The sequence below is a fragment of the Eucalyptus grandis genome, chromosome 4 (genome assembly GCF_016545825.1).
Source record: "Eucalyptus grandis isolate ANBG69807.140 chromosome 4, ASM1654582v1, whole genome shotgun sequence".
NCBI classification, from domain to species: domain Eukaryota; kingdom Viridiplantae; phylum Streptophyta; class Magnoliopsida; order Myrtales; family Myrtaceae; genus Eucalyptus; species Eucalyptus grandis.
In genome coordinates this window covers 31,817,704-31,877,713 of record NC_052615.1, presented here as the reverse complement: position 1 = coordinate 31,877,713, position 60,010 = coordinate 31,817,704, and the positions used below count along the sequence as shown (strand labels likewise).

The following is a 60,010-nucleotide window of genomic DNA, read 5'->3' as shown; positions in this document are numbered from 1 at the left end:
GAAAACTCCGACCTTGAAAAGACCAAATGACCCCTCATATTTTAGCATATTGTCGGTCTTTGTATGACCTTAGGCCGTTCTCATCGTCGGTCACATTCGAGTTTCCCAGCGATGTCATGCGAGGTGGAAAATCATGAGGGCATTTTTAAGTTTCTGAAATTTTAATGAGGGTAAAGTTGGAAGAAAAAAAATGCATTAGTATTCTTGAATGCTAAAGCCCAAAGCTGGGTAATATTTTAGAGGACTTCAGAAGTATGATGTATTTTTCCGAAGTTCTAAAAAAGAAAAAAATTGCCAACCGACTTGCTTTTGTTGAAGGCATTTTTACCAAACCAACTCAAGCCACGCGGTGCTTTCAAATCAATTGACCGGCGGTTGCATCAATTAATAAATTCCGACTAGAACTGATCGGTTCCTGGGTCCGGTCTGGTTTTGAGGTGGAACTGGGAACCGGACCAGGAGGATCGATTCCCAAATTTCGGGACTGGAAAAATCGACCAACCGGTCCAGTAGAACTGGTAAATTTACTATTTTTGGTCAAAAATAAATTGAAAAATGGGAGATATTTGGAGGAATTAGGGTTTTTTCTTAAGAAATTTAAAAAAAGAATCATAAAGGGGTTAGGATCGGAGTATTATATGAGAGAACAAAGAAGTATAAAAGATTAACAGATATATAAGAACAAAGAATGTATAAAGATTGTATAAAAACTAAATAAAATCGCGAGAATTAAAAATAATATAAAGGGCAAAGGCAATATATAAAATATAAAGTAAGAGTATGCATAAACAAAAACCAACCATGAAGATGGTATAAACTTGTATTATATAAACTGAAAATTACATGTATTGAAAGATACAAAAACTAAAGCATCAAGTCATCCATTAGGGCGGTAATCCGCACTCCAGGGAGTATTGATGTTTATATTACAAAAAATGGTTAATCAACTATCATGTAAGTTGGTAACCCTGTATGAAACTAGGTATTTGAAAAAACTAACTTACTTTGAAACCAAAGGGTACAAGGTAAGAAAGCTTGAGACTTGAAAGGATGAGGGTTTACAAGTGGAAGAGAGGAAGAAGAAGAGAGAAGTGAGATCTGAAAATTTAGAGTCCCCTTCTTCTATGTCGAGACGGTGTATTTATATGAGGTGCTACAGTAAAAGTGCTACAGTGCTGAACAGTGTTATGTGAACAATACTAAGTGAATAGTGTAAAGTGAATAGTAAACAGTAAATGCCTATTTTGCTACAATGTATAACCTTTGCGCCGCTGTAACAATGTTGGGCATGTGATATCTTGTCTTTAATATCTATCTAGGTTGATCCCGTAGTAGTCATCTTCATTGGTGTTTCCACTGTGATGTGACTGAGAGGATCCATCTTGATTGTCTTGTGATTTGAAGGATCCACATTGTGTTCATTCCGCTTCTGAGAGCATTGTTCTGAGGATGTTGTAGTATTCCTCTATGCTCTGGACTGCAGCCAGTGCTGCACTTACAATGGATTTCTCCTATAAAAATGATGTATTTGATGGGGCTATGATTATCTAAGTTTTATGGCTGTTTAGCCATGTTTTAACCGCAGCTTCGGACCCTTGTTTATGGAATCTGAATCCATCCCACCATTTTGTCTTGTATTTTCGAACAAGTGCGAGTACTAATTTGGTGGATGTATTGTATTCAAACTCCCAAGCTGTTACCCATAAGATTTTGAATAGTATGAAGAAATGCATAAGGCATGAGAACCTTAGATCATGTGGAGTTGGTACAAAGTGTTTATGAAATATTTGATATCCCTGGTTAACTGTGGGGTGTAGTATAATGTCCATAGGACCAAAAAAATCCCACTAGGAGTCAAATTAGTTTGGTAGGCTTTGTCGTGGGAAGTTGTCTTTGAAGAATACTAGCCAAGTGTGTTGGAAATTTGTATTTTGTCTGTAGAAGACATTCCACCAAGCTTGTTGGTAGTCTCAGTAGGTATATGAGGAGGAGTATGGTAGGCTTTGGGTAAGTCTGGTTTGGAATTTTCTTGATGTATGAGGTGAATCTCCCCAGTGTTGGGTGTATAACTTTATTGATGGATATAGTGGAGTATAAGATGTTTTTTGTATTGTTTTTATCAGCAAAGTGAGAGAACCTTGCTGATTCTGTTTCCACTAGAATTTGCTCATAATAAGCAATTGTTTTGTTTGTATTGTGTAGTTTGAAAAGTCAATTTTTTGGAAAGATGTTTTTTGCGAATTTGATTGAATCTTCATCGAAGAATCCATCTTCCATAGTCAGTATTTTTTTTTTTTTTTTTTTTGGTAAGGACCACAGTTGGTATTTTTTGAAAATATATTTTGGGGAAAAATTTTGATATTTGAGAATGAGAGGTTGCTTGTGGCCTAATGACCATCTCATTCGAAATTCTTTTGTATTACGCTTGTTTTTATGTAGCAAGCAGGGAATGATTGTTGCTTACCTCAATGGCACTAGATGGTTCTTTCTTTACTGTTTTTTGTAAAGATTGGGCTAGTAATTGTAGTGTTTCTTTGGGTAGTATGGTAGCTAGTTGGTTAAAGGCTAGTATGGGTTCTTCTTTTGAAAGTGTATTTGGTATTGGGTGTTGTTGTAGAAATGACTTGTTGTTTTCTGCCATTTGGAGCCATGACTTGATAGGTGTCAAGCCATGTTGGCTTTGGTGGTGTATTAGAGGTTTCGACAATGGCTTTGCCTTTGTCTTTTTTGGATCTTGGCATGATGGTATCCCTTGTAAAAATTATCTTGTGAGAAAATCAAGTAATGAATTTGAAGAACCATTTATAAATTCAATGTCAAAATTAAATACTGAAAGTATGGCTTGATGCAATGTTTAATACGTCTTTTTGTAAAATGTCTTTGGCTGATTTGTAATCAATTCTCAAGAGAAATTTTTTATTCAATAAATCTCCTTGGAATTTTGATATAGACAAAATTATAGCAAGTATTTCTTTTTTGATTGTCGAATAATTTTGTTGGGTGGAATTCCAATGTTTTGAGATAAACAAAACAACTTGTTCTTTTTTATTATTGACTTGTTTGAGAATGCCACCATATCCTAATTCTGAAGCATCTGTTTCTACTATTTTAAAAGCAAAAGGGTCAGCTAGGTGTAAGCATGGTATTTCTTTTACATGAATCTTTATTTGTTTGACAATGTCAGTATTAACTGAAGTCCATGGCGGAGGATCCTTTCGTAAACTTTAATGTAAAGGTTTGCAAAGAATATTTATATTAGGAAAGAAATCTATAATATAATTGAGGCTACCTAAAAACCTTTGTAATTGAGTTGTCTTTAATCTCATCTAGAAATTTATCAGTAAATGAGATTGATCTTTCTATGGGAGTTATGGTGCCTAAATGGATGTAATGACCTAAAAATATAATCTTGATCTGGAAGAGTGCAATCTTAGTGGGAGAGACTACTAAACCATTTTGTATGATTATTTTTATGAAAGTAGAAAGATGTTTGAAATGATGTTCTATACTAGAGGAAAAAACTAGAACATCATCTATATAGATTATGATGTATTCTGAATAAGGATTGAAGATATCATTCATGATTCTTTGGAATTCTGAAGGGGTATTTTTGAGACCGAATGGTATAACATTCCATTCGTATTGACCAAAAGGAATTGTAAAAACTGTTTTGTACTTATCTTTTTCACTGATTTGTATTTGCTAAAATCCTGATTTCATGTCAAATTTTGAAAATATTTTTTATCTATATAATTTGTTTAACAAATCTTTTTTTATTGGGTATTGGATATCTTATACATCTAAGGGCTGTGTTTAGAGGTTTATAATTAATAACTAATTTGGGAACTCCTCTTTCTAGTTCAGCATTTTTATTGACATAAAAAGCTGAACAGCTCCAAGATGATTGGCTTTTTCTTATGAGTTTTTTATTTAAGAGATCTTGTATTTATGTTTGGCAAAATTTCAGAACTTCTTGATTCATTTGTGTAGGACGGGCTTTTGTAGGTATTTTGTTTTCAGAAAATTATTGTTCGTAAGGTAAATCAACAATATGCTTCTTTCTTTCCCAAAAAGCATTGGGTAAAGTAGAGCATATAGTCTTTTCTATGTGTTTTTGTAGAGAAGCTATCTTTTCTATGATGTTTGGTTTTATAAGATTTTCTTCTATTCTTTTGAATTATAAATTTTCTTTTAAGAATTCAAGCTGGTTTTCTTTGTCTTTTATTAGGCAATTTATTTCTGAAATAGAGTGTTCTTATGAAATATTTAGGCTTCTTTTTTATGGTTTTGTTATGAAGTTAAAAAGTGATTTTTCTATTTAGAGCATGAGTTTCAATACCTTCATTAGTAACTGTAAAAGGTTGGATTAATTGTATGAAAGGTGTTCCAAGAATAACATGTTATCTCATATTTTTAACTAAAAGAAAAGATGTTTTATAAGACATTTGGTCTTTTACTATTAAGGCTTCGGCAATTTATATTGGATATTTGATTTGTCTCCTAAGGCTGATTTTAGAGATTCAGAAGTTTTATTGAAGTATCTTGTTGGAATAAGGCCTTCTTTGATACAATTGAGATCAGCCCCTGTATCAAAGAGTGTTGTTGTTCCAATAATATACTAATTATTGATTTTTATTATTATACTCATTATTCATTTCCTAGATGTTATTTATGTTAATAACATGAGGAAGGCTGGGTCAGAAGTATTAGAAGTATTGGTGATTTCATTTTTGTCTTCTCATTTTGTCTTTCCTTTTATGACAAGAGACTTTATATTAGAAATTTCTTGTTTCATTTCTAATTGAGTCTCTTTCAAGGCTTGCATTTCTAATTTTTGTTGTTTTATTTCGTTTTGGAGATTATTAATATTTATAGGTCTAGACTGGGGTTTTTTGTTTCTATTCAGAATGTCTTTAAGATTGTAGGAAATATTGGGCTTAGTGGTAATATTCATAGAAGAGTGAAGTCTATCTAAGTATTCTTTTTTGGCTTCAGGGTTAATTATTTTATCAGCAATGCTGAGAATGAATTCTTCTTCTTTTGTTAAGACGTTTACTTCAGGAATGGGTTTTTCTGGAGAGGCGTTCTTATAATCAGAATCTGAAGAGGATTCTATTTCATTAACCTGAAAACCATCCTCTTCAAGAAGTTCATCAAAAGAAGTGTCACTATTATCTATAAGAATGTTGTTTAACTGGTATAAAATATTGTCATCTAAAAAAATTTCATTCAATTTTTTATTAATCCTACAGTATTTTGAAATATGACATTTTCTACCACAAGAGTAACATTTAATGTCTTTAAAAATTTTCCTATCAGTGTGAGGTCTATTTTGGTTATTCTGATTTCTTTGTTTATTCCTACGAGGTTGAGGTTTGTTGCGATGCTTCTTTGTTTCTTTTTCAGAAGGTCAAGTTCCTTTACATTTTGGTTTTGTTTTTTCATTATAAAAGGGATCGTATTGAGCACAAAAATCTCCTAAACTTCTATTGGTGAGAGATTGTTCTTCCTTGAGTTGTTTTTGTAATTTGATTGTATTACACATGTGTTCATTGCCTATAAACGTAAGAGACTATTTCTCCATAAGAAAGTAGATCATAAGGAATTTGGCCACTGTATTATTCTCTAATTCTATCTCTAACCTCTTCACCTATTATTTGGAGGTAAACCAGCTAAGAATTTTTCTTTCCAAAAGGGTTGATTGCAGTCAGGTCTAATAAGAACCCTTTGAAGGAAGAGTTCTTTGTATTCTCTAAATTTCCCTAAGGATTTGCAGCGCATATTAGATAAGAGATCTTGGTTTCTATCTTTAATATGTGAAGGGTCTCATATGAAGTGTTGTGAAATGGAATGGATAAGAGTATTCACCGCATCTTGGATGAGATGTCCTTGATCATCATCTATGCATTAGCCAAAGTCATCGATTTTATAGGCAGTTAAAATTTGTATTATTTGTTCATCAGTCAAATAATTATCCCACCAACATTTTAGTTGTCCAATAAATCCGGCTACTAAAAGATTAGTAACAACATGATCAGAAACATCTTACTGTATTTTGTAGGTATTGGCAAGCATTACCATGTTTTTTAAAATATTCATGATATTGTTTTCGGCCACACCATCTATATTCCATTCATAAATGGCATCTGGAGAGTATTTATTCTGTTTTTTTTTTTTTTTTTTGTGATGATTCTTCTTGGGCGATATCAGGTGGGGTAACTCTACTATAATAGAGTTTTTGAGGTTGTCTCCAATTAAGTTTGTTTACCTCAGCGACTAATTCATTATTAGAGTCACTAGAGGGTTTAGTCAAGGTACTAATGGTAGGTTGGTCTGGGGTGTCGTTAATAATTAGTCCTTGGAATTTAGGAGTGTCTAGTATAGGAGCAGGCTCTATCTTTGATTTCCTTAGGATTTTTTTCTTTTGTTCTATGGCTTTGGCAAACTCTGGGCTAAGATTTTTTCGGGAATTCAAAGGCCTTAAAAATGGGCTTTTTGAGTGTGTCAACTTGTGGTGTAATAAGTTGAGTAGGATTCTGGATGGTGGATTCTATCATATTCAACTGTTTTCCTATGGTCACCAAATGTTGATTTGTATAATTGTTTTGTTCAATGACTTTGTGAGTGTAAAGAGAGTCTCCTGTGTCTGGAAGCCTAAAAGGAATAGCTATTACCTCGCTATCACCATGTTGTATTTTTATTCTCCTAAGAGGTGGATGATTGGATTCTATGGTTTCACCATTATCAAGTTTCCACTTATAATGATGATCTCAAACAATTATTTCTTTTGGTTCTAGGAATTGTTCTTCTAACCAATCAAAGAAAAATATATGGACTTCATATTCATATATGTAGTCGTAATATTTTTGCTTGATGTATTTTGTTTTATTAGCAAAGGTTTTGAAAAACCATTCCCTGATTTGTCTGTTGTTTTCAGAATTAAATTCTTTATTAAGGAATGTCTTGTTTAGTTCAAAATGGTTTTCTAAAACATTAAGCCCAGCATCTATCATCTGTGAATAAGTAGGAGAATGATGAGGAGAATTTGTGTTTTCCAAGACAGGTTCAAGCTGATTTTGTTGGTAAATAGGCCTGGAAATTCCTGATCTATTGTCTAAACCACTAATTTCAGGTTCAAGTGGTATCTTGGGATTATTTCTAGTGGTATTAGGAGGTAAAAGTGTCGTATCACATGTGGGAGTGTCTCTATGTGTACTTGGAGGAATGGTGATTATAGGTGAAAGATTGGGATTAAGATCTACCGACCTTGTATAAGAAGTATAAAAAGGACTAGATCTTGAATCGAAAGATCTTCAAGGAAATCTAATGGTAACTCTTCCTTCTAGATGTTGAATAACATTGGTCGAACTAGTATTTTGAACAACTTGTTGAGGGATTTGGTTTTCTAATTCCCATTGTTCTGGTAAAGTGACTTGATTCCAATTAATAAACCTAGGAATAGTTGTATTTGCTCTAGAAATGTCAGTCCGGAGGAGAAGTGTTTCTCCTCGTGGACTATGTTTGAAAGCATTTTCTCCAAAGGGAAAGGCTATGGCTTTGTAATGGATCCTATAGACAAGAGCTAAAGGAATAGATCCATCTGCTACTTTGTAATTATGGGTTTTGATTTGGAGTGTGAGGGCTTTAAGAATACTTTTATCCTTAAGAGAAACTAAGAAATTAGGGTAACGGTCAAAATGTATTGGTGCTTTGTAGAGACTTGTTTCTACTGTACCAAGGATGGATTTATCATAGTTCAAGAGACGAGAATCTCATAAAACTAAGAGAATTGATGTATTAAGACGTTCTTTTGTAAGAGGTTTAATTTCTACTTGGACTAGTCCTATATGAATGTAATTGTATTTTTGTTATGCTTTTGGATGGACTCTTTATTTAAAAGATGTATTTTTTCATAGGAATTGGAAAGAGGAACATCTCTTTCTTTAGTGGCTATGACATAGTCTGATTTTTTGAAAAATTTTAATTTTGATTGTTTGTATGCTTCCTTAAGCTGTATTTTAGGAATTCCCCAATTTTCTATAGATTTGTTGAAATCTTCTATCGTTACTTCTTCTCTATGTAGAGGACTTGAATCTGAGTCCATTTGTGATAAAGAACTAAAAGATGTAGATCTTCTATGTAAGCTCATACTTAAGATCAGAACTATTCCTTATTCAGAATCGTTACAAAGCTAAACCAACGGTCTAACAGACACTCAAGAACTTACGGCCGGTTTGGGTGGTTCTCAGTGCACACCCCAAATTCTGACCACCCATGACACGTTAACATCTAATGGACGAGTCCTTCAATTATGTGCCGTTGTATGAGGCACACCTTTTTTTTTTTTGGCCAAGCTACTTTGTAAGCTTTTTTTTTTTTTAAACTGTCCTAAGTAGGCATCTAACTTCATAAGAAGGTGTTGTATATACTAATTAACTTATTTTTCGATTTCATCTATTGAAAAAAAGAAACAAAGAAATTTTGATTAAAAAAACATGTCACTTGTAAGTTTTTTTTTAAAAAGATTTCTCAAGATCTCCAAATCAACAAAAACAATGCAAAATCAGCCGGTCCAAGTGGTCCCCAATTTTGGCGATTCCCAATGCACACCCCTAATTCTGACCACGGTTTGGGTGATTCCCGGTGCACTTCCCTAATTCTGACCACCCATGACACGTTAACATCCAATGGATGAGTCCTTCAATTATGTGCAATTGTATGAGGCACACCTTTTTTTTTTTTTGGCAAAGCTACTTAGTAAGCTTCTTTTAAAAAAAAAAAAAATTGTCCTAAGTAGGCATCTAACTTCAGAAGAAGGTGCTGTATATACTAATTAACTTATTTGTCGATTTCATCTATTAAAAAAAACAAAGAAAATCCAATTAAAAAAACAACACGTCGCCTGTAAGTTTTTAAAAAAAAAGATTTCTCAAGATCTCCAAATCAATGAAAACAATGCAAAATCAGCCGGTCCAAGTTGATTGAAGGCGTGCCTCATACAATGGAACATAATTGAAGGACTCATCCATTGGATGTTAACGTGTCATGAATGGTCAGAATTAGGGGTGTGCATCGGGAATCGCCCAAACCGAGGACCACCTAGACTGGCCAATTTTGGGCGGTCGATTAAAAAAAAACCAGGGACCACCTAGACCAGCCGATTTTACATTGTTTTCATTGATTTGGAGATCTCAAGAAATCTTTTTTAAAAATAACTTACAAGTGACATGTTGTTTTTCGAATCAGAACCTTTTTTTTTCAATAGATGAAATCGACAAATAAGTTAATTAGTATATACAGCACCTTCTTCTGAAGTTAGATGCCTACTTAGGACAGTTTAAAAAAAAAAAGCTTACTAAGTAACTTGGCCAAAAAAAAAAGAGGTGTGCCTCATACAACGGCACATAATTGAAGGACTCGTCCATTGGATGTTAACATGTCATGGGTGGTCAGAATTAGGGGTGTGCACCGGGAATTGCCCAAACCGTGGTCAGAATTAGGGGTGTGCATTGGGAATCGCCCAAATTGGGGACCACTTGGACCGGCTGATTTTGCATTATTTTTGTTGATTTGGAGATCTTGAGAAATCTTTTAAAAAAAAAAAAAACTTACAAGTGACATGTTTTTTTAATCAAAATTTCTTTGTTTCTTTTTTTTCAATAGATGAAATCGAAAAATAAGTTAATTAGTATATACAACACCTTCTTATGAAGTTAGATGCCTACTTAGGACAGTTAAAAAAAAAAAAAAACTTACAAAGTAGCTTGGCCAAAAAAAAAAAAAGGTGTGCCTCATACAACGGCACATAATTGAAGGACTCGTCCATTAGATGTTAACGTGTCATGGGTGGTCAGAATTTGGGGTGTGCATTCAAGAATACTAATGCATTTTTTTTCTTCCAACTTTACCCTCATTAAATTTTCAAAAACTCAAAAATGCCCTCGCGATTTTCCACCTCGCATGACATCGCCGGGAAACTCGAATGTGACCAATGATGAGAACGGCCTAAGGTCATACAAAGACCAACAATATGCTAAAATATGAGGGGCCATTTGGTCTTTTCAAGGTTGGAGTTTTCTTAGAAGTCATAAATGATATTTTTAAAGATAAAGTTGTGAGTGGTCATTGAAAACTAAACAATTCTTTTGAAAAAAAAAAAAAATTAGAAGTAGTTAAAAAGGGGGCAACCCAACCCCTCTCTCTCCTCCGACCGAAAAAAAAAAAAAAAAACACTCTCTCAATAGGATTAGAAAGGCTCATGCATGCTTAGGGTGCGCATGGCAACGTTTCTATTTCAGGGAACTATTTCTTTTCAGAAATAGTTTTTTTCTATTTCTACTTCGGGAATAATTTTTAAATAAAATAAGGTGTTTGATTTGAAGATCTCCAGAAATATATATATTTTTTAAAACTTACAGGTGACGTGTTGTTTTTCTATTCGGAATTTCTTTGTTATTTTTTTCAATAGATGAAATCGACAAATAAGTTAATTAGTATATACAACACCTTCTTCTGAAGTTCGATGCCTACTTAGGACAGTTTTTTTTTTTTAAAACTTACTAAGGGTGTGTTTGGTTGTGTTTTTTTTTGTTTTTAAACACTTTTTTTGTTTTTTTTGTTCTTTTGTTCCCAGGAACAAAAAGAAAAGAAACAAGAAACACAAATTTTGTGTTTCTTGTTTCGAAACACTTTTGAGAAACACTTATTTTTTATTTTCTTTTTCTCTTATTTTCTTGTTCTTTTTCTTTTGGCCAATCGCCGGCCTCGGCCATGGCCGACGACCGGCCGACAAGGGCCGGCGGCCTCGCCAAGCCACGGCGAGGCTCGCCGGCCCCGGCGAGGCCGAGGCTCGCCGTCCCCCGGCGAGGCCAAGGCTCGCCGTAGCTGGGCGAGGGTCGGCCTCGCCATGGCTAGGCGAGCTCGAGCTCGCCCAGATCCGGCGAGGCCGACCTCGCCCAGCCATGGCGAGGCCGACCTCGCGCCGGCCCGGGGGCAACCTCGATCTCGCCCGGGCGGTGGCCCGGCGAGGCCACGCCCGCCCGCCGGGCGAGCTCAGCCTCGCCGGATCAAGGCGAGGCCGACCCTCGCCGGCGACCAGCCAAAAGAAGAAAAAAAAATGAAAAAGAAAAAAAGAAAAAAAGGAAAAATAAGAAAAAAAATAGAAAAAATAAAAGAAATAAAAAAATTATCCAAATTTACCAAACATGTTTCTGTTTATTTTTTATTCCCGGAACAAGTTTACCAAACGCGTTGTTTTGTTCAAAAATTGTTCCCCGGAACAGAAACACTTTTTTCTATTTCTGTTCCCTGGAACAATTTTTAAACAGAAACGCAAACAAACGCACCCTAAGTAACTTGGCCAAAAAAAAAGGGGCATGCCTCATACAATGAAACATAATTGAAGGACTCGTCCATTGGATGTTAACGTGTCATGGGTGGTCAGAATTAGGGGTGTGCACCGGGAATCGCCCAAACTAGGGACCACCTGGACCAGCCAATTTTGGGCGGTCGATTAAAAAAAAATTGGGGATCACCCTGGACCGGCTGATTGGATGTTAACGTGTCATGGGTGGTCAGAATTAGGGGTGTGCACCGGAAATTGCCCAAACCGAGGACCACCTTGACTGGCTGATTTTGGGCGATCTGGTTCCTAGTTCCAAGGTGCGAACCGGACTGGTTAATTTTATATATATATATATATATATATATATATATATATAAATTTCTAAAGAAAAACCCTAATTCCTCCAAATTTTTCACATTTTTCATTTTATTTTTAACCAAAAATAGTAAATTTACCAGTTCTATCGAACCGGTCGGTCGGTTTTTCCAGTCTCGGAATTTAGGAACCGATCCTCCCAGTCCGGTCCCTAGTTCCACCTCGGAACTGGATCGAACCAGGAATCGATCAGTTCTAGTTGGAATTTATTAATTGATGCAACCACTAGTTAATTGATTTGAAAGCACCGCATGACTTGAGTTGGTCTGGTAAATGCCTTCGACAAAAGCAAGTCGGTTGGCAATTTTTTTCTTTTTTAGAACTTCGGAAAAATACATCATACTTCTGAAGTCCTCTAAAATATTACCCAGCTTTGGGCTTTAGCATTCAAGAATACTAATGCATTTTTTTCCAACTTTACCCTCATTAAATTTTCAAAAACTCAAAAATGCCCTCACAATTTTCCACCTCACATGACATCGCCGGGAAACTCGAATGTGACCGACGATGAGAACGGCCTAAGGTCATACAAAGACCAACAATATGCTAAAATATGAGGGGTCATTTGGTCTTTTCAAGGTCAGAGTTTTCTTAGAAGTCATAAATGATATTTTTAAAGATAAAGTTGTGAGTGGTCATTGAAAACTAAACAATTCTTTTGAAAAAAAAAAATTAGAAGGAGTTAAAAAGGGGGCAACCCAACCCCTCTCTCTCTCTTTCGACCGAAAAAAGAAGAAAAAAGAAACACTCTCTCAATAGGATTAGAAAGGCCCATGCACGCTTAGGGTGCGCATGACAACATTTCTATTCCAGGGAACTATTTCTTTTCAGAAATAGTTTTTTTCTATTTCTACTCTAGGAACAATTTCTAAGTAAAATAAGGTGTTTGGTAATTATACAAAATTTCTATTCTTGGAATAGAAAAATAATAGAAATGCGTTTGGTAAAAATTTATAATTTTTTGTATTTGTTTGTTTTTTCTTCTTACTCACGGACCGCCGATCGCTACTCGTCGCCACACGACTACGCCGCATGACCATCGCACGACCGTTGCACGATTGCCGCACAACCGCCGACTGTCGCTGCTGACCGCCACCGCAAGATTGCCGCCCATAGCCCATGGGCCGCAGGAGGGGGTGGTGGCCGGTGAGCTTTGGGCGGCAGTCATGCGGTGGCAATCGGCGGCGACGGTCATGCCACAAGGGTAATCACGCCCTTACCCAAACAAAGCGTGGGTTGATGGCCCTCATTGGTTTAGGGTTAGGAAAAGTAAGAAAAAAATAAAAAATATTAGAAATACTTTTAGAAAATGCCAACGTTAGTGTTGGTCATGCCACGTGGAACAGTCAGCGTCTACATTAATGATTTTTAGTTAAAATTGGCCTAATGGACTCAATTAGCAAAACATAAAAAAGTTTAGGACTCAATTAGCAAAATTAAAATATTTATGACTAAATTGGCAAAAATGTAGTAGGTAAAAGTACATAGAGGAGTTTTTGGTCACAACAATTTATTATACAGTGCGCTCGTAAATTACATCAAGTGCTTGGGGGCCAATAATTTTTGTAATAATATTTGTGAAATTCTTTATGAGATTGGGAGATTATTTTGTGAGAAATTGTAAGAGTTAAAAACGTTGTATGAGTTTGTGGATGTAATTGTGGATTGGGATAAACAACAAAATTATTTTAATGATTCCACTGTGATTGTAATTTCATTGCATCACTTGATTGATAGTATAATCTCGTGTCAAATAGGTCACACCAACCGAATCATATAAAGTCAGTGTTTCCTTATTATATTTATTCTTCGCACTATGCTGCAAGCGAACCGCCTCTTGACAATTTAGTTAAATTAATTTGTCAAAATTACGATTAGTTATATACCGTTAAAGTCGACCTTTAATCCTCATCGCACAGCTTCCCGATAACATATATTACTTCCGGCAATATATTCACCGTAGCATTACGCTTGTTCAATCATTGTACTCATTTTGACAGTTTTCTGCAATTCTCGTTTTTTGTTCTTGTGTCGGTGGGGGCAAACCAGAACCACTGGATTCCCTTATCAACTTCTCGTTTATCATCTACAAGAGACCCACTCCTCCATAGGAAGACCATATATACTTAGTGTAATAAAAGAATTTCTTATTCTTGCTTGGCTACTTCTCTTCCCGTGCTCGCCAGCCAAAATGTCAAACGGATACGCTGGACGTGCCTGGCTGTGTTTGTGGCATGCTAAAGAAGAGGATGATGCAATTCCTAGAGCTATCACAACATTTCTTATCATAGCAATTGCAACACTTACTTTTTTGGTTTTTTCCGTGTTCCGGAAGCGAAACAACTCGAAGGCTCCATTGCCCCCAGGGCCCCGAGGCGTGCCATTCCTCGGGTACCTCCCATTCCTAGGAAGCAATCTCCACTGGAAGTTCACCGAATTGGCTGAGACGTACGGCCCCATCTACAAACTCCAACTCGGAAGCAAGTTATATGTCGTGGTCAACTCCCCGTCACTGGCCAAAGAAATTGCTCGGGACCAGGACATGACTTTTGCCAATCGCGACCCGAACATCGCCGCCACCATCTCGTCATACGGCGGAAGGAATATTGCCTTCGCAAGCCAGGGGCCTTATTGGAGGAATCTCCGCAAACTGTTTGTACGGCATTTAATGAGCAATGCAAGCCTCGATGCCTGTTACGACTTGAGAAGACAGGAGGTCAGGAAAGTTCTGAGGGATCTGTATAGAAAATCCGGGGTGCCGGTAGATATCGGGGAGTTGACCATTCTGATCTTGATTAACGCGATGATGGCGATGCTGTGGGGAGGGACGCTTAAGGGAGAGAAGCGCGAAGCCGCGGGTGCCGAGTTTCGAAAGGTGGTGGAAGAACTCATGGTGCTCTTAGGTAGTCCGAATGTTTCGGACTTCTTCCCAGCGCTCGCTTGGCTTGACCTGCAAGGAGTGGAAAGGGACATGAAAAGGGTGAATCAGTGGTTTGATGATTTTCTTCAGTCTGTTATCGATTGCGCAACCGGAGGAAGAACAAATGAACTGTTCAAGAAGGAAGGAGAATCTGAAAGAAATGAACAAAAAAGGGACTTTTTGCAGATTTTCCTGGACGTGGAGATGGATCTTGAAGATAACCATTCACCAATGGACAAGAATAGAGCTCTCAAAGCCATTCTTAAAGTAAGTCTATACAGCTAGGTGACTAGTTCTTATATGAATATACGTGATTATTTTTTGCCCTGATGCACCAGAAAATATGGTTAATCATCTTTGGCAATTCTGCTCTTGGTAGATTTCATTTCATATCCTCCATAATCATGAGTTAATGTTGAGCGATTATTAAAAGAGTATCGTTCTCATTTTCCGATCTATGTCAACCCTAGAGTACCATAATTTTCAACCAGCGTCCTATACAATAGTGAAACAAATATAGTAATTTAATCTCTTTCCATGTATCTTGTTTCGCATCCTGCTGTCTTACTTTGGTTGTATCCAATCTTGCCCTCTGCATCACAAAAAGCTCCATATTCTTGACTCGAACATCGATTCTTCTCTATTACAGTGTTTCATCAAGTATTCAGCTTTATCAAACATAATAGCATTTACTCTTCCTAATGAAATTTCGACTGTGTGGAGTAGGACATCATGATTGGCGGGACCGATACAACTTCAACAATGGTCGAGTGGGTGATGGCAGAGTTGCTGCGGAACCGAAATATGATGGACAAAGTAATCCACGAGCTGACAGAAGTCGTGGGGGACGACAAGATGGTCGAAGAGCACCACTTGCCCAAATTAAAGTACCTCAATGCTGTCATCAAGGAAGCATTTCGCTTGCACCCAGCGCTACCCTTATTGGTGCCTCGGACCCCTCATGCTTCTTGTGTCGTGGGGGGTTACATGATACCCAAGGGCAGTAACGTATTCCTGAACGTGGGTTACATCCACAGGGACCCCACGATTTGGGACAGACCATTGGAGTTTAGACCCGAGAGATACTTGGAAGATCCCAGCAAGTATGACCTCTCGGGCAACGACTTCACATACATGCCTTTCGGTTCTGGTCGAAGGATGTGCGCAGGGCTTCCACTGGCAGAGAGGATGCTAACGTTTTCTTTGGCCTCTCTTTTGCATTCATTCGAGTGGGAATTACCGCAAGGGGTGGAGCTGGAACTATCGGACAAGTTCGGGATTGTGGTCAAGAAATTGAATCCCCTGGTGGCCATTCCCAGGCCGAGTTTGTCCACTCCAGAGCTCTACATGTCGAGATAGATCTTTCATTAGAGTCTCAGAACTCTTCATTTCAATTCTACAGAATAAAAGCATCCTGCCAGTATGTTAGATGTAGGAGAAAGGATTCATGTTGTCTATTGGTTCTTTAGATTAGTTCAACTCGAAGATGAAGTCATGTGATTAAGCGCAAAACATTTGGGGTCTTGCATATATATTTGATTACGGGTTATCAAGAGGCAGTTCGCTTGCAGCATAGTGCGAAGAATAAAACATAATAAGGAAACACTGAATTTATATGATTCAGTTGGTGTGACCTATTTGATGAGGAGTACAACACAAGATTACACTATTGATCAAGTGATGCAATAGAGATTACAATCACAGTTGAGTCATTAAAATAATTTTGTTGTCATCTCAATCCACAATTACATCCACAAATTCATACAACGTTTTTAACTCTAACAATTTCTAACAAAATGATCTCCCAATCTCATAAAGAAATTCACAAATATTATTAGAAAAATTATTGGCCCCCAAGCACTTGATGTAATTCTCCAAAAAGTTCTAAACCTACTATATTTTTGCCAATTTAGTCCTAAACATTTCAATTTTGCTAATTGAGTTATTCGGCCAATTTTAACTAAAAACACTAACATAGATGCTAACCGTCCCACGTGGCATAACTAGTACTTACGTTGGCATTTTCTAATAGTATTTTTAATATTTTTTATTTTTTATTTTTTTCTTACTTTTCCTAACCCTAAACGGATGAGGGCCAGCAACCCTCGCTTGGTTTGGGCAAGGGTGTGATTACCCTTGTCGGGCAAAAGCAAAGGTGTTCACGTGCAAACAAATCCAACAGCCACTCACCTAGCCTAAGTAAGGCAAGGGTCAAGACACTCTTGCCGAAATCTGAATGGGGCATCATGGCCTTCACCTGGATTTAGGCAAGGGTCGACAGCCCTTGCCTAGATCTAGGTGGGGGCCAACAAGGGTGCAAAGGCCCTCACCCATGGTTAGTGAGAGGAGTACACCAACCCTTGCCTAACAATGGTTAGAATAAAAAAACTAAATATAAAAATAAAAATTGAAATATATTAAAATATTATTAAAAATTATTTGTGTTCACACTAATCATACCTTGTAAGATGGTCGATATTTACGTCAGCAATTTCCGATAAATTTTAGCTGGATAGACTCATCTAGCAAAATATGAAAAATGCCTAGGCTTTCATTGGCAAATTTGAAACGTTATGACTGAATTAATAATGATGTAATATGTTTAGGACTTTTTAAACAGTTTTTCACAACAAAGACCAACAACATGCTAAAATGAGAGGGGTCATTCGGTCTTTTCAAGGTTGGAGTTTGCTTAGAAGTCGTAAATGATATTTGTAAAAATAAAATTATGTGAGCGGTCATTCAAAACTAAACAATTTTTGTTTTTTCGGAAGGGTTAAAAAGGGAGCAACCCAACCCAACCCTCCCGCTCCTTTCGACCAAAAAAAAAAAAAGAAAAACTGCCCGCTCCCCCCCCGGGCTCTCTCTCTCTCTCTCTCTCTCTCACATAAGAGTAGAAAGGCCCAGATATAACTTTTGTACGAAACGCGGGGCTCTTTGTTTTGTGAATTTAGAACCAGATATAACTTTTCCGTGTGATTTAATGTGCTAATTAGAATTTTTTAAATCTAGTTCTTGTCCTAGATTGCTTTTATAGCTTTGAAAGCTTGCGCACAAAAGAAAATGCAAATTTTGCTAATTCAAGTGCATAATGCGTTTAGGATCTCAAGATATTAACGATTTAGCTAAACATATTTATTAAAATTACGGGTTGTTATATACCATTAAAGTCGACCTTTCACCCTCATCGAATGGCAGCACATATTACTTCTGGCAATATATACGCCATAGCATTTCACTTGCTCAATCGGCCGGCCAGGCCTCAGCGCTAGGCCTGAAATATCGGCCTCTATCGATCATGTTCAGAGCATGTTCTCAGCAAGACATAACGTTACTTTGCACGGTTTTGTGCTGCTTTGGTTGGGATATTCTTTAGATCGGTTCAACCAGAAGATGAAGTCTTTCCTTTCTTGCGCTGGAAGGATATATATTCAATCGACTGCCGAGTGCATACGACCATTTCATCAGTTATCCAGAATTAAGGAATCGACCATGGCTGCTTGACCGAAGGAGGAGGTCCTGAAGCCGAGCTTCCACAGCGCGCAATTCTCATAGCTTCAGCAACAATGTTTACATAGAGGGTGGATTATTAGCTCCATAGATATGTACAGCTGAGTACATCAACAATGTTCACATTATAGCCAGGCCGGTTCGGCTATCAACGTTGGGGACCAAGTGTTCGCGGCTGCTTTCAACGTGGTTACAAGCATGATCTGGGGTAACACTATTAGAGGCGAAGAGATGGCAAGGCTTGGGGCAGAATTTCGGCAGATCATAACAGAGATGACAGTTTTGGCGATCAAGCCGAACATCTCGGACTTCTATCCAGGCTTGGCCCGGTTCGACTTGCAAGGCATAGTGAAGAGGATGAAGGTTTTAGCCAACAGGTTTGACAGTTCATTCAACATGGTGATTGCTAAGAGGTTGCAGATGGACAAAGAAGGTTGGAACCAAAACATTGGTGATGAAGTCAATTCGACTCAGGACTTTTTGCAGTATTTGCTTAGACTAAAGAAAGAATGAGACTCAGATGTTGATGCACCATTCACCATGACTCAACTGAAAGCCCTACTTCTGGTATGTGCATTCATTGTTTAAAAATTAGATCTCCTCAAATACATTATATAGCAACGAGATAAACGTAATTAAATTAAAGACATTGAAATTTATAACATCATTCTATCTATCATCCACACCAATGGAATATTATCAAATTTTACTTATTTTTGTCATCCAACTCCAAATATTTCGTCAGATGTTACAACAACAACAAAATATTGAAAGGTTAAGACATGAGTCTATATTGAGTGTTTAATTAATGGAGAACGCATTAACTCTTGAACCCTAGGTTTAGAAACTAATGAGAACATGGCCAAATAAAAATGTTCCCTGAAAACTAATGTTAGCATCTTCACTTATTTATTTGTCAATGTGCTCTTCCACCCCCTGGCACAATTCTCTATCCAGTAGAATTATCACTACTAAAAAAGGTACAACAAGTGACAAGCGATAAGCCGTCCCTAAAAGCTGAAAAAGTCATCCCGGATGTTCATTGGCAACGCCAAACCATAGTCACACTAGCATCTAAATAGAACTAGTGACTAAGGGTGATTGGTTTTCGGTCCAATTTCCGATTCCATAAATTAGGAATTAGACCGAGAGAACTTATCTCCATTTTTGGGACCAGAGATCGAATTGGACAATTCCATACTGGAAATCGGACTAACCGGTCTGGTCTAGTCTAGTTCGATTCAATGGAACTAGTCACTTAGCAAAAAAAAAATTAAAAAACTCGAGTTATTACAATTTTAGGTTTTATTGCTATTTTTAAGAAATTAAAAATATATATTTTTTAAAAAGTCGATCCGGTCTGTGTGTCTAGCCCGATCCGATTCCCCTTGGAACTGAGAACCTAACTAAAAATACCAGTTCCATTTTTATGGAACCGGGAACTCGACCAAACTGGCCAATCTGGTCCGGGCGATTCCCTATCCGAGTGGTTTAGTATGCTCACCCTTACTGAGTGATGGTTATGTGAAGCCTCTTACAAAACTTTTTAAAAAAGGCTAGAGGTCCCATCACAAAAAGAATGCTGTGGAGACGATCTCCCTACCCTAGATATAGCTTGAGAATTTTTGCACTTCATACAATGACTTCATTATCTATACTCCAATTTTAACATATCATGTGATGATTATGCACGGACAGGACATGATAGCGGGAGGGACCGAGACGAGCTCCAATTCGGTCGAGTTCGCCATGGCCGAGATGATCAAGAACCCCGAAGTGATGTCCAAAGCCCGACAAGAGCTTGAGCAAGTAGTAGGTGAAGACAACAGAGTAGAAGAGTCGCACTTACACCACCTCTCCTACTTAAAAGCAGTCATGAAGGAGACTCTAAGGTTGCACCCCGGCCTTCCAATATTGGTGCCTCATTACCCTAGGGAGACCTGCATCATCGCGGGCTACATGGTCTCGAAGGGCTCTCAAGTCTTGATCAACACGTGGGCCATCCATCGCAACCCATCCGTTTGGAAAAACCCGTCGACTTTTGACCCGGAGAGGTTCGCGGATGCGGACAGCAAGTGGGACTTCAACGGCAATGACCTGAATTACATACCGTTCGGATCGGGCCGCAGGATTTGCCCCGGGACAGCGATGGGGGAGAGGATGGTGCTGTGCTCGCTGGCTACGCTTGCGCACTCCTTCGAATGGAAACTGCTGAGGGGCAGTGCGGAGAAGCTGGATGTTTCGGAGCGGCTTGGCATCGTTCTGAAGAAGAAGGAACCTCTTGTCGCGATACCTACGCCGAGGTTGTCTGATTCCGCACTCTATGAGTAAGCAAGATGAGTGTTCGATTGATTAGCACTAGTTGGATGTATAAAATAAAATATTTCCAACAAATAGTAGGAAAATTAATGAAGCTTCTGTATGATAGAAGGAAAATTTGTCTATACACAAGTGTGCCCTAAGCTTGTCAATGTATGAGGGGCAATACTCAGCCATAAGTTTGAGAGTTGTTGCGCACCTAATTACGAAGATTTTGTAAACGAGCATTTACGGACTCTAAATATCTAAAGCAAGAATTTTATTTTTCATTTTTAAAACATTAATTTTTTTTTTTGTGTGTCATATACACATTTAGTACATTGAAAATGAAAGTCTTTATTTATAAAGTTTGGTTAACGAGCATGTCGCGACCTAAATTTCAGGTGCACCACCTATGGTTTAGGTTAATGGATTGTTAAGCCTAGACTTAACTCAGGCTCTCCCAAACCCATACCAATTCGCGACTTAGGTTCAAGTTCTTAACATGCAGTTGATTTTCAATTAGGAGTCGCCACTAATCTATTTTCGGTGGGTAGATTAGAAACCCAAGTAAAGTAATGGGAGAATTACTTCACTCCTACGAACTAGAGATTGTGAGTTCGGGACTTGGTTACACTAGATTTCTCTAATGCCCTTCGGTACCATTCTTTTTTATTTTCAAAAATGTTTTTTGCAGGCAGCTTGAATTGATTTTAATTTATCTTCCTAACATGTGAGGTAATCATGCGGGTGCGTAAACCACCAATTTAACACCCAAGAAAGCGATGAATAAATTGCAGGACTTACCTCATAGCAACGAAAGCATCTGCAGTGTTAGATCAGAATTCACATCGACAGTCTAAATATGATTTCTAATGAACACGCAATTTCTCTTTTTTTCTTATTTAATGAAAATCATGCAATATGCAATGCATACTATTAATCTAACATGGAATAATATGACATGATAATACGGCCTAACTATATGATGCAAATGCGATGTTTTTTTGTTTTCTTAATAAGCATGCAATCTATCCTAGAAAATAAAACTAATTTATTCTAAGACATTTTTTTTTATTTTTTTTCATGAAATTCGGAATTAGAAAAAGTGAGAATTATCTATCTAAATTAAAATGTCATCTAATTTGTATTAGGAATGAGGTTAAACCAAATCCTAATTTAAGCTAGAATGTTATCCTAATTTAGAAATTCCTAACTAAAATGCAAGCTATCTAAAAAATTTCTTAAATTTAAAACTATTATCTAGAATTAAACTTATGAAATTTTACCCTAAAATGCAATGGTATGCAAAGAGTGCCAAAATTCTAATTTTTTTTTTTTTATGTTTTTGTATTAATTTCGAAATTAAAAATTGCCAAGTAATTAAACATGAAACCTAAGTTAAAACTAGCAACCTAAATTGATCGATTTGATTTTCTTTTTTTTTTCTTTTTTTTAATTCGAAATAAAATTCCTATTCTAAATATGCAAACCATAAAACAAGAAATAAACTTAATTCTAACCTACATGAAATGCAAATGCAATTTTTGTATTTTTGAGATAAACAAAACAATCAAAAGATATCAAATCCTCCATGGTTGTTTCGCTAATAAAATTAATAAATTGATCTTAAGCCTTAAAGATCAAAATATCAATTTTATTCCCGCGTGATTAATTGTTCTATCTAAAGCCTTATAGATGAAATAAAAATCATTGTGCGGTTGCGAATTAGGTAGTACATCGGGGATTTTCAAACATGCATCAAGAACTAATTCAAATAAAGAAACGAAAACATAAAATAACATAACATAAAAACGAAATATTAAAGATAAAATAACATAAAATAAGATAGATCTACCTAATAAAAAAACCTACCTAATTTGAACTTTTTCCAAATTTGCCTTAATGGGTGGTGCTTTGTGGACCACGATGGAGACTCAGCTCACGGCTGGGATGGCTGCTGCTGCTGCGACGGGCGACTGTGGGCAGTGGGCACGGTCGTCGGAGCTCCGGCGAGGGACAGCAAGCTCGGAGCAGGCAGCGAGTTGCTGTGGTAGTGTCGCTCAGAAGGGGACGGCGGCTGGCGGAGCTAGGCGGGTTCGAGCGGCTGCTGCAACGGCGTGCAGCGGAGTCGGGCAGAGGAAGGCGCGGCAGCAAGGGGTGGAGCTTCGGCAATTGACGGAACGGCAAGGGCAACGGCGATGAAGCTTCGGGCGGTCAGAGGTGCCGGGTCGTCGCGGGTCGATGCGCACAGCAGGCGAGGCGGCGCACGGCGGAGGTGGAGGTGCGGCGTCGGCTGGTCGTCGATGACAGAGGCGGAGGTGGAGGCTGGCTGTGGGCGTCGGGCACGAGGCGTAGCAGCAGTGATGGCGCGGGCTGCAGGCGTAGAAGCGGGCGCTCGTGGCGTCTGGTGCTCGGAGGAACTGAGCGGCGGTGGAGAGCAGTGGCGGGTTGCTGGTCTTCAGCTCAGGGCAGCGTCGGCGTGGGCTCTGGACGCTGGGTCCCGGGTTGCAGGTGCTGCGGTGCAGTGACGAGCCGCTGCGGAGGTGCTGCTCGTCTCGCGAGGGATTGAGCGGCGGTGGAGAGCAGTGACGCCAGGCGTTGGTGCAGATCGGGAGCTCGTGTAGCGGTGATGCAGAACGACAAGCGGGCGCGGTGGTGCGGCGAGGAGGCTCGCGTACTTCTGCAGGTCGTGTTCGGGGGGTTTGCAGCAGTAGCGGCGGAGCTCGTGGCGTCAGGTTGCTGGCGTGAACGGGCGGGAAGAGGAGCAGCAGCGGTTGGTTTCAGAGACGGGCGGAAATGCGCTGCGACCGGCGGGCGAAGGTGGCGCGGGCTGCTGGCGTCGGGCGCGGGTTGCTGCAGGAGACGGATGAAGGTGCTGCGGTGGGGCGGCGATGAGCAGGCTGAGGGCTGCAACAGTGACGGTGTTCGGAGCTCCGGCGACCGCGAGACAGCAGCTGCGGTGGGGGAGTTGCAGGCGTCGCTCGAAGCCTCGAGCTGCAGGAGGCGGGCGAGCGGAGGCACGGGACTACAGCGGCAACGGCGTTCGGAACTCGCCGAGAGCAGGAAGGCAGCAGAGGGTTGCTGCAGCGTCTACGTCCTTAGATCGCCGGAAGGATGGAGTCGGCGGCAGCAGGCGTTGGTGACGGGCAGGGTGCAACGACAGGGGCTCGGAACTCTGGCGATGGGCGTTGCAGGGACAAGTGGAGGTGTGGCTACCGGCGTGCGAGCAAGGAACTCCCGAAGAAGATGACCCCCTCGGCCGAAGACATCCTCTCCCTTTTTAATCTTTTATTTTCTGTCTCTCACGTCCTTTCTCTCTCTCTGTTGCCCTCTCTGACTTCACATTCTTTTTGGTTTTTCTCTGACACACTCCCTTCCCTTCACTCGTCTGACCGAAAGAGAAGCCCTTCACAATGAATTTTTTTCTTTTTCGCTCCCCTTACAGACCTCTCGAATGAATTTTCTTTTGTCCTCTCTTTTACTTCCCCCCTGACTTCATTTTTTTTGGTTCTCTCTAACGAGCATCTCTTCCTTTTTTAATCTCTCACAAAACCTCTCCAGTGAATGCCTCCCCCCTTCTCTCTGCTCCTTTCCTCGCTTATTTATAGGCAACAGGTGAACAGGAGGCAGCCGCAACTTTTCCTTGCTTGTTCAAGTTTTGGTTCTTTTTTTTCAAATATGGTGGCCACCGCCTGACAATCCACCTATTTTATATTATTTTATGAGTTCATTTTGCTTCTTTGAGGCTCCTTACGTCCGCCGAATTGTGTGCATGCATGTGCATGCATTAATGAGCGTGAGACAATGGACGTGTAGGAACTTCTTTCTTCTCCAGCCGATTTGCTGAGAAAATATTGGGTGGGTTTAACCCAACACGTAGGCGGTGGGTTAAACCATTCAGTGGTCGACACGTTGCGCCACGTTGGCGAGGGTGTCGGGCGTTCAAAATTCGCGCGGGCTGCGTGTGGAGCCCACCACTCGACGCTCCCCGCTCGCTCTCCTCGCGACGCCGAGCCCCTGTCGAATCGTCCTCTCTCTCCTCTCTCTCTCTCTCTCTCTCTCTCTCTCTCCCTTCTCCGTTCCGTTCCGTTGCGGAGGAGAACCAAAAGGTCGCACAGCTGCTTCTCTTCCCCCTCCTCTGCTCTCTCTCTCTATTCTCGACTTCGACGCCCCGCCGACGACGCCGCCTCCGCTTCCGCCTCCGCCCCCGACGCCCTCTCGCGACTCCGACGACGCCGCCTCCGCCTCCGCCTCCGCCCCTCAAGGTCGTGTTGCGGGTCCGCCGGTTGCCTCCGTCGTCCCCGACTCCGACGCCCCTCAAGCCGGTTGCCTCCGTCGTCCCCGACTCCGACGCCCCTCAAGCCGTTGCCTCCATCGCCCCCGACTCCGATGCCGACGACGCCACCTCCGGCCCCGACGCCCTTTCGTAAATTTTTTTTTTTTTATGCTTCTTTCATTAGTCTTACAGTTTATTCGGTAACTCACACGACCATTCCAATCCTATTGGTGGAAATGCAGGTGAAGGTCGTGTTGCGGGCTGATATTTCGCCTGCTACATATGACAAGGTCGTCGTTATATCAGGTTAATGTTGTCTTCCCTGCATTTCTATGTTAATGTTTTAGAATCTAATTGTGCGCATTGAATTTCTTGAATTCTTATTTTGTCGGTGATGTCCATGGCATCAGCGTGATATGGTTGTTATCTTTCAGTTCCTGCCAATGTTTCTATATTCAGAAACACTTTTTTTACCTCTCATTTAGAAACCGTTGATCTGTTCGCAACTCCTCATTCCCCACAGCTTCTACTTCATCTACCCAATTAATTCATTTACAGTTCAATCATTTAGAAGGAAAGTGATGGACTTCAACAGCGGGCCATGATTTATGCATAAGAATCTCCAGTTCAATGATCTATGCTATTTCTTTGTCAGTTGGCGGTAGCGGCCATGAGCCAGCTCATTCTGGATTCGTGGGTGAAGGGATGCTAGCAGCTGCAATATGTGGTGATGTTTTTGCTTCTCCACCAGTTGATGCTGTTCTAGCTGTATGTTTTCTCATGATTATATGACTAAACAAGGAAAATGTCATGGATCTCTTGCTTTATGTTTTGTCTCCTTGTCTATGAGATTCATTTTGCTCTATTGTATATATTTCAGGGCATCCGAGCTGTAACTGGTCCAATGGGGTGTCTACTTATTGTCAAGGTACTTCCTTTACTTTATCCTACCACCTTATAGAGTATTTTGGCATACATGGAAACTTGTGTATGCAAGGGAAAAACTAAAAATTTTGTAAACGGCACTTTCATTGCCACGGAAATTCTGGGAGTTTATGCAGTTCTAGCAGCCGCATAGACCACAAGTACTTATTTCCACACTTCTTTACTAAACGTAGCTAGCAGTTCCTCTCTAAAATACCCCACACGGCCCATGTAATTTCCCAAGTTGACAAAGCCGTACTCAAGGAGCGGTTATATTAAGTTGGTGCAGGCTATGGAATTCCTTCCCTTAAAATGTTAAAGGGTGCTTTCACTTTTAAAATGAGAAATACAATATTTATCAGCTACTAATTATTTTTTGTGCTTCTCGCATGATGACCTAAATGATAAGACATATTATTAGCATTCCCCATCAGTTTCTGCAAAACAATTTTGCTGAAGCTTCTGAAGCAATAATCTTTAGCTCTTTTTACATTGGCTAATTGCAATTTAGTTTATCTGCTGTACACAGAATACAGGAGATGAGAGCATATGATGCATATGGAGGAAAAATTAAGTTTACTCTGGATTTACAGACTTATTGCAACTTTATTTGTCAATCAAATTTGCTGACAGGAAGAAAGAGCCAACATGGAATGAGGAATTCACTTTTAACATTAAGCTCCCTTCGACTAAAAACCTCCAGGTTAAGCCTCTACCAGAGTGGTATCCATTACTTCCTTTCCACTTTGCATCTGTGGACTAACTGGAGACCGAATTGCTGGCATGTTTAGGAAGGACTTATCCTAAAAATATGTGATGCTACTTTTGTAATAAATGAATGAACGCCATTTTGAGGGGGCCAACTGCTGCATCAATTTTGGACTCCTCTTTACATGCTAAGGAGATTTGCTCATTTGTTGCCTTATTTGATACAATCCCAAGTTGATTGTGCCATATATCTTGCATTAACATAACACGAAGCAAGCAACTCCACCATTTTGTTTTTTTTGGGTACAAGTCCTTGCTAATTTTGGCGCTCAGCAAATGGATACAGCTATCCTTAAATGCATGAACTGAAGCTGAATAATTGTTGATCTTTTTGTTGTTCACTGTGGTGTGGATGCTAGGTGGCAGCTTGGGATGCAAACTTGGTAACTCCACACAAGCGAATGGGCAATGCAGGAATCTGTTTGGAGCTTCTGTGTGATGGTGAGAATCATTGAATTTGTTGTCGATTTGTATTTTGAACTTTATTGTGCAATGCTGGTGGTGGTTTAGTTTGGTGGTTCAGAAGTCAAATAAATGAGCAATATACCAGATCAGTTTTTCTCCTGTGAAACATTATTTGATACTCTATGACCTTGGCAATGGATGAAATGACTATCATATGGAAATTGTACTTTTTCTTGATGAGCATGTCTGTTTCCAGGAGATTCACATGAAATGGTTGTGGAATTAGAAGGAATGGGTGGTGGAGGGAAGATACAGTTAGAGGTAAGTGTGGAAACATTTTTATATCAATCACATAGTTGGAAGCTCTCTTAAAAGGACGATTAGGATTTCTGTTTGAAGACTCTTGACTTCTTGAAATAAACATCTATATATGATTTGTAATTGTTCAAGAGAAGTTCCAATTAGAAGGTAGAGTTTTCGTTTAGGCCTGTAGCTTCCAGCATCTATCTGTGAATCATTGAGCATTAGCAAGAGCTTTTTATTAACGTTTGCTTATTTGAGTACCTGGCAATTACTGTATAAGAGCTTTCTCCAAGATGTTGTAACATCGTTTCTCTTTTGTTATTATGAAACAGTCGCTGGGTAAATCTTAGATGCTTGAAGAACCAGTTTACACCAATACGCTATGAACCCTGGACATCTAAGTCTGCACACACTCCAGCTCAGCCCTTTCCAATAGGCTAAACTTGCTTTATTATATTGGTGGAAAAGATGACATTGAAATACAAAGTAAACCTCTTATCTGTTTCAAAGACATTGAATCAATCATGGGGGTTGTTTGTCCATTCGATCTTGTATGTCAAAATCGAGTATCTACTGAGATGCATATGACACAAACACGCAGTGCTTGTATATTGTCTCACATGTATGAAGTGTGAATAAGAACTACTAATAAACAAGTTTAATAACAATCTTTCAGAAATCAGACAATAATGCTAGGAGAAAAAATATTTCCACTATTGGACTTTGGTAGGAATATTAGAGAATGTTAAATATGACTCGAGTTTGAGCGTTTGCTAAAACGCAAAATTTGGTGGACTCGTGAAGGAATTACTGAAGAGGAAATAAAGTTGAAAAAAAAAAAAAAAAAAAAAAGGAATCCGGCCGTGGGTATGAGAAACGAATTTACTCGTGGATTCCGTCTGCATGTGAATGCATGGGTGGGCCCAGAGTCAAAGTGTTGACTCTGGGCACACACACGTTCAGCGAAGCACGGAGCGGAGCGTAGGTGGGCCCAAGCTTGGGCGCACGATTTCCTTCTTTGGCACGTCCTGCACACCCACGTATAAAAGTAAATATTATGCAGATTTTCTTCTGGAGGGCTTCTGAAAAATTGCCGACCAAAATCCTACGTAGAAGTCATCCAAGGAAGCTACGAAAAGGTCTTCTTTTCGGGGTGTTGCTATTGCACCCGTACGAGAGAAAAGAAGGAGCTGCATATCTTCAAGCTGAAGCGCGATCAAGAGAAGGAGTTCTTTTTCAGCGTTTGTTTTTGAGCTTGTGTGATAATTTTGTGTCGTGACTTGGGTTTGGGGTTAAATTGGGGTTTGGGAAACACCGAGAGAGTGTTTGAGTGACTTGAGTGTGTAATCTCCTTGTATCGCTTGATCTATAGTGAAATTCGCTGCTGCTCTCCCCGTGGACGTAGGTCTTTACGACTGAACCACGTAAATCTGGTGTCTGATTTATTTTTCTTCTTCCGTCTATATTTTGTTCGATCGCTCGCCCCATCGCAACAAGTGGTATCAGAGCCAGGCTTGGCTGAGTTGAAGCGAATCGATGGCGACAGAAGAAGTAAAAGTGAGAATCGCGCAATTTGATGGGAAGGATTTTAGTTTCGGAAGATGCAGATTGAAGATTATCTTTATCGATGAAACCTGCACTTGCCCTTGTCCGGGGAGAAACCAGCGACGATGAAGCAAGATGATTGGGATTTGCTGGATAGACGAGCTATGGGTGTTATTCGGGCGACGTTGGCTCGTAACGTCGCATTTAACATCTGAAGGAGAAGACCACGCGATTTGATGCAAGCCCTGTCGGATATGTATGAGAAGCCCTCTGCGATCAACAAGGTCTGTTTGATGCGACGTCTATTTAACTTGAAGATGAAAGAAGGTGCGTCAGTTGCAGATCATATCAATGAATTCAATGTGATTGTTAGTCAATTGAGTTGGTTGAGATTGATTTTGAAGATGAGGTATGTGCTTTGATTCTATTATCCTCATTGCACGATAGTTGGAATACTACCAGATTCTCTTTGCTGTTAGTAATTCCTCCGGGTCAACAAGTTTGACGTTTGATGGGGTTCGAGATTTGATTCTAAGTGAGGACATTCGTAGAAGAGAATCTGGCGAATCTGCATCTACTGCTCTAGTAGGTGAAAATAGAGGAAGAGCTGTAATACGTGTGGGTAATGGTAGTACTAATATGAACAGACGTAGTCAATCTAGGACTGCTAATGTTGTCTGTTGGAGCTGTGGCAAGAGGGGGCATCTTAGAAGGGATTGCCTTAAGCTGAAGAATGAGAAGGGTAAGGGAATTATGGTTGATTCTACGAGATAATGTTGCAGCTGTAGCGGATAATGCTGATTATGTCTTGTCTGTCACTGATTATTCATTGTTTGATGGATGGATTATGGATTCTGGTTGTTCTTTTCATGTCACACCAAATAGAAATTGGTTTATCACTTATCAGTGCACGGGTAATGGTAAAGTTCAGTTAGGGAACAACGCTGAGTGCGATGTTGTGGGTGTTGGTGATATTAAAATCAGAATGCATGATGGTATCGTGAGGACATTGACCTGGAGTGAGGCATGTTCAGAATTGGAAAAGAACTTAATTTCCTTGGGTGCCCTAGATTCAGCTGGTTGCAGGTATTCTTCAAAAGGTGGAGTTCTGAAGATTGTTCGAGGTGCCCTGGTGATAATGAAAGGAATCAAGCACGATGGCCTGTATAAACTTTAAGGTGAGACAGTGATAAATTTCGCTGCGAAGACGTCGGATGCATCTGTTCGAGAGTCTATTGACTGCTCGAGGAAGACCTGGGTGTTTGTGCCAAGGCACAAGTTTAATGCTGATGTCAGGATCTCGCAATCAAGAGCTTTGATCGAGACGGAGACCGGTAAGTCGATCAAGCATGTGCGGACTGACAATAGCATGGAGTTTTGCTCAGAGCTAACAAATAAATTCTGCATGAAAGATAGCATAGTGAAACACCGCACTAGTGCTAGTAAATCACAACAATTTGCAGAATTGATGAGCAGAACATTACTAGAGATGGCCCGAAAAATTTTCTCTAGTCTTTGGTATTGCTAGGAGAATCCTAGCGATGTGCTAAGTACATGTAAGCTACCCAGTGAATAGATCCCCATCAACTGCTATTAAATGGCGGACTCCTAAAGAAGTGTGGTCAGGTAACGTTGCTGATTATTCTATTCTTGGAATGTTTGGTTGCCCATGTTATTTTCGAGTGAGTGATGGTAAGCTTGATGGGAGGGCAAGGTGCATATTCCATGGCTATGCACAAGGTGAGTGGGGCGATAGTTGTGGTGCCCAGATATAAATTCACCTGTTAACAGCAGAGAAGTTACCCTTGATGAGTCTCAAGTACTTCTAGCTAGGAGTGATTATAGCAATATTAATACGGATCTGAATGGTGTTCAGCTTGAGGTGGAGTTGCAACCAGAAACTCCTGAGGTAGCGAGTACAGGTACTAGCAAAGTAATCGACACGGATGGTGCTTATAGCGAGGTGGAGCTTATAGAGCCAACGGTTGCTGTAACTGCTGAAATTAACAAGGTACGTGTTCGATCTCCTGATAGATATGGATGCAATAATGGTTTTGCTTTATCCGCAGTTAGGGAGGTTACGTCGAAAATCCTTGCGGAGCGATTAAAGGTGCATGTGGAGTTGGTATTCGATGAGATCCTCGGTTATGGCGAAGTTCAGCGATGCTTGAACTTGGATAATATCGTGGCGGTTGAGCCCATCGGGGGCTATGGGAAAGTAGCAGCAGAATTTGAATTTTTACGAAGCGATTGTAATTTGGCTCAAACATCGAGCCAAGGTGGAGATTGTTAAATATGACTCGAGTTTGAGCGTTTGCTAAAACGCAAAATTTGGTGGACTTGCGAAGGAATTACTGAAGAGGAAATAAAGTTGAAAAAAAAAAAAAAAAAAAAGGAATCCGGCCGTGGGTATGAGAAACGAATTTACTCGTGGATTCCGTCTGCATGTGAATGAATGGGTGGGCCCAGAGTCAAAGTGTTGACTCTGGGCACACACACACGTTCAGCGAAGCACGGAGCGGAGCGTAGGTGGGCCCAAGCTTGGGCGCACGATTTCCTTCTTTGGCACGTCCTGCACACCCATGTATAAAAGTAAATATTATGCAGATTTTCTTCTGGAGGGCTTTTGAAAAATTGCCGACCAAAACCCTACGTAGAAGTCATCCAAGGAAGCTACGAAAAGGTCTTCTTTTCGGGGTGTTGCTATTGCACCCGTACGAGAGAAAAGAAGGAGCTGCATATCTTCAAGCTGAAGCGCGATCAAGAGAAGGAGTTCTTTTTCAGCGTTTGTTTTTGAGCTTGTGTGATAATTTTGTGTCGTGACTTGGGTTTGGGGTTAAATTGGGGTTTGGGAAACACCGAGAGAGTGTTTGAGTGACTTGAGTGTGTAATCTCCTGTATCGCTTGATCTATAGTGAAATTCGCCGCCGCTCTCCCCGTGGACGTAGGTCTTTACGATCGAACCACGTAAATCCGGTGTCCGATTTATTTTTTTCTTCCGTCTATATTTTGTTCGATCGTCGCCCATCATCACAACAGAGAATCCTATCTGAACCAGGCAAAATTGGTGATGAGTATCTGAATTCCATTTATGAGAATTCTAACCTTGGTTTCATTATTGTGGATTTCTTTCCATGCTTTACTAAGATACCAGTTATCGTCCTTCTGCGTGTTATGCCGGAAAAATGAGCAAGCTCACTGGTGATGCTGTTTCAGGTTAGATATAAAAGTTTTGATGAAATTGATGAGGGAAAGAAGTGGTGGAAGCTCCCATTTGTTTCAGAGTTCCTCAGGCAAAATGGGTTTGAGTCTACTTTGAAATCAATTGTTGGGTCTGATAGTGTGCTGGCTCGGCAGTTTGTTGAATATGCTTTTGGGCAGTTGAAATCCTTTAATGAGACATATCCTTGGAAGGATAAGCTTTTAAATAGTGGTAAATATGTAGCAGAAGGGGAATCGGTCAATGCCATTGCTGAATGACCAGAGACTGAATGAAGAGAACATTGTTGTTGAGTCTTCCCCTGATTCAACTGGATTTGAGAATGCTAATGGAGAAAAAATGCTAGTTGGTGAATCCATACAGTTTGACAAACATTTCTGGAAGAACTTTGCAGATGTTATCAATCAGAAGGTTGTACAGAAACTTGGTCTTCCTGTCCCTGAGAATGTAAAATGGGATGGTTTTGATGTACTAAATAAGATTGGCATACAATCCCGGAAAGTTGCAGAAAAAGCTTACGTTGAATCTGGGCTTGCAACGCCGAGTAGACAAGATATTGATGATTCCGCAGAGAGCGGGCCACTTCTAAGAAGTGCAATTCAGTCTTCAATTCCGGATATAAAAAAAGTGACACAAGATTTGTTGCAGCAAACTGATTCTGTTTTGGGGGCATTGATGGTTTTGACTGCGGCAGTTTCTCGGCTAAATAAGGAAGCGCGTTCTATGGAAAAGAATGATAATAAAATGAAAAGTGATGATTCTGTGTATTCTAAGAGTGAGAATCTTGCAGTCTCATCAGACGTATCATCATTGGATGAAAAGAAGTCGGAGGAGATGAAAACTCTTTTCTCTAGTGCAGAAAGTGCTATGGAAGCCTGGGCGCTGCTTGCCACTTCTCTTGGTCATCCTAGTTTTGTTAAGTCTGAATTTGAGAAAATTTGCTTCCTAGATAACGCATCCACTGATACACAGGTATTGTCTTCCTGTATTTGACATGAAAATTTTCTGAAGTTGAATGGCATTCTGTGTTATTGTATCTTGAGATCATCAGGGTATAACCGGTGTATTCATCGTGAATTGTTGCAGGGGAAGAAATGTACAGCATATCCTGTTGTGAAGCTCGACGTGGTACTAGCCGGTGCCACATGGTTAGAACCTGATCCAATCAATCGCTGCTTCACCGATGGAAACTTGGTCACAGGAGCGGCTTGGCCTGGTCACCCAGAGTTCATTTTTCAGTTAATGGCACTACTGGGTATAAAGGTAACCTTTTAGCTGACATTCGTGCTTGTACATGTATCAAATAAATAGCATGGAGTCTACTTCCGTGCTGGCTATAAGAAGGAAGAATGAGAGAGGTGTGTGTTTTGTGAATCACTTGGAACGGTACATGGCCGTGGATGTTGACAGAGTTTTGCCCTGGGAAGTTTTCTATTATATATGGTCGATTAGTGAATATCACACATTGATTAGTCAATCTCCGCTGATCCAGCATTTTCTATCGTTCATTCGCTGCAGCCTTTTCTTGGTCTTACTAAGAGGTCATTCCCTGCATCAACAATATAATTGCCTCCTCATGTTATGTATTAGGAAAGGTAGCCTGCATTATCAAATCTGTGTGACTTGGCGATTCATTGGCGCTGTGGTTTAGTGTGCATTCTTGTTCGATTGATTCGTGGAGGACAACTGTCATACTGACTAGAGCTCAGTCGATGTACCTACTTCCTTGTTTTACAATGGGTGGGAACTCATGACATTGATTTCGTTTAAAGATAACAACCTTCTTTGCTTACAAGGTCACATTTAGAACTGATATTAAACAAAGAAAGATTAACCATCGCACTAAACCTAAGTGGATATTCTCTGCATGAATGTTGGAGTTTTATTGGAGGTATTCGGCATTGTTTTCGTCATCATACTTTCCATCTTCCTTCACATTGGGTCGCCGATCGTCATGAGTTCTCAATGAAAGTGTGACAAGGGACAAAAGGAGTTTCCTTTTGGCTCGATTCTCTCTTTAGTCTTTGTTTGCGAAATGAAGGAAAGTGGATGGAATGAGAGTGGGTGCAGAAAACAGAGGATACTGAAACCTGTTAATGTGAAGAAGATCGAGAGAAAACTTTGGACATTGACTGATTTTCTTTCCCTGTCCCTCACTTTTCCTCCTTTTCCTTTTGAAGAGTTGTGCTGAGTGTTAAGGATATGTGAGCTTTGTGGAGAAAACTTTGGTATGTACTGATATCCTGTATTTTTCTATTGCAGTCTGAGGAACGAATGAGGAAAGAGATGGAAAGATTTGATCATGAAATAAGGAAGGAAGAAGAAAGGTTGATGCGTGAACAGCAGAGAGAGGAGAGATTGCTACGTGAGCAAAGGCGAGAATCAGAGCGACAGGAGTAGTATTTGCAGAAAGAATCTAAGGTAAGTATTTGAGCTTGATATTGCATTTTCACTAGTTAGTTTCTTTTGCTTTATTTGATTGGTTAAGTAGCATCTCTTCTTTTCTCTTTTCTTTACCAACTTCTCTGGTTTTTTTGTTTGGAAGGCGGAGAAAAAGAGACAAAAGAAGAGCTTCGTCAAGAAAAAGAAGAAGAGAGACGAAAAGCTGCAGTGGAGAAGGCCACTGCTCGCAGAATTGCCGAGGAATCCATGGAGCTTATGGAGGATGAACAGCTGGAGCTGATGGAATTGGCCGCTGCAAGCAAGGGGTTGCCTTCAAGTCTTTAGAGATAAGGAATTGACCTTTGGCACTGCACGATCAATATGAATAGCAATTTCAACCACTATGCATGTTTGCTCAACATCATACCATAAAGCAAAACTAGAAGAATAATTGAGTTGTGCAATCAGTAAACAAGAGCTAAAGCAGCTTGTCATGCTACTATTGGTAGGAGATGCACGGGTTTTTGGATTTTGCCTCCTTAGTTATGTCAATGCTTAAGTTTTATAGGGGACAAAATGAGTTGCCAACATTTTCTTAAGGCTATACCGATGTTGGTCTTTGACATATGGTTGTTTTGCTTGATGCAGGAAAGTGGCAAAGAAACAAATATGTGGGTGTGTCCCTTGTTGGGAAAACGCTTGCCATTATGGGTTTTGGAAAGGTTGGATCAGAAGTCGCACGTCGTGCCAAAGGTCTTGGTATGCATGTGATTGCACATGACCCTTATGCCCCCGCAGATCGAGCACGCGCGGTGGGGTGGAACTTGTGGGCTTTGATGAAGCCATAGCAACTGCAGATTTCATTTCATTACACATGCCCCTGACACCTGCTACATCAAAGGTTCTCAATGATGAGACTTTTGCAAAGATGAAGAAAGGAGTTCGAATTGTCAATGTTGCTCGTGGAGGAGTGATTGATGAAGAAGCTCTTGTGAGGGCATTGGATGCTGGAACTGTTGCTCAGGTATTGCTATCTCATATCTGAAATGTTGAGTTTCCTTCTTGTTGCCTTGGGAGGTGAAGCACATACTAGCCTTGTTGCAGGCGGCACTTGATGTCTTCACAGAGGAGCCACCAGCGAAGGACAGCAAGTTGGTACGACACGAGAGGGTCACGGTGACCCCACACCTTGGAGCCAGTACCACAGAAGCTCAGGTTTGTGAACAGTTACAGTTTACCCAACTTTAACTTTCTCTATATTATTAGAAAGCATATAAAACGGTCACTTGACATGCCAGGAAGGAGTGGCTATTGAAATTGCTGAAGCTGTCATTGGAGCTCTAAAAGGAGAGTTGGCTGCTACTGCTGTCAATGCGCCGATGGTTCCTGCTGAGGTATCAAGAACTTTTTCTACAACTTGGCTGTTTGGCATCTCTTGGTCTATTTCTAACTTTTTATCCTCCAATCTGTTTCCTCTCAATCTTCAATATATGTGCTCTCAGTATTTGACATATCTCATCATGGCTTGGGCTCTGATGCATAATTGTTGTGATGGAACTTGCTTGATGTGTGATTTGGAGGAGAATGAGTATGGGTGCTCTCTAGAAGTTTGATCTTTTTTTTGGCAAAGATTTGTTCTGAGGCGATCAATTGCAATTTTCTGATATGTGTACAATTGTTTAATTTCATTGATGTTTGGCTTTGGCCCAAATCCAGCTTCCTCTTTGTATGAGATGAATAGAGGAAGTGAGATTTTGAGGACCGTAAAATATGCTGGCCCAATTGTTTGATATGTACCGTGGAGGAGAATGATTGTCAGTGCTCAGTAGAAGTTTGATCTTTTCTGGCAAACATTTTTTACTGAGGTGGTTGATTGGAATCATCCGATATGTATACAATTGTTTAATTTCGTTGATGTTTGGCTTTGGCCCAAATCCAGCTTCCTCTCAGTACAAGATGAGCAGAGGAAGTGAGCTTTTGAAGACTGTAAGAGATGCTTCCCCTTGGTCGATTCCTTTAGGAAGTGGGTCAATAATGTGGTGTGATAGACAAGTAACTCTGGATGACTGTAATGACGATTTTGATGGCTGAGGGTGCTTTTTTTAAGATCCAGAAGGCAGAACTTGGCTCAAGATATGCTTGAGTAACATAAATGTTGAGTTCTTTATACATTTCCTTTTTGGCTGCAGGTTCTTACAGAGCTGAAACCATTTGTTGTACTTGCTGAGAAGCTTGGGAGATTGGCCGTTCAATTAGTTGGGGGTGGGAGTGGTGTAAAAACCATAAAAGTGACATATGCTTCTGCAAGAGCACCTGATGATCTCGACACTAGACTACTCCGTGCTATGATTACTAAGGGTATAATTGAACCCATATTCGATGTCTTTGTGAACTTGGTCAATGCAGATTTTACTGCTTAGCAGAGAGGACTAAGAATAACAGAGGAGCGGGTCATCTTAGATGGTTCACCAGAGAGTCCTCTTGAGTATGTCCAGGTTCAGATTGCAAATGTGGAATCAAGATTTGCCAGCGCCATTTCAGATTCTGGGAGATCACGGTTGAGGGGCGGGTGAAGGATGGGATCCCACATCTCACAAAGGTGGGATCTTTCGAAGTGGATGTGAGCTTGGAGGGAAGCATCATATTGTGCAGGCAAGTTGATCAGCCAGGTATGATTGGCACAGTAGGAACCATTTTGGGAGAAGAGAATGTCAATGTCAGTTTCATGAGCGTTGGTAGGATTGCACTGCGAAAGCAAGCCGTGATGGCAATTGGAGTTGATGACCAGCCCAGCAAGGAGACTCTGAAGAGGATCGGGGACATCTCTGCAATTGAGGAGTTCGTTTTCCTCAAGTTGTAATGTGGGTGTGAGTTATGGTACTACATATGTATGTCTTTCATCATTCATAGCCGCTGAGCATGATTTGCAAGTCTTGCTCTGCGATTTTGGCTGTGACATTCGTGTTTTGTAGTAGTATTGAGCTACAGCGGAACGATAATCAAGTGGTGCTGAGAGGAGGTTCTGTACTTTATTATGTTGCTTTTTGCCTGAATCAAATGCTCTTTTCCAATAAATTCATACAAGTTAAGAAGGTGAATACTTTGCCTCGATCCAGGATTCATGTTTCTCCTCCCTCTCCCCCCATAGTTATTTTTTCCCATTAAGTCCTTATAGTGGCTCTCATGAATTTCATGTTTCTCCTCATTTTGATTTTTCAGAATACAATAAGGTAATCATTTATAGACCCAATCCATTGAATGAACATTAACATCCAAAGAATCCCTGGAGTATGCAATAAGGCGGCATTGTCTAATGTCAAGAACAGTAAACAATGGGTAGGAAGACTGTCATGTGTAGTAGCAGAGATTCCACACATGACAACTCCTGGAATTTCTGCTTCGGTATGTTTTGCTGAAGTACAATAATAGTCTTGTTCATGCGGTGGCTTTCATCATGCGGAACCTCATTGCTATCATCAGCCATCACTACAAAGTAAAAGAGAGACGAAACTAAAAAACCTTTGCACTGTGAACCGCAATAAACTCTCGACTCTTTCTGACATAGCCTACAATCTCAGAGGATGTGATCCCCATTTGGCGAGGTACATGGCACTTGACCTCAATATTAGATCAACAGCGGGGCAAGTAATCAGTATCTTGGAAGAGACAGCCTCTGTTCCACCTCCCAAATACTAAGTTCACGCTCAGAAAATAGTTTCATGAACCAGAAAGAAACGGGACGTGAGCCAGAGTTGTCGGACGCAAGAGATTTAGGTCAGTTCATCAAGACATCCAATATGAGTCTTCATCATTACAAACATTAGATGCGTGGGATGTCTTTGGGAAACATCACAACATTTAAGCACAGAAAATGTACATTCCATGTAAAGAACAATGATCAGGAGATACGCGCAATCAAAATTAATCGAACATTATAAAAACGAGAAAAACTAGTTGCATCACAACTTCAAACATCCCTCCGACAAATTCTGTAGTCGAAGAACGTTTCTTATTTATCAGAACATCCCTGTTGCATACATGGAACATAAGTAAAAACTAAAGTAAACATAGCCATCAAGTACTATTTTGAGTGCCTGTGACCAAAACCATCTGGAAAATGAACCTCCTCAGCATCAGAGATTGACGCACTGATTATACGTACTGTACAGAGGTAGACGCCAAAGCCAACTTTAACTGCTAGTCTAATGTGCCGAAAGATACTTGTACCAAAGCGCTCTGCATCATCGGCTCATGATACTTGAACAAACTTGTCTAAAGCGGATGTATCCAAAGCTGCAAACTCCTTAATAGCCCCAAGCACAGCAAGTCCAAGTTTTACAGCGTCATCATGAGTTGGTGCCTACAGCAGATAAATTTTGATTTGAATTCTTAATTCAATAAAATCATTTTTATGGTAGCTTGTGTAAGAGATTCCTCTACCTCAATGTTAAGAGGAAGAACAGGATCATAAAGCGAGAGCCTCAGAAGGAACCATCCTCCAAACCCAGATACCCGGACCTGTTTAAGCAGCAATCAGACTAGAGATCAGCATCACATGCAAAATGCAAAGCTCACCCAGTGTCTTGCGCTATTCAGGGAGAAAAGAAGGGAGGAATTAACTAGATAGCATGATGGACCTGCATTTACTTTATAGTAAAATACTCCTCTGAGGTCACTAGTTCAGATATTATTTTGGTAAGCACACAGCATTTTGCTCAACTCATTGTGGACTATAATTTTGACTCCTCTTGTAGATACAAATCAAGAACCAACATGGACTCCATTGTGACGTTTAACTCTCCTTCTTGCTCCCATCCCCAAGAGCATTCAAAACTTATGTACTTTAATTGAGAATTAGAGCATTAACTTGTCTCCTCAGCATATGAACACGATAATACACAATATAAATAGCTGCTGAAATGATGAGGTCCAATCTATTAAGAATAACTTCATCGATTCAAAACTTACTCCTTTATAATTTACTGGAGCTTTCTGAAGCTTTGGGTCCAAATCAATAGAGTTCTCCAAGTGCTTCAACACTGCCTCTCCATAGTCTCAGAAAGATCTGTAACCTCTACACTATCAGGATCTTAGAGAAGGAAAAAGAAAACGACATTGCTAGAAACCAAGAAACCACGTACCCTCCCTTTAAGTCCGGATGACTCTGGTTGATCTTCAACCTCAATTCTACAGCAACGGCTGCTTCTTCTAGACCCTCTACCAAATCTGTCAAGACTCTGCTGCCGCTACCTACTCCTGAAGCTCGAGTTGAAGCAAGTTTGTTGAGAACTTTGACCTATATCAAAATGGGAAGTTATTATGACTCAAAGCTTTAAGCTCATGCATTGCAGTTGGGGGCATTTAGAATTCATCTCTGCAACGTCAACGCTCATCTATTTCAAAACTTTTAATAGCAATTTCCATCTCAAATTGTACTTTACACAATTAAATCACAGAGATCATGCAATTCGAAATAACACATACAGTGGCCAAAAATCTGAATGTTTTCTTTTTGATAAGCAATTTAAAAAACATAAAATGTGTGAGATATCTCAGTGAAGGTATGGAGGTAACTTGATTCTCTTGACCAAGGGATGGTCGTTTGAAAGAGAAGAGTCAAGGTCTGCTTTCTACAGTCCCTCAGGAAACAATAGCAGTACCAGATGACAAAGCAAATAACTCAGTTTCACCAGGTTTAATACATGAGTTCTACGATGAATGAATAGGGAAATCCTTTCCAGGTGTCTTGAATTTTTATGCTGTTTTAGGAGATAAGCTTGCAATGCGCAGCTGAAAGTTGGATTCTCAAAGCTTTAGACCAAAGGACTTATGCTTAAAAAGTGAACTTTCTGCCAGGAGCTACGTTTACGAATTAAACCATCCAATATTGAGGAATTTCCATCTTAAAGGCAGATGCAATAACAATCTAAGAGCTCAAAAACCAAATAAACATAAGAATGCTACTTCTCAAAACAAACAAATACCTATGGTTGATAAACCTAGCAATGTTTCCAAAGGTCGTTGAATCCAAACAAAGAGCTTCATCATCCTTCACACACATGGAGCTCCAATCAGAATCAAGGAGCACCTGATAAGTACGTTTCGCAGTGTCACCCTTCTTCAAATTTCGCTCATGCATTTCCTTGATGGTTAATATTTCACCTATGTACTCACATACAAATGCACCTTTAGGCAGTTCATCCAGTGCTTGCAGACCCCACCCTTTTCCTTCAGGCGTCATAAACACCTAAAGGACAAAATCAGTCACAAAAGAGTACAGGCTTAAGCTTAAGGGTTCCGAAACAAAGTCACTCACTGCAGTAGTAACTGGAACACTTTTAAGAATGATAACCACCACAAGGTCCAAATATGACAGTAGAGCTACAACAGGCAAAAGCTTTAAAATAACACGAAAACAATTCTTTACCTGCATATTATAACTTATGCCCCGCTGCACCACTCGATTGCCACAATGTTTACCACAACCACACTTTCTCCAGCACTGTTTGATAAATTTTCTCTTCAGGTGGCCCGTATACGGTTCTAAAATGTTGTTATCTTTTGACTTTTCTAGAGGGCATTCCCAACAATATAAGTGGTGGCTCTTTTTAGGGTCGCGATTGACAGAAATACACTTCAACAAAAAAGCTTCCTTTACAAGACCTTTCACAGTGTATATAAACTCACCCCCATTTGCACATGCACAAGCACAGGGTACTGGACAAGGCAGGCAGTCACCATAACAATTTGAACAGCAATTCTCATTTCCGATCTCAGAAAGGGAGAAATTGATAGAAGCACTAGAGAAAGCGAGGCTATGAGGTATGTAGTGAAAGGATGGTGGACACTGCTCATCAATCTTGTTAACCCATGGGCTTCTTCAATCTGCAACAAAATGACATTTTTGGTCACCCTAAATCTATATCAAAAAGTGATGACAATACTCTGCTCTCAGAAGCATCAGAATTACCTTGCGTTTTCTCTTGACATGCAGGTCAGAAGTGTCATGCAAAATTGTGCTGTCAGGCATGAGATTTCACAAGCCTAGTTGTCTTCCCCGGAAGATAATTCAGCCAGGACCACTTGATGGAAGCAGCAAGGCACTTGACACTCGAAGTGACCGCATGGCGTGAGTGACTTGAAAGGAAACCAAAGGGCTCACAATATAAGAAATCAACCGCACAGGTTCTACAAAACCAAGTCTTTTTAGTGAGGGAAAAGCACTTTTGTTGCTTCCCCTCTCACCCCTGAATTTTCATTTGCAGATATAGTGGGCAATCAAAGCCCAAAGTATCGTAACACGGGAAAATGACAGATCCTAAATACACAAAACTTCCTTAGCCGACAAACGACGTGCACTTCTTTGATTTTCACAACAGAACCTATTTGCTTTCCCTCTCCGTTTCTGGCTATAGAATCTAACCTACTGTATCAAACCTGTCACGGCAGTGACAAGATTACAGGAACAGACAAGCTTACGCAATAGCACATTACCACAAAATTTGCTTGGCTAAGAAAAGCATAAGAACCACAGAAGGTGGAACAAGCACTTCGAATGTTTTAATGTTTTAGAACAAGCGCTTCGTACAATCAGCTGCACCACAGTAGCATGGCATTCTTTTCACCTTTCCATCAGGGCCAAAAACACTATCAAGCGCATAGCCATAGTCATACGTAAGCTCCTACAGACGAAATAACTGGGAGTCAGTCATGCTGAGAAGAACCAGAACAAACCCGCTTAAAAGATGTCAGTTCCTCAAAATTAGCGAGAACCAGTGGTCCACACTTTCAACAAATCTATCAGCAAAAGTTTACTAAAATAAAAGCAGTCAGTTTCATGAATAAGCAAGGCTTTCAGACTAGCAGCTATGTGCATGCACCTATATCTCGTAAGCGCACACATAAGTACAGACAGAGAGAGCTACGACTTGACACAGTGCTGCTGAATATATTTAATTAAGTCTATAGCTACCAAGCGAAGAGTGCATCACAAGAGAAAAATGAATTACCTGCAATGGTGGTATGTTATCAGCTGCAAATAGAACCACCCTAGCCAGCTTAATGTCTTGGTGGGAACTTAATACACATTGGACAAATAGATTGGGCTCGCAGCTATGATTGATAAACCTGGCAATGTTTCCAGCTGAACCAGCATCAATGCAGAACTCTGGGACCTCAGATTTCTGTTCATCATGCTTTTCCACCTGATCAGCTGTCCCAGAGGATGCATCTCGTGACCTCCTCTGATCATGGATGAGAAATATGAGAAACATGAAGTCACATTTCGGCTGTTCTTGACAGAAAAATGCATTTGACAGTGACTTCGAGTTAGCTTTCACACAGTTACATGCTTTTCCTTTTTTTCAACTTTCAGTCTAAGAAGAAAATACTACAAAGCAGTGTATAGATCTTGTATAGAAAAATGCATTTGACAGTGATTTCGGCTGTTCTCTACAACGTCAACGCTCATCTATTTCAAAACTTTTAATAGCAATTTCCATCTCAAATTGACACCTACACTAATTAACCCTATATCCTAAGGAAATAAAATATCCCAATCATTATCGTTTATGAGTAAAATGACATAATCCTACTACTAATATGCACGGGCTAATAATGAGTGACATTGGGACTAAATTCCACATGAAAAACAAACAGTCACTTAATAAAACTAGATGAACAAATGCCTCCAGCTTTGTCACCAACCATCTCTACCTATTACTCATGCTACATCAGGCGAAGAGGAATCAGGAGCTTTGTTGCCGCATTCATTGCCTTGTATGAGCAAAACTCTACAAAATTCCTAGGGTAGACTGAAGGTTGCCTAGCACTTTCAGGTATCTCTTCATCAAAACGATGGCACAGTTCTTTAGTGGAACACTCACGTCCGCACATGCATGTGGCATTTAATGTAAAATTGTGCCCCCGAGACTCGGAATAAGTCTGCACAGCGTAGAAGGTAAAGCTCAAAAAGGAGTAATTAACGCCTACAGATTGAGAAAAGACAAACCAATGTCCCAGCTCTTTAAGAGCTCAATGGAGATTAAAGATGATATATGTAAGCAATAAAAGAAATCTATGAGGCTGAAAGTCTGATATGTAAATTATCAAATGTTGTAGTATGGTTTCTTCTATATACACATGAGAAAAGAATTACATGAGTATTTTGATATTGTTAGTATAGATAGATGTTGAAATTATTAAAAAGTTCTCAGTAAACTGAGAAGATAATTTAAATACATCATTGATTTTTTCTTGTGTGTAAGAAAAATAAAAATGTCCATAATCTCCTTGCAATCCACAATACTTCCAAACAAGCGCCGCATCTTTTGTAACAATGATATGTCCCCATACTGAATGCGTTTGTGAAAATAGACAATCATACAACATCCCTTTGAACTCCTAGGCTACCACACAGAAATAGATACATTACAGGTTCTCACAGCAATTGGACAGTAGATTATTCCACGGATAACAGAAGTCCAAGGACTTGGATTGCTGAAACTAAAATACAGGTAATGACTTAACAAAATGCTTGAAGCAGAACGGGTATCTAGACGATTTTCCTAGTCAATGAGAGTTAGTTATGGACACTGAGATGTATAAGGCCAATGATAAGAAGACAAGTATGACTGTGAGATGTTGACATATGCTGTAAGGCCAAAGAGTGTTCTCTTTTTTCTTTTTTAACCCAAAAATATGAAGAGGACACTTTTTGAATGCTTTGAATTTCATGTGAGAACATGAACAGACTTGTTCTAAATCATGCTATTGACAGGACTGTCTTCTACTTCAGTTAGGTCTTTCTATTTTCTTTTGTACTTCATCTAATTTTAATATTTAATGTGAACTTAATGGGTAGCTTGAAAAAAATTTCTATTTATACCAGTGCTTACTTATCACATACTCTTTTTGGACATTAGTTTAATGACTATGATACAATGACATACATGCTCTTCAAGTAATAGCCTTTTTCAACTCGATGTAGATCATGCTCAGCATTTCTAATTTAATTCATCCGCCTCTGCAATATTCACATTGATGTAGAACAATCATAAATGCTTTATGAATTTCCTTTCTTTCTCAAGAACTTGAGATGAGATCACATGTAGATGCTCAAACAGCAGAATCTCACTGTCACCTAGTGTACCTGGGACTCATCTAGCACATTCAATATGATGTAGTTGACAATAACTACCAAGGAGAGAGAAGCAAAGTTTGACAGGCACATGAATTCAATCAATCATTCAACAATAACAGGTCTCATTAAAGTCTGCTAATATCAAGCGGAAAATCAACAAAACTAGGAGTAAGGTTTTATTCCCATCGGGGTTGGCAGTCATGTCATGTAACGCAGGCATCGCTAAGAAAGTGAAATTTCAAAACACCCATTGTACTTTGGACCATTTAGAAAATGATCAGAGTATGTATATTTTTTCAACTCAATCAGAGGCCATGTACTTCTCAAATAGGCGAAATAGCACTTCTGCAGGTCTTTGTTACTTTATAGGTGCGTTGCATTCCCTGTAGTATCAGACGCTTGTAAGATAATCCTTAGTGCTGTTAAAGGAATCTAAACTTAAATGCCAACCACTTGTGCTCGGATTTATTTGTTTCCATAAGAGGACCCCTTCTCCTATTGTGATGCGACTCGCGTGTTTTAATGAAGCAAACGAAACCTTGATAGATGATTCAGAAGGAGACACCATACATACATGAACGGTATAGATGGATTTACAACCGAAAGACGTTTAGAGTATCAAGTTACCAATGATCCAAAAAGGTGCCACGTTACATTTTATCCTTACTCGAGGCATCCCATCATCGTGGTCAATAACCTATTTCTAATCGAACACACGATGGCCAAATTCAGAACTCTGCTACAAATCTTCAAGTTCAACTAGTTTAAACTTCTCAACTACGGTTCACTTACAAAGGCAACCCGTTCTCGAAAACGGGCGTCCCCAACAGAATCAAGGAACACTAAAGCAAAGCCAGAGAAACTAGAATCTCTCCTCCAACGCCATCGGCTGGAGATAAACACACGGATAGACACGGACCAAAAAAACGAGAAGAGACGTAAAGGAGCTAGATTAGCGGGACGGGGGGGGACGGAGAGAGACCTGGTGACCGCTCATCTGGTGAACGGCGGTGCGGCAAACATCGACCTGACGAGGACGCTGTGAGATATGAGCAGAGTCCGCAGCCGAACGATCGGTCGAGGTTTCGGCGGAGGTGGAAAGGGCGTCGGCTGAGGCGGAGGCGGAGGTGGGCGTCGGCGTCGGAGTCGGGGGCAACGGAGTCGCGAGAGGGCGTTGGGGCGGAGGCGGAGGCGGAGGCGGCATCGGAGGCAACCGCCTTGAGGAGCGTCGGAGTCACGAGAGGGCGTCGGGGCGGAGGCGGAGGCGGCGGCGTCGGCGTCGGAGTCGGGGCGACGGAGGCAACCGGCTTGAGGGGGCGTCGGAGTCGAGAATGGGAGAGATGGCTCGTCGGCGAGAATGGGAGAGAGAGAGCAGAGGAGGGGAAGAGAAGCAGCTGTGCGCGAGAATGGAGAGAGAGATGCGACTTTTTGTTCTCCCCTGCACGCAACGGAACGGAACGGAGAAGGGGGAGAGAGAGAGAGAGGAGAGAGAGGATGATTCGACAGGGGGCGCAGGCGTCGCAGAGCAGGGAGCGTCAGAGTGGTGGGCCCCACACAGCCCGCGCGAATTTTGAACGCCTGACACCCTCGCCAACGTGGCGCCACGTGTCAACCCCTGAATGGTTTAACCCACCGCCTACGTGTTGGGTTAAACCCACCCAATATTTTCTCCGATTTGCTCTCTAGGAAGGAAAGTATTATAAAATGTCAGCCCATCTTTTTGCATGCGTCTGTAGAATTTTCACGTCCCCCATTCATGCGTGCATGTGCAGGCATTAATGAGGGGAAGAAAATGCACGTTCATGGATTCTTCTTTCTTCTGCATGCTTGGGGTTTCTTATACGGCTACTTGTCTCTCCCTTCTATAGGATAGCCACAACTTTTGACTTTTCTTGTTTGTTATTTGCTTCCTCCTTCAGCCAATTTCTCATTGCTTCTCCTGACAACCCACACTTGAGAGAGCATATTATATAATATTATTTCATGGGCTCATTTTGCTTCTCTAAGGGTTCCTCTAGAGTCCGCACGTCCGCCGAATTTGTGCGTGCATGCGCATGCATTAATGAGGGAGAGACAACGGACGTGCAAGAACTTCCTTCCTCTTTTTTGACTTTCGCTCTTTTGCGTGCTCAGACCAGTGGACAGAGACCGTCTTTTTGTGCATGTAATCGACCACGAGCCGCTGCGTCTTGTTGCCTTTTAGTATTGATGCAAATGCGACTACATGAAAATGCAATTTTACTATTTTTTTTCTTAGGGGTTAAAGATTAATCCCTAAATTTTCATGCAATTAATTATTAAATGATTAGTCAAAATTTAGGTGTCAACAGAGAGTTATGATACTACTCGAATGATAATTACAATCCATTTTAGATGGTGATGATTAATCATTCAAGCAAACCAAATAAAGCAACTAGACATAAACATGCCGGAGTTCAATTGACAACACAACTTGAGAACATAGAAGTATTATGCTAGAATTTAATTGACAGCACAATACCTAGAATAGAGATGCATGAAGAAATTTAATCAACTAAAGATACATGCAAAAATTTAATCGATACCGCAAATCTGAAAGCTACAATTAAGGAAAATAAAATGCAAGATAGGAAATTTTAAAGATAATAAATTTGTTTGATTTGTGTGGGATCCTCCAAAGAGTAAGATACAACTATTTAAAAACAACAATCAATGGTTATTGATGGAGGTTACAAATGGTTATGAAAAAAAAAAACTTTCAAGTGGTTACCAAAAAAGAAATAGCGGCAAAATAATCAACCAGGATTATCCTCTTGTCGACTGCTTGATGTCAACATCAATGTTTTAAGGATCTCCTCAATAACTTCACTTTGTATGTCGTCAATGACTTCACTAGCACACTATCAATTCTTTTGAAGTTACTAATAATTCTATTCATACATAATCAAATTCTATTCTCATCAACTAAGTCCATCATATGTCAATAATAACCAAAAGTTGATCATTTTTTGGTGCAAAAAAAATGCCTCTTTAAATTTAAAAGAATTGAATGATATATCGATCATTCGATTCTTTTAAATTAGACAATCAAGAGTCATCATGTGTCTTCTTGTCAGCGTCAGCCATGCAATGTAGGATAATCGGCATTCATATTGGCGATATCGAGCCAATTTAAATTGGATGGACTGAATTAATGTCAATGTGAAAATATTTAAAACTAAATTGACCTAATTAAAATGTTTATGACTGAATTAATACCAATACAATAAATTTAAAACATTTTTAGTACTTTCCCCTCACACTAAAGTACATATTGGGGTACACGTACTCTATACAAAATTTCATGAAAACTTTTGCTGATAATTTGATTGATGCGAATATTTATGATGTTATAATTTTATGCATATTATTTTGCTTGCAAAAGCTCCCGCGGATATCAAAATCGAGAATGATATAACAAATGCTACGTCAGAGCTATGCAATGCACGAGCATCTTGCTAGTAGATATTTCAAAATATCAAATCAGTCATACAATCTATGCAGATATGCGACCTTTAAAGCTCATCCTTTCTCTACGTGTGGCTCCCCTGAGCTTGAAAAGGATAAGATTGTTGGGAATAACGGATCCCCGAAATCGGATTCAACATTAAATCGAACCCCTAAAGCAATGCGGAAGACGAAACCCGGGAAAAACACATATCACCGATCCTAAAGCACACCACGGATTCAAGCGTACTTTGTTAGCCACAGATTAAACACCAATGCTGAAAATCGAGGAAGAAATTCTGATCCCGTTCGATTCGATGACGTCGATTGGCCTTGAAGGGAAGACAGCGTCGCCTTAAGCGTTTTCTTCTTTTTGGAGGGAGAGAGGGAGAGGAACGTACGTGCGTTATTATGCCAAAGGGTGTGTTCATCCCTCTCTCTTTCTCTTTTTATACGTTCCCTCCAACAAAGGAACGTACCCCTTCATCCATGGGCCATATTCCTATGGGCCGGGCTTTTAGGCCCAACATGGGCGGACGGGCCTTAAGCCCATCTCATATAAAACCATCATCTCCCACTCGCACATGGTGGGCCGAACAGAATTCTCTTTACCTCTCTTCAACATTCATACCGGTGAATAATCCGTAACCAAAGATACTTTGAGAGCTCGTTGCCATACATCTGTTAGGAATATATAACAGCTCATAAATGGGCATCACACTCGAGTAGATTTAGTATGCAGTACCTAGATCGATCGATCACATTTATATCTCTCTTGATCTCTTTTAAACAATGGTATATATATTGTATTCACAATTATGATTATCACAAAGACAGTCATAATTGGTTAACCGGTGAATACAAAAACTACAATGTGATTCTCCAAATTCGATCTTCATTTTCCCTTCAAACTCTCAATTTCAGTTCAGCTTGCTTTTCTAGAAATGCCCCATTAGATCGAATCAACTCATGACTATTGGCAACATCCTAAGATAGCAAACACTAAATAGAAATCTTGAGAATAAGTAAGAGTCATGAGAGGACTAAAAAATTGAGGAACTCTTTTCCTCAAGAGCCTCACATGTCATAAAAGTTGAGATCAAGCTTTTTGCTACTCTTATTAGTCGGCTCATGCATACGTAGTATGAAATACGTATTACGGTATTAACTCATTTCCCATGGAGCGTATGTCTACACCTTTCAATACCGTATAGATGATAGTTCAGACATACCCAATGTCTAACTTGAGTTCACGTATCTACTCATTCACAAAATTCATCAAAACTCACATCGGCATCATAGAGATAAAGTAAAATATGTGGGGTATTTTACTTTTGGACATAGTAAGTATTATGTCCTTATCTTAACACCCAGTTAAGGCGACATACGTATTTTAAGCTTGAGCTCTCGATTATCACTTAGATAATAAGCTTAAAAACAGTCTCATCTCTATTTATCACACAGTAAACAGAGGCGATTACCCGTGTGAGTGGGCTAATCTTATATCTGTCCGACATACTTTCTCAACTTAAAATAATGCACTGAGCATTAAGATGCATAAAGATCAAACAAAGATTCATATGCATTAATGATGAAAAAACACAAATTCATCAAATGTGAACGCTTCAGGGAAATTACAATCCAGTACATCAGACTCTACGCAATCCTAGAGATTTCATATGGCCACAAAACACATCTCTAGGTATTGGCTTTGTCATAGGATCTACTATCATTCTATGCGTAATATGTACTCTAAGTTCACATCTTTTCATGCAATCATATCCTTGACAAAAATATACTTTGTATTTATATGTTTGATCTTGCCATGATATTTTGGATCTTTGGTGTACGCTTTTGCTGCTTGGCTATCGCAGTTAACCAACAATAAATCTGCAGCACTTCCAATAACACATAAATGATTCAAAAAATCTCTTAAGCCAAGCATCTTCTTTTATTGCTGCTGATAATGCCACGAACTCAGTTTCCATCGTGGACAATGCTATACACTTTTGTTTCTTACTGCTCCAACATATGGTGCCATTATTCGGTAAGAAAACAAACCTGAGGTAGATTTTCTTTCATCTAAATCTCCTATCCAATCAGCATCAGAATAGCCTTTGAGTTGCAGATCCTTTCCATAATAACTCAACATATAATCAGCAGTCCCCTTTAGATACCTTAGTATTCTCTTAACGGCTTTCCAACGTGCTTGACCTAGATTGGATTGGTATCTACTCACCATTCCAAACGCATAACATATGTCAGGTCTTGTACACATCATAGCGTACATCAAGCTCCCAACAGCACTAGCATAGGGAACATGTTTCATTTGTTCCTTCTCTTGTGGAGTCCTTGGACACAGTCTATGGCTCAATCCTTCACCTTTTACAATAGGATTGTCTATGGGTTTACAATCCCATATCCTTCAATTCAAAGTTGGAAGACAACCAACTCTTGACATTATTAACAAACTCCATATTACTTCCGGCAATTAGTATATCATCAACATATCACAAATTGATCCTTGGATCTTTTGATATATATATATACAATGATCCTCATCTATCATTGTAAAGTCATATGCCATTATGGCATTATGAAAACGTATATATCATTGTCTTGACGATCGCTTAAGGCCATATATCGACCCCCAAAGTCGACATACCTTTTCTTCTTGGCCTTTCACTATGAAAACAGCAGGTTGTTCCATATATATTTCTTCCTCTAATTCTCCATTGAGGAAAGCAGTCTTTACATCCATTTGATGTAACTCAAGATCCATACTAGCCACTATTGCCAGAATAATGCGAATCGAAGTAAATCTCACTACAGGAGAAAACGTATCTTCATAATCAATTCCTTCCTGTTGATTATACCCCTTCGCCACAAGGCGGGCCTTATGCCTTTCTATCGAGCCATCAGCCTTTCGCTTTATTTTGAGAACCCACTTGTTCCCAATAGCTTTGCATCCTTTTGGAAGATCAACCAGTTCCCAGACTTGGTTTGATTTCATTGACTCCATCTCCTCTTTCATTGCATAAATCCATTTTTCCTTATTAGGGCAATTTATAGCCTCATTAATATTTCTTGGCTCATCCTCATCTTGTGGAGCAACCATAAAAGTTTCCCCTTCAATGTCAAAACTTCGACGGGGAATAGTCTGGCGACTTGTTCGCCGTATGGGAGATTGTACACTTAGCTCATCATTCCCCATAATGCTCCCACTAGGATTAGATAATGATGACATCGTCTCATCATATGGTTGTAATTGAGAATGAGTTAAATTCAATTCATCACTTCTCATATTACTGCCACTTGACGAACTCCACTAATATCATTATCTTGATCCAAGGTTTCAAATAGGAAGTAATCTTCTCCTATTTCGCCCCTCTTAGGAAATTCATCCTCTAAGAATGTGACATCCCGTGATTAAAATTCAGTTATACTCCCACTTTCCTGCTCACATATGAACACATACCATTTCGAGTGTTCGAAGTATCTCATTAAAATACTCTTCTTTCCTTTAGGACCCAATTTCCCAAACTTGTGAGAGGACTCATGAGTATAGGCAGCACAACCCCATGGCTTAAGAAAACTTAAGTCCGATTTTCTACCTGTCCATAACTCATATGGAGTGGAACTAATTGATTTAGAAGGCACCTGGTTAAGTATATAGGCAGTAGTTAACAACGCATCACTCCAAAAAGTGATATGTAAGTTAGCATGCGCCATCATGGACCTAACCATTTCCAGTAGGGTTCTGTTTCTTCTCTCTGCAACACCATTTTGTTGAGGAGTATATGGAATAGACAACTGTATTTCTATTCATTTTCATCACATTATTTTCTGAATTCATCAGATAAATATTCTCGACCTCGATCGGATCTCAATGCTTCTATTTTCTTGTCTAATTGATTTTCTACCAAGTTCATTAAACCTTTTGAAACAACTTATTGCTTCAGATTTATGAGAAATCAAATAGACATATCCGAATCGAGTATAATCATCTATAAAAGTGATGAAATAAACAGCCCCATGCCTTCCTCTCACATTCATTGAACCACAGACGTTAGAATGGATTAAATGCAGAGGAAATTTAGCTCTTTTATCTTTTCCAAATGGTTTCCTTGTCGTTTTCCCTACTAGGCAATGCTCACATATGGGCAAATCGACTTTTTCAATGTTGCCCAACAAGCCCTCTTTGGCTAGTCTATTCATACATTATTGGCCAATATGACCAAGTCTAGCATGCCACACATTCACATCATTATCATATGAAATAGAAGACGTGAAATAAAGGAATAACAAACATTGACATCACCACGGTCAACATTTAGTACAATAAAACCATCCGTAAAGTGACCACAATCATAGTAGTTTGTATCCAAATACAAATCTACACTGTTATTACGAAAGTTCACACTAAAACCAAGCTTAACCAACACCAAAAACAGACACTTAAATTTCGACGAATCTCCGGAGCATATAGAACATCATGTAGGAACAAGGTGCGTCCATCACGTATGTTCAATTGGCAGGTGCCAATCCCTTTAACTTCATCTCTGGAGTTATATCCCACATAGATCCACTTAGTTCCAGTTGGTTCTCGTCGGAATTCCACGAAGGATCCTCTATCCTTCGCTACATGATATGTCGCTCCTGAATCTACAGTCCACAAAGGATTGGATTCAGCTAATAATACAGAACTTGACACATAAGCAAAGTTCTCAAATGTACTATAGGTGTTTACCTTCTTTGGCTCACAACTGTCGCGAGCATAGTGACCCTTCTTGTCACAATTGTAACACCTCACCCTTGACATTTTCTTCACTTGAGGACGTTTTCCTCTCTTGTGTTGGTTAACTCTTGATCTCTTGCAATAAGGACTTGTGATATTGCTAGTATAAACACCTAGAGGGGGGGTGAATAGGCGCACAAATTATTTATCCCTAATACGGAAGCAATTCTTAACAAAATGAAATACGATCGAGGTAGAGAGAGAAATTTGAACACAGGATTTATAGTGGTTCGGCTTATTCCAAGCCTACGTCCACTCTTCCGCACTAACAGCCCACCGGCTGGATTTCACTATGATCAAAAGAGAAGTTACAAGCACAGCTTTTGCCTTGATTCCACAAAGTGTAGATATTCTACCACACCTTCTCAAGGTCTCTCACAAATATAGACTCTCTTTTGTATACAAGTATTCGCTCAAATGAATTATCTAAACAAATAGGAGTTTCAGACTTTGGAATTCTTCTATCGCGCACACCTCGAACAACTAAGAACGTCTTCCTTATATACTCCTTTATGCCATCATACCCGTTGGCACTTACCAAAGGAATTCCTCCATCTACCCGTTGGACGGAATCAATTAGGAAGATTGTTCGAGCTATTAAAGAAACGTGTTGATAGCCCATCAATCCCGTTCGCCCATACAATCGGATCTCGGTTTCCATAAGTAGAACCTTCCAATAATATTTAGACAATCATCGAATCTTCGTCATTGAATCAAACTTGATCAATCAAAGGATTCGATACGTCTTCTCAGCCACAAGATCTTCTCCAAATGATAAGGTTAAATCCTGAACAAACCATCCAGTTCGGATAACCTTTCTTCAACGGATTAGAGACTGTCAATGAGGATAGACTTTGAGTCTTGAGTCGGCTGTCCGGAAGTCTTGGACTTTAACTAACGAGTCCTGAGACCTTCGGACTAGATCGATGGAAACGTTTTGTCAACTTCAAAACACTTCACGAGGATTTCTCCAACAATCTCCCCCTTTTTTATGGTGACAAAACCTTCCCGTGATTTGGATAATTTTGACTCGCAAAACATTTCTCAAACACATATGCATATCTTATAGAGATGAATGGCTAAAAGATTAACACTAGAATCTGCAACCACAGAAAATAGGTTAGTCTATATAATAAAACCATCCATAAGATATCAATACTTGTTAATAGAAGCAGTCAAGTCCAAGTCTCGGTTCGGTTCTCATCCGACACAAAACAAAGTCAAAGTCTCGTTAAAAAACATGCAGTTAAACACAATCCAACAAACGCTTAAAAATGATTGAAAGTTTTTGATCAAATCATGCATCTCTCCCCCTTTTGTCATCATTAAAAAGGATGAGATGAAGTCAAGATTGCTTGGGAACGCGGACAAGCTGGAAATCTTCCATAGACCGAACGATGCCTTCCGGCCTTTTGAAGTCTTCCTTCAGCCCGTACAACCTCCTCACTTTTGGCATTTGCCTGATTCTGAATAGAGAAGGCTTGCATCTTATCATTTAATGAACAGGAAGAAGCTTGACTTTCATTCTTCAAATTTTGAACTTCGCATCCCAATGCATAAATTTGACCTCGCATTTCCATGAGAATATCCATGATTCCGCGAAAATCTGCTCCATTATCGGTCCGAGTACTTGCTTCGGCTCGATCGGAGTAAAAGCAGACGATGGTGGATCAGCATAATCTCGCAGGTTTGGCGATGAAGCTTCATGACCTTCCTCTGGAAATTGAGATGCATACACATCTTCTGGGTCTGCAGGTGAACGACTGACTCCTTCACTTGCATCAGGAAATGAAGATGTCACTCCTTTCTCCCGATCTCCCCGTTTCCATGCCTACGAGGTGGAGAAGAGAATTCCTCGGGTTCTCCTTCTTCTCTTCTTTCTTCTTCAGGTCTTTCTTCCTCTCGCTTCTTGCTCCGTTTCTCTTTCTTCTTCTTCCTTCTCCTCTCGCTTCTCTTTCTTCTTCTTCCTTCTCCTCTCGCTTCTTTCGTCTTTGTTCCGATTCTTTCGTGGAACAGGACGACTTAGATTCTTCAAAGCCATTGCAGAGATGGTGATGTCATCGTCATCATCTTCATCCTCAATGAGGAGAGATCTTCTTCTCTTAGATGGAGCAGTCATGGGCTCCTTCCCTTTTCTCTTAGCAGTAGAAGAGAGTTGATGAGATTTGGCAAGAGTCTTCTCCTTGAATTTCTCCAATTCCTTGCTCGGTTCTTCCGACGCATTTTGGTCACCATTTTCAGTCCTACCACCATATGATCGCATGATCGAACACAAAAGATTTGCGGAGGCTGAATATTCAGATGTCTGAATAACTTCGTAACAAGGCTTGGGTAAGGGAGTTGACCTCTGTCCTTCATCACTACTCTATACATGTGAAACATAACAGTATGAGGAAGAGAAAACTTCTTTCCACAGAGGATGGCATACATCAACTTTGCCTCAGAGCTTGAAACATCAGTTTTGGAAGTTGATTTCGGCCGAAGGCAATTAATAACAATCTTGTGAAGCAAGATGTTGAATGCATTCATCCTTGAGTAGGTGATCTTCTCATCCGTTCTCCCTGTCCTTCACCAGTTCAAGTGTGGCCCGAGCAATGGAAACTTTGATTGGTTGATATCCGCTCTCTCAACTTCTAACACATCTCGCAAAGATATTCATATCCACAACATAGTCTTGTTCTTTAACGCTGAAGGAGAATCTATTCGCATCTAAAAGCTAAGATTTGAATAGAAATAAGCAGTCAATTCAAGATAGGCCTCGGTTGAGTCGGAGCGGAACTTTTCAAGTTGTAGATAACCGAACTTTTCCTCAAGTTCACTTTCACAAAGCATCCAGAAAATCAAAGTCCACACTCCTAGGGTTTATTACCCCACGCTTCAGCAATTTCGAGTACAGATCCTTTTGTTCCTTTGATCCGAACAAATCTCCCCTTTTTCCTTGAATTTCAGCCGCAATACCCATTTTCGGTTGAAATAGACTCGAACAGATTGTCATCGTCATTCCCATCTACAGGATTCGACCCCCGAATCACAAGGATCACTTGGGATATTCGCAAGGGTTTCCTCACCACCCATTTACGAGCGATTCCCAAACTTTCCATTTTTCGAGAAAGATATACTGCTCCTATATCCTTTTTCTTTAACAAAATCATCAACATAGTTCAAAGGAGTACGAATTCCTTTTAAAGCACGATATAGCTTGTAAATAAAAGCGGGCTTTTGAACTCTTACGAGGTCTGCATCCTCGACGATTTCTTCCTGATGCTGATTAACAACGCCTTGAGGACTAGATGGTGGAGAATGACGCCGCGAGAATGTTGTGGGCTCGGTTGCGATCCGGAGTAACTTCATCTTCGCAAGATCGAAGTGCGTAGGCCCCTCACTCATTCTCTATGGTCCCTTGCTTGCGATTCTTGATGACTTTCATGAAGAAGACATCTTTCTCAGTGTATGAAAGATTCCTTGCTTGACTTTCCTTAAAAGATGACAACTTTTGAAGATTTAGCGAAGAAGACAAACGGGAATGGAGGATCGATGCTTTCTAGGGTTTTTGAGAGAAAAGTGAATAGAAACGTGAAGAGGAATCGACGTGTTCAATCGTTTAAAAGAAGAGTAAACGAACCGTCACAAAGGAAATAAAAATATGCCTTTTCAAAATAACTGTCTTTATCCGCAAAAATAGCTATTTTAAAAATAACTTCCCTTTTGAAAATGAATCGATGCAATATTTACGTTAATTAAATATAGCAACAATTTAAACACAAATCGATGATCGTACCTTTTCAAGATAAGATTGGAGAGAGAAAAACTTCTCGAAGGTCAAGCCAAGCGTAGATAAAGTCTTGTAAGCTCCGAGTCCGAAAGTCTTTAGACTTTGATATCCTCATACCTCAAAATGTTGAGTCTGGACCGTATAGACTCAAATTGATTTTTCTCCAAATGCTTTGTGAGTATATCAGCCAGCTGATTCTTTGAGTCAACAAATTGAATTGAAATATCTCCATTTTGAACATGATCTCTAATAAAGTGATGTCGAATCTCTATATGCTTTGCTCTTGAGTGAAGAATTGGATTTTTGGTGAGGTTGATAGCGCTGGTGTTGTCGCAATTAATCTCCGTGCATGAGTCTTCAATTTCAAAATCTCTCAGCTGTTGTTTTATCCATAGAATTTGCGAACAGCAGCTTCCAAGAGCTACATACTGCTGTCGTTGTTGAAAGAGACACGGTGCTTTGTTTCCTTGAAAACCAAGATACTGTTCTACTTCCAAGCAATCGGCAAGTTCTGAAGTGCTCTTTCTATCAACTCGCAACCGGCCAGATCTCAAGCGTCTGAATATCAGGAAGATTAAAGTCTCCCTTCTTAGGATACCAAAGACCAATGCTTGATGATGAAGAGACGTATTTGATGATGCGTTTCGCAGCACTGAGATGAGATTCTCTAGGATCTAATTGAAACCTAGCACAGATGCAAACACTCAACAAAATATCAGGTCTAGAGGCAGTAAGATAAAGAAGTGATCCAATAATGCTCCTGTACAACTTTTGATCAACTTTCTTCCCTTCTTCATCTTTGTCTATCTTTAAAGAACTTGACATTGGTATGTCGGTCTTTTGCACTTTTCCATTCAAACCTTTTGACAAGATCATTAACATATTTTTCTTGATAAATAAAAGTTCCTTCCTTCAATTGTTTTACTTGAAGACCAAGAAAGAATGTTAATTCTCCCATCATACTCATTTCAAACTCATCCCGCATAGACTTTGAAAATTTCTTGCCTGAGACTTTCATTAGAGGATCCAAAAATGATATCATCCACATATATTTGAACAAGTAAGAAACTTTTGTTTTCTTTCTTGATAAATAAAGTAGTATCTACTTTACCTTTGACAAAACCATTTTGTATTAGGAACTTACTTAATTGTCGTACCAAGCCCGAGGTGCTTGCTTTAAACCATACAAAGCCTTTTTCAAGACCGAGTCGCTTCTTTTGGGTCTTCAAACCCCGGTGGTTGTTCCACATAAACTTCCTCATGGATAAATCCATTTAGGAAGGCGCTTTTGACGTCCATTTGGAATAACCTGAAATTCTTATAACAAGCAAACACAAGTAATAGTCGAATAGCTTCTAACCTTGCCACTGGAGCGTAAGTCTCATCATAGTCTATTCCTTCTTCTTGCGTATATCCCTTGGCCACGAGTCTTGCTTTATTTCGTACGACTTTTCCTTTTCGTTCATCTTGTTTCGAACACCCATTTAGCTCCAATAACAGTTTTACCTTTTGGTTTGGATGTCAATTCCCTGGACATCATTTATGCTGAACTGTCTTAGCTCTTCTTGCATAGCTTCAATCCAGCTTTCATCGATAAAGCTTCTTCTATGCTCTTTGGTTCAATTTCGAAACGAGTGCCACAAAGACTAGACTCTTCTCGCCTTTTGGATCTTGTGCGAATTCCTTCATTAATTTCGCCAATTATAAGATCTTTGGGATGATTTGGACTTATGCTTCCAGTTACTTGTTGATTTGTCTCGGTTGATGATCTCTTCCTTTATTTGGATCTTCACTAACAACCCGATGCTGGTTTTCCAGAGTCCGAGATGCTTCTTGAGTTGTAGACTTTGGAGGGTGAGGAGGTTGTGACTCTTCTTGATGAGTCTCGACTTGATTCATCTTGCGATGAGTCTTGAAATTTGACATTCATTGACTCCTCTACTGCATCGACTCTTCTTGTTATAGACTCGTAAGCTTTGCTTGATGTAGAATATCCAAGGAAGATACCTTCATCCGATCTTTCTTCAAACTTACCAATTCGATCTTTTGCATTTTTCAATATAAAACATTTACAACCAAATACATGAAAGTATGAAACAATAGGCTTCTTTTCTTTGAATAACTCATAAGGGGTTTTCGAAGAATAGATCTTAAGAAGACTCTATTGATGATATAGCATGCTGTTGAAACAAACTTCAGCCCAAAATCGAGAAGAAATTTTACTTTCAATTAAAAGAGTTCTAGCCATTTCTTGAAGAGATCTGTTCTTTCTTTCCACAACTCCATTTTGCTGAGGAGTATATGGAGAAGAGAACACATGCTTAAAGCCAGATTCATCACAGAAATTTGTAAAATCTTGATTTTCAAATTCACCTCCATGATCTGTTCTTATACTAGAGATAACACATCATTTTTTCATTTTGAACCTTTTTAGCAAATTTTTCAAAATACGAAAAGGTTTCGACTTACTTGCAAGGAAATATACCCAAGTAAACGGGAGTAATCATCAACAATTACTAGGCAATACTTCTTACCCCCAATACTCGAGTTCCGGTTGGTCCGAAGAGATCCATATGCAGAACCGTAGTACATGATTAGTAGAGACATGATTTATTGGCTTAAAAGAATTTCTCACCGCTTTCCAGAATACATGGAGTGCATGAATCAGTCTTTTGGTATGGCAATTTGGGTAGACCTCAAACAAGCTGCTTTGATGAGATTTTGGCTAATTGCTTCATGTTGACATGACCAAGCTTTTTGTGCCATAAGCTTGCTTCGTCTTGAATTGAGATGAAGCATTGTGATTCATTTGGTTTCACATCCAGAAGATAGATATTTCCATGTCTTCGACCCATGAAAGATCGAGTAGAGTCTTTAATGATTCTTAACATGTTCCTTCTTGAAAGAAGATCTTGAAACCAAGTATCACACAATTGACTAATGCTGAGAAGATTGTAATTGAGTCCTTCCACTAAGGAAACATTACTTATTGTGAGAGTTCCAATTTTCACGGTTCCAAATCCCACAATACTTCCTTTGATGTTTCCTCCAAATGAAACTTTTCCACCATTTACTTGAGCAAGCTTTATAAAGCAATTTGAGTCTCTGTCATGTGTCTTGAGCATCCATTTGTCAAGATACCACTTTACCTCGTTTCTTGACGGAGACCCGTATTTAAAATAAAGTCTTAAGCTTTCTTTGGTACCCAAATTTTCTTGGGTCCTTTGGTGTTAGTAAGATAAACAAAGATTAGCCCATGCTTTCTTAACAGGTTTCCATACCGTAGGACACTCTTTTCAAAGTGATCCAGACGTTGCACTTAGAACATCCGAGAGCACTTCTACCTACGGTGTTTTACAAAACTTTCTTGAAGTGATTTTTGTAAACCTCACTCGAAAGTCTTTTCTTAATTCTTTCTTTTACTTTAGGAAAATCAATCAAGGGAATTGTTTCTTGTCATACCTAGACCAGACTTATTGAAGTAAGGTCTTTGTCTTTGAAAGAATTTTCTCAAGTTTTTCAGACCCTATAGAAAATTTCTTTGATATATTTGATAAGTCT

At 39.8% G+C, this 60,010-nt stretch overlaps 4 protein-coding genes, 1 long non-coding RNA gene and 2 pseudogenes across 10 annotated transcripts; 5 read left to right on the top strand and 2 right to left on the bottom strand.

Annotated features, from left to right (window-relative positions):
• The first annotated feature begins 13,910 nt into the window (after positions 1-13,910).
• LOC120292619 (flavonoid 3'-monooxygenase CYP75B137-like) lies at positions 13,911-15,998 on the top strand. The gene is made up of 2 exons (XM_039310890.1): positions 13,911-14,906; positions 15,366-15,998. Exons 1-2 carry the CDS (start codon positions 13,911-13,913, stop codon positions 15,996-15,998), a joined length of 1,629 nt encoding a protein of 542 aa, XP_039166824.1.
• Positions 15,999-17,291: 1,293 nt separating this feature from the next.
• LOC120292618 lies at positions 17,292-20,480 on the top strand (annotated as a pseudogene).
• A 4,645-nt stretch (positions 20,481-25,125) lies between these two features.
• Positions 25,126-25,655, top strand: LOC120292679. Its single transcript, XR_005550286.1, has 2 exons — positions 25,126-25,494; positions 25,607-25,655. It is a non-coding gene; the product is annotated as an uncharacterized LOC120292679 (long non-coding RNA).
• A 534-nt stretch (positions 25,656-26,189) lies between these two features.
• On the top strand, positions 26,190-34,468 carry LOC104443157. The gene is made up of 9 exons (XM_039310889.1): positions 26,190-26,224; positions 26,284-26,353; positions 26,778-26,859; positions 27,080-27,144; positions 31,888-32,130; positions 32,171-32,863; positions 32,978-33,154; positions 34,154-34,312; positions 34,437-34,468. The coding sequence occupies exons 1-8, from the start codon at positions 26,190-26,192 to the stop codon at positions 34,289-34,291; spliced, it is 1,503 nt and encodes a 500-aa protein (XP_039166823.1). The 3' UTR covers positions 34,292-34,312; positions 34,437-34,468.
• Positions 34,469-34,875: 407 nt separating this feature from the next.
• On the top strand, positions 34,876-37,373 carry LOC104441863 (annotated as a pseudogene).
• An 806-nt stretch (positions 37,374-38,179) lies between these two features.
• LOC104441864 (histone-lysine N-methyltransferase, H3 lysine-9 specific SUVH6) lies at positions 38,180-41,380 on the bottom strand. 6 transcript variants are annotated; one of them, XR_005550283.1, is made up of 8 exons: positions 41,244-41,380; positions 40,701-41,158; positions 40,448-40,520; positions 40,258-40,361; positions 39,415-39,569; positions 39,242-39,338; positions 38,714-38,791; positions 38,189-38,633 (listed from the first exon to the last, which is right to left on the bottom strand). XR_005550283.1 is itself a non-coding variant. In XM_010055109.3 (6 exons), exons 2-5 carry the CDS (start codon positions 40,704-40,706, stop codon positions 38,755-38,757), a joined length of 357 nt encoding a protein of 118 aa, XP_010053411.1. In that variant the 5' UTR covers positions 40,707-41,158; positions 41,244-41,380; the 3' UTR covers positions 38,180-38,633; positions 38,714-38,754. The 6 variants fall into 6 exon arrangements, 2 of the variants coding, with proteins under 2 accessions (XP_010053411.1, XP_039166911.1); XR_005550284.1 differs by having other exon boundaries at positions 40,258-40,322; XR_005550285.1 differs by having other exon boundaries at positions 40,961-41,158.
• Positions 41,381-41,592: 212 nt separating this feature from the next.
• On the bottom strand, positions 41,593-45,633 carry LOC120292678 (histone-lysine N-methyltransferase, H3 lysine-9 specific SUVH4-like). Its single transcript, XM_039310978.1, has 3 exons — positions 45,397-45,633; positions 42,283-42,516; positions 41,593-41,955 (listed from the first exon to the last, which is right to left on the bottom strand). Exons 1-3 carry the CDS (start codon positions 45,616-45,618, stop codon positions 41,842-41,844), a joined length of 570 nt encoding a protein of 189 aa, XP_039166912.1. The 5' UTR covers positions 45,619-45,633; the 3' UTR covers positions 41,593-41,841.
• Between the last annotated feature and the right edge of the window lie 14,377 nt (positions 45,634-60,010).

What these genes read in the sequence shown, in the direction of transcription:
- LOC120292619 (XM_039310890.1), top strand. Translation starts at nt 13,911, where the DNA reads ATGTCAAACGGATACGCTGGACGTGCCTGGCTGTGTTTGTGGCATGCT. An exon ending in CTCTCAAAGCCATTCTTAAA is followed by an intron (nt 14,907 to 15,365) that starts GTAAGTCTATAC and finishes TGTGTGGAGTAG; the next exon opens with GACATCATGATTGGCGGGAC.
- LOC104441864 (XM_039310977.1), bottom strand. Translation starts at nt 41,303, where the DNA reads ATGCCTGACAGCACAATTTTGCATGACACTTCTGACCTGCATGTCAAG. An exon ending in TTGTGCATGTGCAAATGGGG is followed by an intron (nt 40,521 to 40,960) that starts GTGAGTTTATAT and finishes TTTGTCCTTTAG; the next exon opens with GTGTTTATGACGCCTGAAGG. An exon ending in CATCCGGACTTAAAGGGAGG is followed by an intron (nt 38,792 to 39,414) that starts GTACGTGGTTTC and finishes CTGCTTAAACAG; the next exon opens with GTCCGGGTATCTGGGTTTGG.
- LOC120292678 (XM_039310978.1), bottom strand. Translation starts at nt 45,618, where the DNA reads ATGCCGCCTCCGCCTCCGCCTCCGCCCCAACGCCCTCTCGCGACTCCG. An exon ending in ACCAGATGAGCGGTCACCAG is followed by an intron (nt 42,517 to 45,396) that starts GTCTCTCTCCGT and finishes ATCCATGATCAG; the next exon opens with AGGAGGTCACGAGATGCATC. An exon ending in ATAACATACCACCATTGCAG is followed by an intron (nt 41,956 to 42,282) that starts GTAATTCATTTT and finishes TTTCGTCTGTAG; the next exon opens with GAGCTTACGTATGACTATGG.
- LOC104443157 (XM_039310889.1), top strand. Translation starts at nt 26,190, where the DNA reads ATGAGAGCATATGATGCATATGGAGGAAAAATTAA. An exon ending in GCATATGGAGGAAAAATTAA is followed by an intron (nt 26,225 to 26,283) that starts GTTTACTCTGGA and finishes ATTTGCTGACAG; the next exon opens with GAAGAAAGAGCCAACATGGA. An exon ending in ATGTAGCAGAAGGGGAATCG is followed by an intron (nt 32,131 to 32,170) that starts GTCAATGCCATT and finishes CTGAATGAAGAG; the next exon opens with AACATTGTTGTTGAGTCTTC.